This window comes from Nelumbo lutea, chromosome 5 (assembly GCF_056320005.1).
Source record: "Nelumbo lutea isolate HS-2025 chromosome 5, American lotus-T2T, whole genome shotgun sequence".
Classification (NCBI taxonomy): Eukaryota; Viridiplantae; Streptophyta; class Magnoliopsida; order Proteales; family Nelumbonaceae; genus Nelumbo; species Nelumbo lutea.
The window spans coordinates 49709257-49781345 of record NC_142688.1 but is presented as its reverse complement, the minus strand read 5'-3'; the positions used below and the strand labels follow the sequence as shown (position 1 = coordinate 49781345).

The following is a 72089-nucleotide window of genomic DNA, read 5'->3' as shown; positions in this document are numbered from 1 at the left end:
TTTGGGATTGGTTTGCTTCTCTTTGGCTGCAGGTGGTCTTCTCTCTCTTGACAGGCTAGATGGTTTGTTTAGCCCTAATGGCATTAGCTATACAAAAAAGAGAGGTAGGACCTTGTGGAGATTCACTAGAGCAGCATTACTTTGGACTGTTTGGGAGGAAAGAAATGCAAGAATATTTGAAGAAAAGGAAAGAAGCAAGGAAGCCTTCGTAGAAACAATGACCATAAGAGTGGCACACTGGGCAAAAAGCATGAAGTTGTTTTCAGAATTCAAGATTGAAGTCTTTTTAGAGCTTGGGGTGTTGTTCCTGCATCCTCATCTACAAGACAGAGATAAGTAGAGGCATGGTCTCCCCCAGCCCTTCAAGTAATTGGGGGGGATTAGGGATGAAGATGGGAACATACTTGTTTTATACTCTGGTCCTGTGGAGCAAGGTGATGTGGCAAGGTCAGAGTGGAATATGGGGTTGAGAAGGCAAAAGAACAGGGTATTAGTAAACTGATTACTGAGGGAGACTTGAAAACTGTGGTAAAATAGCTGGTATGGGGGAGGGATGACATGGCATTTGAGGAATGAATTCAAGAGATTTAATGGCTATCCAAGGACATGTCAATCCAAGTGAGATGGGTGAGGAGAACTGCCAACAGTTTGGCAGATAGCTTAGCCAAACAAGGGCTTCATAGAACACATATGTTTTGGGGTCAAATGTAATCTTGGTTTGGATCAGCTTCTAAAGCTGGTTTTTTCTTTTCACAACTTGGTGTAACCTGATTTTTTCTAATTAATGAAGTCTTTTATGTTGCTGATCAGAAAAAATAAATGTTTGTAACTCCTGATAAGGAGATCCCTTTTTCATCAACCTTAGCACATCAGTGTTTAGCAATGAGCTTTTCTAGAAGGGCTAAAACCAAGTTACACTGTATCAAAGGTGTTCTTCCAAGGTGATAAGATGTTTTAGAGTAATAGACAGTAACAAAATGTGACCAAAAGCTAATGTGTTTCTTTTGTATTAGAGGATAAGCAACACATTTAACCATCTGGTAGGCATTACAACAACTAAACATTGATTGCAATTCATATCATTTCTTAGCACCCTCCAAATTCCAACTGTAAGAGGGAAATTGAAGATCCTAAAAAAATTCAAATGCCTTCTAGAAAAGACAAGAAACTGTCATAACTTGGGCACCTTTTATTACAGCCAAACCTATTAGAGCATGACTGGAAGATAAAAAAACATAAATGAAGCTAGTCCAACCCACAACAGTCTTTATTCAACAATCTTCAAAGCCTCCACCAGTCCATCACATTCCAAATTAGTTAAGTCATTTGTGTTCATCATCAACATCCAGGCCTTATCCCAATTATATGGGATCGGCAACATGAATCCTGTTTCGCCATTCTATTTTGTTTAATGCCATGTACTTATGGGCACTTAAATCATTTACTACTTTGACACATGTTGGTCTATCCCTAATCCTTCTAGCCCATTCAACTTGCAACATATCAAGTCTTCTTATAGGTGCTTTTGGCAGTCTTCTATGCATGTCCAAACCTTTTTAGGCTACTCTCTCATTTTATCACCCTATTGGGGCAACTCCTAGGTTCTTTCAAATTATTTCATTTCTTACCCTATCCTTTCTAGCTTTTCCACTCACCCATCTCAACATATGCATTTCCTCTAAAATCAATTTTCAGACATGTTTCTTGACTACCCAACATTTTGCCCCATACAACATAGCAGGCCTTACAACTGTTTTATAAAAATTTCCTTTCAATTTGAGTGGTATTTGTTTATCACACAAGACTCTGAATGCACCCTCTCTGTTTTGTCCCTAGCACTCTAATCCTATGGGCAATATCCTCCACAATCTCTCCCTTCTTATGAATTATTGAACCAAGGTACTGAAAAAAGGGCACATTGTGTTATCTCTTGAGTCCTACTTATTTTAAAACCGCTTCTCTTTGGGTATTTGTCCATAAACTTAATTTTGCATTTAACCCTTCATTAGTTTCATCAAGACCTCCTGATCAATGTTTTTTTTTTATGAATGAAGGTAAAATTTTATTAATTCAGAAACTAATTTAAATTTGTAAGCTCATACAACAAGCCTTATCATGTACAACACTACAAATAGAGGGAACAAATATTTTGGGCTAAGTTGTAATATATATCAGTGGGTAAGGATAGATATGAGTAAGGGTATTTGTTTGTAAATTAGAATGTAAAGTTGTATATATTATTCTCTTTTTTAATGAAATCCCTGCCACTCAAAAAAAAAAACAAAAAAACAAAATCAAAACAATGATGAGGATCATCCATCACTTGATGAGCTTCCTACAAGGGAATTACTACAAAGGACAACAATTCCAAAAGGCTATGAAGTAGTGGCTCTTTCAAAGAATGAACCAACCAGACTCAATTAAAAATGGGAATATTTGTGAGGAATTAAAAGACATCTTTATATTTCATTTCCTTTTATATAGCGTATGTTGTACACTCTTGGAGGAAATCCAGATTATTATTATAAATATGTCTAAAGTACTTGCTATTCTCATTGAAAAAATATAAGGTAAAATGGTACCCTTGTTTTAGGTGGCCTATGATACCCAAAAACCTGCACCAAGGTATCATATCAAGTAGGATTCTTTGATTTTTAGTATAAATTCTGCATCCAACACCATGTCTGGCCATCTCTTTGTTGTATCTAGGTAACATAATAGGTGGAAATTTGGAATGTGAATGATTTGGCACTAAAGATCTTGAGAGCTTGTTACATAAATATGGTATGAAAGATCCCAAATGAAACTTCTTCCTTGAAATCTTGTCATATTGGGAACCACCAGCTGCCCCTAACCACCGATAGTAACCATTGAGCATCTAACTTTGAGTAAAAACATTCGCATTTTGTGCATTCTAAACCTCCCAATGTGAATAAACTATTTCCGGTGTTAAGTTTGCTTGGATCTTGTTATTTATCTATTATCTTTTCTCCCTTTGGCCCCGTTCATTTACAGGTAAATAAGAGGGGGGAAGCTAGTCAATGTGTATCTTTTTCCCACTGACCAACTTTACAATGTTCTTTTTGCATTAAGTAATGGGCCCCATGGTAAAATCAGCTCCACTTCCCTGGGTAAAACTTACCCATCTCCCAGTTGGGCAAGTAACTTTTCCACCTGAGGGGAAAATTTATAAAACATAATAGGACAACTTTGCCCATTTTAATATCAACTTTTTATTGGTAAAAATGTCATTCTATTACTTACCTGGGAATCCAGAGAATCAAAAGAACATGTGTAAATGTTACCCAGGAAACATTTAGCTGGCTAAGTACACTTACCCGGGTAAGTTACAAAGTTGTAAACGAACAAGGCCCTTATTGTATGTGTCGGTTCAATTGGCATCCAGACTCCAAGAGTGATTTAAATGCATAATCTCTTCTATTTTCAAAATGTTTCTCATTGTTCTCCCCACATTGACCTTTTCTCTTTGATCATTCTCAAAGACCAGGACATGCCAACATGGTCTTCAATATTGCCAAACTATGGGTTTACCAAAAAGCAAAACTTCCATATTACAACCATGAACCAATCTTATCGCTATATAGAACTAAAGCAATTAAAAGGTTTTTCCTGAACTTGCAAACTAGCATGAATGAGAGAGAAAGAAAGAGATTACATGGCCCAAATGGCAACTCATAAACATCCTAAGGTTAACTGTCGCTTGATGATACTATGAAAGTTAGATCATTAACAACACTCAAGCAAGCAGCATCCATTTTTTCTTATTTTTTAGATTGTGCAACCATTAAACATGTAAAATGATCTGTTTGACTCAAAATTTAGCTGACCAGGGTACTTTACTCCAATGCTGATCCATCCTTAAGCCATTTTACCATGTCATGAAATTCTGCCTCATGTTACACAATCTAACAAGCAATTCCAAGTTCCCTCTGAGATTCTTAGAGGCTTTAATTAAAATTAATGGTTGGGATAGGAAGGTGTTTCTCAAGAGATATCAGCAAAATTGTGGCCATTTGGGGTACCCATCAGATCAGCAATGCAGATTCAACCAAGGCTATGGTGCTCCCTCTTCTTTCTAGAGGGCAGATTACCAGCAATCTCAACTTTACTTCATCAACCATTGAAGAGGACAAACAGATGATATTACTAACAAATATGAGGGTTAGGATCAAGGTTCAAAGAATCAATACGTATCACGGGCCGATACTATCATGCCAATGGCTTCCCAATACACCCCTCTAGGGGTTGTATCAGGTCAGACACTGGTTCAGAGGGTAGTCGGGCCTTAAACCAACCACTCTGAACCAGTTTCGAAATAAAATAAATAAACCTAAAAAAAAGTTCTGATGGCGTATCAGCCTGTGTCGATACTTTGAACCTTGGCTAGGATAGGATCATATCATAGAGACTTGATATCTGCAACCTACCTAAACAAAGTTATGGGAATTTAGGCATCCATCTCAGAAATCAGGAAGAGTTCAAGAAAAAAAATCAATGAAGTAACTCAATTGGGTGTTGGAAGGTTTTTTTGTTTTGCAAAAATCTCAATACCCAGTTAGTTTTATATTGAAGAATGAAGATTTAGGCCATATACGTTTATTCATTAATACACCATCATGCCTCACCATGACTAAACCTCTATTCTCTTTAATACAATTCCTTTACTTTATCAAAAAAAAGGAAAAAATAAACTCAACCTTATTGCAATTATTATTTTTTATATCAACAACTAAATTAATTAAGGCCCATTGAAATCAAATAAGAGAAACTTAAAAAACAGATGTCCTAAAATGGAAAATTGTTACAAAACTCAAAAAAAAAAAGTGGTAGCTCTTACTGAAGTTTTAGGCATTGAAGGTGTCATTGGTATTAACTGCCTCGACTGTTTGATGGCCAATTCCTCAAGCCTCTGAGTCTCAACAGATAACTACAAACAAGAAACAAGGGATGCAAACAAAAAATGGTAAAAAATGCAATAACCAAGAGAACTACAGAAATAAAAGCATGAAGGGAAGGAATAACTCAGTTACCTGGGGAGAAATGCGAGCCCTTGAAGGGGCCTGTGCCAATGTCTCAGCCATATTGAGACCAGTAGATGAGTTGGTTGCCCCAGAGGCTGAACTACCTAGAGTGGCTTGTTGAACAGATGAGATTCCTGTGCCATTGTTTCCAATTATCATGGGCACTTCTGCCAAAGCTGAAGTCCAGCCATCACCCCCAATCAAAGCCGAACTACCCATTGGCAAGCTTTGGACTGCTGAGCTCAAACCAGGTGATGATACTCTTCCTATATCAGGAGTTCCTGGTTTTTCTTCTGCTCCAAGCGAGGGGAAGTCCCTTTCAAATGCAGCCTTTTGGATGCTGCTAACAATGCTGCCACCAACAAGCAAACCATTGCTGGTGTTTTGATTGATGTTACCATTGTTCAAGTCAGCTGCTACTTTTCTGGGCCAGACCTCACCCCGTTTACCTGATACCATTGATTGTGAGCGCCTTAAAGTGTCCTTTTCAATCCTACTAGTCAGAATACTCACCAAAGGATCAGAAAAATCAAGGTCCCTGTGATCCCCTGGGACAGACCTCTCTTTATCACGGAAATCAAGGATGTCCTTTTCCCAGTCCCTATCACGGTGGCTCCTAGCAAAAGCACTGTAAGACCGTGTGTAGCTAGGTATCTCCTTGTCATGAACAATGGAACCATTGCTGCTCGAACTCCTTCTGGAGTAGGCTGAAGAGGTCCTATCTGAAAAGGCAGAAGATCGAGGGGTATCATAGTCTCCAATGCTCAAAGATGATCTGTTTCTTGTGGGAAGTGCAACAGCATTATCATCTAAACAACAAAAAGAGAATACACCATAGAAAAAATAATGTTCAATATAAAATTGGCATTCTGTAGAGATGAAGGAAGAAGACTGACAAAACAAGAAAAAGACCAAGTTAAATTACCAGATTGCAATGACGATGATGCAAAATGGTGGGTTGTACTGCCAGCACCAGTTATGCCTCCGGTGCCCTTCAACCATTCTGGAACTAATGTGGGTTCACTTCTTGCCATTACGGGTATTGAACATGATAAGAGACAATAAAAATAAATGTGCCAATGTGCTTATCCTTTGCGGTCAATCCACTTAACTCAGTTCAACTTTTACTAGTAATGTTGTTTATCTGTACAGAACCAATCCAGCCCATCCTTAGTTTTAGTTTATCAGCAATTGCGCCTCCTTCACATGGACCAGAAATGAAACCACAAACTACTTCAGTCAACCAGTTTGAACAGAGTTTGCAAACCTTTAATCCTATCGAATGCACTCACGGAGATTTCAAAAGAATCCAGCGGCTCCTGTACAAGACGGAAAAACTCTAACCCTCCAGTGGAACAAACGACCTATTCCCTCAAAACCACAAGTAGGGTTCCTTTCTGCTCTCTGTACACCGTTGATTCAGCAAGACCAAATAGAAAAGATGCGAACTTCTACACTACCATGCAGCCAAAGGAAGGTCGGAGACAATGGCAACAACGAGAGACACAATACAAGAAAGAAGACGAAAAAGGTGCAACAATAAGGGCTTCTCTACGCCTCCATCTTCAATAAGAGATGGAATTGCAGTCGGCCGAAACACACTCAGAAGACCCTCATCGCATTAACGACTCAAATTAATACGCCCAAAGCAACCTAGCCCTTCGCAGACAATGAAGGAACTACAATGCTTCTCGAATAAGAATTCAAATCCATTACAGCAAACGAAGAGAAACACCCAACCCTATAAATATAAAAACCCTAGGCAGCGATACGATTATCACGGACCCAAAACCATCCAAAAACGAGGAAACCCTCGAACAGAAGTGCCTAAAACTAGGGTTAGCAGAGCACAGAAAGGCAGAAATTGAAACAAAAACCAGACAAAACGGTAAGGGGCAGAAACAGAGACGAACGAAGAGACTTGACTAACCCTTGCCTCTTAAGGAATGATGGGAAGGACGACGCCAGAAAGTTTCTGCGCTGGCAATCCGCACCGCAGGATCCAAGTTGAGAAGCCCTAACCGTTGGATCAACCGCCGAGTGTGTTCCAATGCTGAGTAGTCGTTTGAAGGAATTCGAATGGGAGACGGAGAAGCTGAACAGTTTAGGAGAAGGAAAGAGTGTGTGTGGAGGCGCTTCCGATGGGAATTGAAGTGCCGACAGGGACAGAGCCTTTTATTAGGTCTTGTGTGTGAGAGAGAGCGAGAGATTAGAGAGAGGAGAGAGAAAGAACATGCGCTTGGTGGCTGCCGTGGAGGGAAACAGGGTTTTATCCGAGTCCGGGAGAGTCTAGTGAGAGAAAATAAAGGAGAAGAGAGAAGAGAGGCCTTTGAGTGTTTTTCTTTTGTGTTGTTTGGGTCACTGACTCACTGAGACGAGAAACGTATGAAGAAGAAACTCTCTTGCTATATGGCTACCAGGACAATGGAACCTGTTTTCCCTCTTCTACAAAAAAAGGTCTGCTCACCTTTGCTTCTTGCCTCTTTTGGGGTCAGATTTTGCTATACCGTATGTGAGAAGAGAGAGGATGAGCTCCCTCCTGTAGATAGATATTTGGGTCTATAAGATTCTCTCTCCAAGGTCAATTTGTTATGACAGCACATGCATCATGAGCAAGGGTTGGTGGGCTGTTGGTGTGGTCTTTGGAGTTAGAAGCTGGAATCTAAGGGGAAACAATCTCCAATATAATAACTAACAAACACCACTTCAAGGGCTTTTAATAGAATAGGTTGGTAGGTTGACTCATATGAGTGAAGCCAGAGGCCCTTATTGTACAAAGGGATGTGTGTGTTCATTGGTGATTGTTATTACACTTGCAAACCCATTGAATGCACAATACATTCTATCTGCCAACTGACTAGTTGGTGAGGTCTCTAGCTGATTGTAGGGGAGATTTAGGATTGAATCTTGCCTGCACCAAGGTTGGGAGGCTATAGGTTTGGAGGATGGGCTACCCCCTTTTGTGTAGTCCTATGGAGCCAAAAAATGCATTTTTGGAATATATATAAAGAAATTGGTATAAACCAATTTCCTTTATTATTTATTTTCACTAGTGCAATAGCATGTGCTATGCATGTGTGCAAGATAAAAAGATAAAATTAAAACAACAAATTTTGTATGTATGATGTAATATAAATTAAGTGATTTAGCTTTTATGACTTCTATAAAAACTAAGACAAGTATTCATATAATATAGATACAGATTTTTATTAGCCACATGGCAAATGTGATTCATGTCCAAATATGGATAATATAGAATATAATTGTTCCATGGTATCATGTCTCCCTCAACAATTGATCTACTAACTATGGAGGACGTTAGAGCTTTATTGGTAACATACTATCATTACACAAGATTCAATATAGATTAATGAATGTAAAAGAGAAACATGGCCAATCATTACATTCGGGTTACATAAAAAATTAAGAAAGATTAAATACATAAATAAAATTTGTATGTACAGTAAGCATAAACCCTACTAAATTTTTGATAGAATATTCTCTTGATACCAACATGAAAATGTTGAGTCATAAAAACAAAATAATATGTGTGTGTGTTAATATACATTTATACAAATTTATGCATACATACGTGTGTACATATGTATGTATGTATGTATGCATACACTATAAAAAAACACAAATGAGGTCTTAGATTTTTTGGATTTTTTTTACTACAATACATTTCCCTCTCATTAAATCCTATATTTAAGGTATATTTGTTTCCAATCATTAAATTGTATCTATTAAACATATATGCATAATAATTTTAATAGTATCAACTAGGAAACAAAAACTTCAATTTGTTTAGGTGGTGGATAAGAAAATCAACCATTTAGGAGTCCCCATGGAAACCCCTTTCGCAACCATTTTTTATGATTCAACTTCACTTTATATTTTATTTCTACATCATTCCAAAAAAAAACAAATAGTTAAAATTTGCAATCCTATAAAAATAGATCCAAGTATATTCAAACATATTCAACCATAATTAACACATCCATTAACTAATTCATAAGAAAAACATAAATACTTAACATAATTCCAAAGTTTGGGGCCCAAGGCCTTAAACCCATTTATTAAAAACCTAAATATCTATAGTTTGAAATTATATATATGGTGGGGATCCCCACTGGGGACCCCGTAGGGATGGGGAGAGCCTCGTCCTTGCCAATGGGGATGAAATTTTTCCCATCCCCATCAATGATCCCCAACCCCACCCCATTTGGGGCAGGTCCCCATGAAGATCTAGGAATTTGGGAAAATTGTCATCCCTAGTCTGTGTCAGCAATTCAACCATTTTGGTTAAATGGATTAATCCATCAAATCATACATAAAAAAAAAATACAATGAATTATGGAAAACACAAACAAATAGTAAAATAGCTTAGGGCATGTCTCTAATAATACATTATTAATCATATTAAACAAAAATAAGTGTGATAAACAAAAATTATTTTCAATAATGTGATGTAAATGCAATACAAAACTTAAAACCAATTTGAAAACAAAACCATTTTGTTTGTTAATTCATATCTAGGTAAGTTGTCAATAGTTTAATCCTCCAAATCAAATGGGTTAATCCATGATGTATTAATTAAGTAGTAAGTAATTCAAAAAAGATAGAAACACACAAAATTTGTAGAAAACATTTGAACATGTCTCTAACCTTACATATTCATCATATTAAACAAAAAAAAAAGTGTAAAACTAAGAATTTCTTTTATTAATGATGAAAATGGAATACAAATTTTAAATTCAACCTTAACCAAGGTTTTAAAAACCGACTCGAAAATGGAACCATTCTAGCTACCGGTTTCCAGGTTAGCGATTCAACCATCCAGGTCAAACGGTTTGAATGGTTTGCATATTAGGGCAAATGTTTATAAGAAAGAAGAGATTTGCCCTAATATGCAAACCTCATATAAGAAAGAAGAGATGTCAGTTGAGAAAACCAGGAAGGAGAAAGGAGAACTATTGTCGACTAAGAAAGAAAAAAAAAAGAGGAAGAAGGAAAGAGAGAAGGAGGGAAGAAGAAGGAAGAGAAGGAGGATGATTTGATGTTCATCGGCAACGGCAACGGCGAGGTAGTGGCAATAGATGCAGATTTGAGATCTGAGTTCTTGGATCTCATATATGGGATCTGAGTTCTCGGATCTCATATCTGAGATTGATTTCTCTAAAAGTCTAAAACACTTGTAGTCATCATCTTCTTCTTCTTCTCCTCCTCTTTGTGCTAGATCCCAGATCTAAGTTCGTGTCTCAGATTGGATTTCATATCTGAGTTCTCCTCTCTACAACTTTATATTGCAAACCACAGGCCAGGTCAAACAAGTCAACGGTTCGATTGCCCGGGTCAACATTTTTTTGACAAAGTCAATGGTTTTTGACCCAAGAACGGGTTAGGGGTGAAACAGAATCGGTTGCTTGGACGGTTTTTAGGCCAAACGGTCCAATTGTCTGGGTCAACAATGGTTCAAAAGCATTGGGTTTAACTATCTAAGTTAAATGGGTTAACCCATGATGTGATGGTTAAATAATAAAAATACATAAAGTTCTACAAAATATAGAAATTTGTAAAAAAAAAATATTGTGCACATCTCTAACATTACACATTCATCATATTAGAAATATAAGTGTGAAATAATAATTATTTTTATTAATGATAAAAATGGAATACAAAAATTAGGAAAATTAGTGAATTAATATCTAACTCGTGACCCACCAAGTTAAATGGTTAAGTAATTCAATTAGCTAGGTTACCATGTTGTTAACCAATTTAATGGTTCTTGCAAACAAGAGATTTGATGGTAAATGGACCCAAAATCTTGATTAAATGATGACTCAACAAATTTAACCAATTTATTTGATCACAAAAGAAAAAATCAATTAGAATTGCATTTCCCCCCAATCAATAATGTTAAATTTGTGATCTCATAAATTGAATACAAAAATAAAAGTATAGAAGATGTTGTAAAAATAAAAATATATATATTCTTCATATTAAACAAAAAATGTTTGAAAAGTGATCATTATTGTTATTAAAGATGGAAATAGATAAAATACAACAAAAAAATAAAAAAGAGAATTAATGACTTACCTATGGCATATTGACTTTATCAAATAGATTAGCAACTCAACTAATAAGGCCACTTGAATGTTAACAAAATCAATGGATTCTTTGCAACAAAATAGTTTTGTTTGAAAAGGACTTGTAAATTTGGTCCAATGATAGGTCTATCAATCTAATTAGCCAATACAATAGTAAGCTGAAAACATTGATATCAACTATATGTAAGAAGATTTGAAGCCAAGTATTTAGATCAAAAGGCAACAAATCCACTAATACACCATGCTTCAATTACTTGTTTATGTTACATAAGTTTTAATAAGAACATTGAAATTTTATCAATATTATCACAATCATCATTGTCATCATCACCATCATTTGAAATTGATGAGGCATATTTTCGTGGCCCAATCATGAGCTACCATGCGTCCCTAAATGGAATGCTCAAGAAACTCGATAATGACCCAAACTGGCCTGGTTGTTGACCTAACAAACCAATACCACCCAAATGCCTATAATGCAACTAGATCTTAATAAGGACAATCACCAAAAAGCTTAAGTTAAGCTTGGCAACCATCTCCCAACAGGATTAGGACTCAGCATGCATGATGCTTCTTCTATAAAAAAGTGAGACACCCCCTAGAAAAGACATGCACACTATAGAAATTTCAACCTTCACCTCATCCTTTTGCTTTCCTAGCCAACCTAGCCTCCTCTGTTTGGTCTAGTAACCCTTTGCTCACTTACTAGGGTTGATCATCAAAAACTGAAAAACTGAACCAAACCAACAAGATTGAACAAAACAAAATTAGTTATCGATTCAATATTTTTGAAAAATCGAATGTATTAGTTCAGTTTCAATTAACCAATATATTATGTATATTTATATATACTATATATATTATAAATCAATATATGCATTATATATATTTATAATATATAAATATTATTTATTATATATTCATAATATAATATTTTATGTGTATTTCTAGTATTTTTATTACATATTCATATATTTATTTATAATATATATTATAAATATCAAAATCCGACAAACCAAATTGACAACTAACAAACTAATCAATCGGCTAGCTGATTGGCTTTGGTATAGTTTCAGTTGTCGATTTTCCAAAAAAACAATAGTACCGGTTCGGTTTAGAAAATAGGCACTTGGTTAACCAAACTGTATGCATCCCTATCACTTACTAGCTTAAACATCAAAAACTTATCCCCTAGGGACATACATTAAGACTCTCTTTCTTGTAGGTGCCTTTGGAAGCACACAAAAAACCCACTAGACATACCTCTAAAGACTCACACCCACACTAATAGGGATTCTCAAACCCTATCCTACTCTTAGTATGTCTTAAAGGCCTCAAAGAACTAACTAGAAAATTAACCATAGCCAAACCCTCCACAACCGATATAGGAGAGGCAACCTGCCACATTGGAGAAATTCCAAAGCCTCCAGGTTGGGTCAAGGATTTATTTGCCTTACTAACTCACGATCGTGGAGCACCTCAACAATAAGGTTAGGACCCAAAACCCCTAACTAGCCAGCATGACCATCATAGCGACCAAGCCTAACAATAGTCTCAAAACAATCCTCCTTGGTCCATGGATGCTTGGGTCCAACATCCAAATGACCAAAATAAAGTATCAACCCCCACAATAACAGTATTAGTAGCCACAAGACGATGTTTAGGACTCACTAAGGGGGGTTGTCCAATTAGAATTCCCTATTGATAGTTTGTAAGAACAAGACCGACTCAAGTTGGAAACCAAACCTTGATCAAGAGCTCAGAGACATTTAAGCTTGGCTCTTAACAATTGAGGAAGGAAGAAAGACATGACTCAACCTCATATAAGATCTATTTAAGGACCCTCCATTCATTACATAGATATGAGGTGAGCTGATTCCGACTAATTTCAAGATACCATTATAGAACTATACATAAGAAACCATGTAGACCATCTAGAGAACTTTAAAGCCCCCATGCTCCTGTACAATTACAATGAGTTGGTCACCTATAGGACTTTCCAAGCCACAATCATGGATGCGACTCAATTGTTGTTCTCTAGACTACTGCCCAAGTCAATTAGATCATGGGACTGGTTTACCAACATGCTCATAAAGTACTTCATCAACAACAAGAAGTACAGGTGGACCTCGACTTCACTGATGGAGGTTTGGTAGAAGAAGGATGAGGCACTATAAGAGTACATCAAAAGGTTCAACACCAAGGCCCTTGAGGTGAGGGACGTCAACCCCTTATTTACAATGACCACCGTCATTAATGACATAAGGACCTAAAAATTTAGCTTCTCCATGGTGAAGAAGCCACCAAAGAGATGGCCAACCTCCTCCCCCATGCCAAAAGTACATCAATGCTAATGAAACACAAGTGTACTGCCAAGAAACAAAAGAATACATTGGATTGAAGGAAAGAAATATAGATAGAGATGACTCCAAAGATAGAGACGAAGACAACTACAAAAGGAGATCATCCCAACCAACAACCCTAACCGAGCCTTGAGACTCCAAATTATGATCGATATACCCCCTTGAATGCTCCGCAAATGCAAATCTTGCTCAAAGTCTAAGATAAATCCTTCCTTAAATGACCCCAACAAGCTCAAACCCAATGGTAATGAGAGAACAGAATAAGTACTACAGGTTCTGCCAAGGCCATGGGCAAGACATTAAGGATTGTCGAGAGCTCAAGAATAAGATTAAACACCTAATTCAATAGGGCTACTACGATATTACATCTATCGTGAGGGGTTAAGGAGAGACAAGCCCAAAGAATAGTGCAAGGGAGAGCAAGAACCTGAGCCAAACAACCAACTAACATCCAAAGTCATAACCATCATCTTAAGGGGATCGGCCTCAGGAGGAAAGAGCTCCTCGACCCAAAAAAATGTACGCTAGACACTATAGGTCCACCAATGGCCACTGATGAAGTCATGGCCCGAGGATGCCATATCCTTTTCATAAGAGGACCTTAAGGGAATCCAAGTCCCACATGATGACATTGGTCATTTGTTGACCCTATGTGTTTTGATGATAACAAACTCATTATGAGTACTGATAATTTGAAATATAAGTGTGAAAATATACCAACCATCCCCTTGAATGGATTGGAGCTTATCCAAAGAATGCAAGCCTACTTTCACAAACAAGAAGAGTAAGAAGTAAGTGATAAGAGTCCATAAGTTTATTACATTCATTAGAACACGATATAATGGGATTGCAAAAAGAACCAAAATAGTCTAAACTCAAACATACCTTCGGTTCTACTAAAACCTTAGAGACTAATGGCTAAGTTAGAAGCAGTTTTTAGGCTTTTTTTGGGTTTTATCTTGGACAAAAGCATCTAAAATCTTTGCAAGCATAAAGAGTTAAATCCTAAATCATATGAATTGCCTCCTTAAGTGATCCAATGTTAGCTAAGTTAGAAATGGTTCTTAGTTTGTTTTTGGGATTTATCTTGGACAAGAGAATCTAAAATCTTTGCAAGCCTAAGGAGTTGAATCCCAAACCATATGGGTTACCTACTTAAGTGATCTAAGGTTAGGTTATACTTGGCAGTCGATTGCCTAAAAGGCAATAGACAACTAATTGTGACAGTCAATCTTGATGTCACTTAGCAGTCAACTACTTGAAAAGTAATAGTTAACTAGTTATCATAGCTAAACCTGGGTTTATTTTGTATTCGACTAAGTGTAATAGCTAAGATTGAGTTTCACCTAGTAATCAGCTACCAAAAGGTAGTAGTCCACTTATAGAAAAGAGATTCTCTCCTATGAGTAGTAGTGGACTACTTGATTGTGATAGTTGACCACTTCATAATGAAATCTCAATATTTTGACTATTTGAAAACTCAACTCTTTCCTCTTTTGGCAAGCCTTCAATGTTATTGGAAATAAATTCTTAATGTTTATTAGAGTGGATTAGTCCTCTCCTAATAGCTTAATAACTGCCACAAGCCCTCTAGCCTTGATTCATGCTATTTATGCATGGGTTTGATATAAAAAATGTAAGAAAATGTGTTAAGCAAAAGGTTCTAACTAAGAAAGAGAGCAAAACTAAGAAAAAAAAGAAATTGAAGAGATTTTAAGCCAAAAGGATTTTATTTTTGTAAGAAAAGCCATTTGTACTAACAAATACACATACATACACATGCATATATATTTGCATATTTGCATATTTGCATGCATACATGTATATTTTTAGGGTGAGTTCATTGACCAACCTGAGCTCAACCCAAGCTTAAGCCCAACCCAAGTGCATCAAATTACAGTGCAAGCTGGCCTCAGGTTAGGAAGAAGATCAAGCTTGGACCTTCAACCCAAATCTTAGGATTGGGCCTAGGTTGACCATAAACTGGCCTAGCCCACCTGACTTACACATCAATGGGTTAGGCTACCTAACCTGGGCAACAATTGCTATCAGATAGGCCTAGTTCATGGGTCGGGCTAGGCTTTGTCTATGTATGAGCAGAATACATTCAAGCCCAAGCCCAAGCTTGACCCTCATATAAAGCCCGAAGCCTAGGCCCAAGCTTGAGCCCAACCAAGAATTTGAAAACAATTTTTTTCTTTTTTATTCAATAAAAAGTGTTTTATTTATATTAAAAACCTTCAAAACTCAAAAATAATAAACATCTCACTATTAATTGAAAAAAAAAAAGAAGAACAAAGAAAAAATATTATATATATTTTTTATTATTTAATATATAGTATCATGCTAGACTTGGGCTCGGGCCAAGCTTTTTTGAGAAAGCCCGAGCTCGAGCCCGACCCAAAAAAAATTGAACTCGATGCTTTAGGCCCAAGCCCGAGCTCGAGCCTACATGCCTAAAATTATGACCAAGCCCGACTTATAACAAGCTGGGCTGTCAGGCCACCCGACCCATGAACAAGTCTAATATCAAAGCAAGTTCACCATAGTTAGTAGATTAACGACTATGTCAAGTAGAATGACCACCCACGCTAGTACCTTTTATATTTAGGGGGCAATCTATCTCTAGACCCCCTATTTTTCAATGACACTACAAATACTAGAAAGTAAGGATGGGAGTCTATCTCATCTCTCTTAACTATGAACTTTGACAAATAGTTGGGATTGGACCTCATAGACTTACCAAGAAAGTAGGAGAGAAAATGGCTGAGAAAGCTTCTTCATAATAGATTGAAGATGAGAACAAGAAAATATCTTTAAATGCTAGGGCTATAAGCTACTTCTACTGCACATTAGATAGAGATGACTTTGGTAAGATTTCAACTTGTGAGACTACCCAAGAAATTGGAGAACTAAATATTAACTCAGTAATTTGAATCATTTAGTGTTTGTTTTAATTTTGTTTGTAGTGGTATGTAGTTGAGGTGTTTATATAGGTACAATGTGTGAACCTTAGTGGCTTGTGTGTGTTCCTATTTTGGTTACTATTTTAATGAATATATTCTATACGAAGAAAAAACTATTGGGTCATTAGCTATTATATGATTATGTTAATATGAATATGCACTCAAAATTAGATGAAAATTTGAAAACAATTTATATTATCATCATATTAACACACGATAACTTTGCTAAAAACATAGCACTTTTTCATCTACATTTTTCTTTGTATATGGTGATTGAAATATTAATAAAGAAACCAAATGATAAGCATTTATAATTTTGTAGCACCAATATTACAAAGACCAACTTGAACTTTTTGTAATGATATGAATAGGTATCCATTTGAAATTGTCAAACTAGCCTAACAATACAGTATGACCATCATTTACTATTGCTTCTAATTCCATTTATGATTATATTTTTAAGCATTTAATATGAACTAATCATTAGTATCTCTTTTATATATAGGTTAATTATTGTGACATATTTGCTATCAAATATATGAATTGCTTTGATTTGAAAGCATGTATTCAATATTACTCCTTCAATACTCCTTTGGATGATTTAGAAAGAAAGATGCAATCGTGTTTATGAAGGTAAAAGTCCTTTCTACCCACATTGTTATTAAGAAAGTTTGTAAATGGCTAGTGGACCCAGGCTCTATAAAGACTAATTTTTTGTTTCTCGTAAGCCATTGATGGGATTATATTTCTAGTGGGATAAATGTTTAGAAACTATTAAAAGGGAGAAGAAAATCATGAAGTGGAGGAGGAAATTTTGGTGGTGAAAAAAATCCTTAATAAGATATTAATGAAATTGAGGTGAACAAGACATAGATCATAGGTAAAACAGAAAGCAAAAGCATCTAAAAGTTCATTGGCCTTTTCTCTCTACTAGTAAAAGTGCACGTGCATTGCATGTGGCAATGTATATATTGTCATTCAACTCAAAGACGTAACTTCAAATGTTCTTATACTTTCTATCAAAGTTTTCAACATGTGATTGAACCATAGAGTTGGATTTATTGGTTTGTTAATTGGACACATTTTTTTATTATGTTACCTAAACCAATTTATTGCAAAAAAAACAGAAAAAACATTGACTTGGTCAAGAACCAAATGAGGGCCTTACCAATAGAACCACTAACCTATTTAACTAGGAGAATGGGCTATGGTTAATAAATTCATTTTTTTGGTATTTTAGCTATTTCAATTTTTACTAACAGTAATTCTCATTTTTTCAAATATATTTTTGTTTAATACAAAGAGTATATAATATTAATACATGTTCAAAAATTTCCATAAATTTTATAAAAAAATCTACATTTTTATTTTTTATTATTTAATATATGACATAATAAAAATTACTTATTTAACAAGAGGAAATGCAATTCTAATATATTGTTTGGTATTGGTTTTTAATATTGGGGTCAAATCAATTTATTAGATTGATTAGCCGACCATCCAATTCAAGATTGTAGGTTCATTTACCACCAAACCACCTGCCTACGATGGCCTAGCTAATTAAATCATGGCACCATTTGACATGGTTAGTGGAGTCATGTGTTAGACATTAATGCTTTATTTTTCCTAATTTTTATCCATTTTCCATCATTAATGAAAACAATTCTCATTTATCACATTTTTTTATATGATGAATATATAATATCATAGAATATACTCAAAATTATCTATAATTTTGTGTATTTTATTATTTAATTATGACATCTTGTGTTGATCCATTTGATATGGACAATTGAACTATTAATCCACCACTTGGATGGAAAAACCATTTTGCTTTTTTGGTTGATTTTAAAACTTGTGTTCCATTTTCATCATTAATAAAATAATTCTTATTTTCATATTTATTATTGTTTAATATTATGAATATATAACATTAGACTTGTATCAAAATGCTTTACACAAAGCTTATATTTTTTCTTTGAGTTTCTATATTTTTTTAATATTATTTCTTATTTATGACATCATAGATTGACCCATTTGACCTAGAAGATTAGATTGTTAACCTACCATCTAGATATGAAATTGGTTTCATTTTCAGATTGGTTTTAAATTTTGCATTTAATTTATATTTCTAATAAAATAATTATTATTCATCATACTTATTTTTATTTATATGATTAATATATAATATTATAGATGTGCCTAAATTATTTTGTATTTTTGTATTATTTTATTTTAAAATTTTTATTTTTAATTATACATCATGAGTTAACCCATTTGAGCTAAAAGGTTAAACCACTAATCCACCCCCTAGATAGGAAAATTGTTTCATTTCCCATCGGTTTTAAGTTCTATATTTCTTGTCCATCATTAATAAAATTATGTCTATCTTATTGTACTTATTTTTTAATATGACAAATATATAATAATAGAAATGTATCCAAAAGTTTCAAATTTTCTTTATTTTCTATATTTTTATTAATTATTTATGATATCATGAAATTATCCATTTTACCCAAATGGTTGAACTACTTACTTGCCACGTAGATGGAAAAATATGATTTCATTTATAGGTTTATTTTAAAAATATAAAATTTCATTATATTAATAACTATTTTGTATTGGTTTATTAGTGGAATTTAATGATGAGAAATGAGAGTAAAAATGTTCAATTGAGAGAGAGAGAGAGAGAGAGAGAGAGAATGTGATTTATGTAATGACTTAAATGTGAGACTTGAGAGTTAATAATTGAATGCACTTAATAATATTATTTTAATTGCACTTTCTACTTAAATCTTGTATTCCGTTTTCATCATTAATAAAAGTAATTATTGTTGTCATATTCAATATTATGAATATATAACAGTAGAATTGTATCAAAGTGTTTTATACAAAAGCTTATATTTTTCTTTGAGATTCTATACATTTTTTATTATTTATTACTTAGTTATGACATCATAGATTAGCCCATTTTACTTGGAAGATTAGATCATTGACCTATCACCTAGATATGAAAATGGTTTCATTTTCAAGTTGGTTTTAAAATTTGTATTTTATTTATATCACTAATTAAATAATTATTATTCATCATACTTATTTTTTTTTTGTTTATATGATTAAGATATAATATTATAGACGTAGGGGTGAGCATTTGGTTTATTCGATTAAAAACCAAACTGAATAAATTGAAAAAAATTTAAAACCAAATTAAAAAATAAAAATAAATTGAAACCAAATAATAGAAAAACCAAAATTTTCGATTTGGCTTTTAGTTATTTTGATTAAAACCAAATTTTAATAATGTATATACTATATTATATACATTATAACATATAATATTTAATATATATTATGAAAGTAAATTTCATTATATTATATATTAATATATAAATAATATTATATATTATATATTATATATTGCATATGATATACAAAAGTTCAGTTTATTTGGTTAACCAAATTTCTAATTCTAAAAACCGAATTAACCAAAACCCTAAAAAAACAAACCAAAATTTTTGGTTTGGTTTTAACTGAATTATGCTCACCCTATAATAGATGTGCCCAACATTGTTTTGTATTTTTATATGTTTTGTATTTTTATATGTTTTTAATTTTAATTCTTATTATTTAATTATGACATTATAGATTAACCTAAACTGTTGAATTGCTAATCCACTATCTGAATGGAAAAATAGTTTTACTTCCTATACAATTTTAAAATTTGAATTCTATTTCCTAGACAAAAACTTGATAAAAATATATTTTAATATTCTACTAATGTTATTTATTAGTCATTTTCATTGTTTAGTGTTTTTGTTATTTTATAATGTTTTCTATGATTTTATTGTTTAATAGTATTTTAAATTTTTATCAATATTATTTATTTTTTAATTTCTTATTTTATCGTTTTTATTATTTTATAATATTATTTATAATATCATAATATTTTAATCATTTTCGTTTATTGCCATTTAAATAAAAATTTTTTAATCCTATATGGTTCATATTAGAAAAATTCCACGAAAAGCTTTCAAAACCTTTTTGGAGGTTTTTCTTTTTTCTTCCATATCGTCGTCCCTCGTATCTAAACATGCCTACCGAATTGACTCGGTAACTCGGCTGCGAACTCAATTGCGTTGGCATCAAGAGTCAAGACTATTGAGAAGAAAGCCAAACAGGGATGTATCTTAGGATCGAGATAAAATCTGTACCGTCAACAGGTGCTAAAACGTGCCCACTGATTCACTGATTTCCAGTAATCCGAGCACGAACTCGATTGCATTGGCAACTTGCTTCGAAATAAGGGGTGTTCTTTTTCTTTTTCTTTTTAACCAAACCGGTACTATAATCGAAACCGAATCGAAACCGAATCGAAACCAATTGATTAATCAGTTAATTATCAATTTTTTAGTTTTTTAAAATTTAAAATATATATTATAAAAATATATAAATATATAATAAAAAATTATAAATATATATAAAATATTATATTTTAAATAATAAATAATATATCATATATTATAAATATATATTTATTGATTTATAATATATAAAAAATAAAAATATATATAAAATATATAGAAATATATATATATATATATATATACCGATCGATTTGATTAACTGCTAATTTTCTATATTGAGTTAACTGAAACCAAACTGATATTTTCGATTTTTAAAAACACCGAATTCAAACCGAACCGATTCGATTAATCAATTTTTTGGTTCGATTTCAGTTTTTCGATTTTTTTCTCACCCATTCGAGAGTGGAGACTGTTGAAAAGGAAACCAAAAAAAAAACACCAAAGGGATTGTATCTTACGATCGAGATAAAATCTGAACCGTCAATAAGTGCATCATCTGTTCAAAGACAAATCTGAACCATCTATGCAGGTTGAAGAGGTGTAAAGCCGTGATGCAGCGGCATGTACGAGACCGGATCTGCTCCTTACATATGGCGCCTCACACCAACCTCACAGGTACATCTCACCGTGCATTGGAAGCATGTCGTTGTGAGGCGCCCTGTGTGAGGAGCAGATTCCAATTCTTCACTAGAAGCGTTGTCTGAGCCTTCCCCTTTTCTCGTTTCATTTCCTGTGCTCTGTTCGAACAAAGAGCCGGAGAAAATTCTACAACGATGGGTAAGAGACCATCTTCCTCTCTTTCTCTTATTGAATCTCTTATTTTCTCTCTGTTGTCACACTTCCAGTTGAATGATTTTTGCTTGTATATTTTTTCCAGTTTTTTTTGTTCATGCCTCTGAGTTTCTTTTTTGATTGCTTGATTGATTCTGAGCTTGATTTCAGTCTAAATTCTAGCTCCTGATCTTACGGGTTCTATCTTCTTTTTACCATTTATACGAGCAAATTATTTTTGTTTTTTTTAATGAAAGTGGACTATGCTGGTGATTTTATTTTATTTTATTTTATTTTTAATTTGGATATGAAAGCGAAGGATACATGCAAACGGGGATGGACACCAATACCTTACAATTTGAAAGAAAGATTTAAGAGTTTGTGCTTTTCTAAAGTTTTTTTTTTCTTTGCTGATTTTATCAAGTGATTAGAAGGGTATTTGGAAATTTAGATGGATGCTTGTATTATTCTGTTTATGGGATTTCTGTGTTTGAGACAAATTGACTTCCTTATTTGCTTTCACTGTAATTGGGTTTGTTTTAACTTGTGTCTGGTTCCAGATATCGATGAAGAGATCCGGTCAAGCATCCAGTCACTGCAGTTGGACTCCGCACTCTGCAGGTAATCCTATAACTTTTATGACCCAGTTGGTTATCTTTCATATAGAAAGTGTAGACATTTTTTTTTTCTGCATTGATGTATTTTGTTTTCTAATTGTGAATGCTTTGCATTTCTGCAGAAGATAATAATGAAGTGACGGCTCCACAGCATGTAAAGCTGGAAGAGGTTGAACAACCAGATAAAATGGAAGAAGGTAGGAGGTGGTACTCCGAGATAGCTTGAGAAAATATGATAATGTATATCAGAATTAGGTTTATACAGGCGAATTTGCATTTTGAATTAATATAGTTGAAAAATTGCCATAGCTGACGGTTTAGTTTAACATCATGATTTCATTTGTATAAAGCTATTTGCGAATAACCAACATTTCAGTAAGTTTACTTTGGGGCTGTTTGGCAAGTCTTGCTATGTAGATCTTTCAATAGACCAGTAGACAAGAAGATGCACTGAGCTTTCAATAGCCCAGTAGACGAGAAGATGCACTGATCTTTCAGTCTTTTCACATGCTCATTTTCGGGCCTTTTGGTCTACATGATGCCAAATGGGAAAGGACCATTTTTTGATCTTTTATACTTTCCACAGACCAAAAGACGCACCGAAAACACACACCAAACATCACCTTTGTTATCTTTTTAAGTTCCTATTATCAATTTGGTATATCCTGATTGTTTACTGGCTATCAAAATGTTCTTCTGGAGTCCTTTTCCCTGAAGTTGGTGCCACACTCCTTTTTTACCCCTTTATTTATTCTAATGCCAAACACTGACCTTTTCTTTGTTTTTTTAATGTCATTATTGTTTCAATTTTCAATATGGCAACAAGAATGGTAAACTAGAGGAGTATCTTCTGCATGGATGATTGCCTTTATGCAGTACTTATTGATATTGAGACAACTTCCTCATTAGATATGCTTGTTGAGAAATCCTTTCCAGGAGATGGAATACTGGATGGCTTATGACACAAAATCAAAAGTTATGGGTTTAATTTTCCTAATTTATGGCATTTTTTATATGGTTGTTTGTTTGTGCAAAAAGCAAATGCGTGTTTTCATGATACCTCTTTCCCAATTGGCCTTTTCCATCCGTCTCTATTGTGGTTTAGATGACTGAGTAGTCATCTACATAATGGTTGGGCAAGTCAATGGTGTAGCCAACTATGATAGTCTTATCTGTGAAAGATAAGTCTTTCATGCTGTGATTTTGGAAGTTGATTCAACCATAGATCTTTTTCTTGACTTTTTCTTGCTGGTTGCTGGACGGTATATTCAGTTCCATAATGAAAGATTGGCTCAAAATATGAGCTATGAGATTGGCCAAGTCAACTGCTGATAACCTTTCTAACAGGTAAGTGCAGAGGGATGGCCTGGCGTGGGGATCTCATTTGAGTGATTTTTTTTGTGCATTTTGTATATGGTCTTTTTGTTTTTTAGGTTGGGATTGATCTGGTCAGCTCTATTTTTGAAATTTCTAATCTGGGGCTTTGTATGCATGCTTGCATTAACTTTTGATATTAATTCCATTTATTATTTACAAAGAAGTTATTAACTGTGAGGTCTTATTTTAGATTGCTAAAGAAATGGATAATACAGAAGTGGTGATGCTGGACCACTAGATTTGTAGTTCATAGTTCCTCCATTGCTGCCACATCAATGGCAGGAACCTTATTATCATAGCATCTAATGTAATATAGAAGTATACCCTCTAAAATTCTCTATTTTTTGGCTAATTGCAGATTTGAAGGATGAGGTCCAGGAAAACATGAAGCCAGTGAAGGAGCCTAAAGGTGCCATATTCATATTATATTTTCTTCTTTCTTCCTTCTTTACAATTTAAGTTTGTGTTTCTTGTTTGATATTGCTCATGATTTTTTTTTTCTATGCTGCATATTCTGTTGAAATATCAATGAAAGATAAGGAAATGACTTCTCCTGAAGAGGATGTTGAAGAATCAGATGAAAAGGAAGAAAACAAGAACCGACACCTAAATGTTGTGTTTATCGGTCATGTTGGTATGTTTTCATAAATGCAGACCTAATATTCATTGAATATCGAATATTTCTTGCTTAGCTTTGAGGTTCCTTGTCTTAGTGTCATGTTTGTGGATGTCTATATATATATATTTCCTTTATTTACCTCTTTTATGCCTGAACCTAGTTTTTATGGAGTAATTACACCATGTTCAGGCAACGAGATCTAAATTATGGATGGGGGTAATTGACATAGAATTTGAAGTTCAGCCAATTTCATGGAAATAATCACATAAGATCTAATTGGTTTAGATTTCTGCTTCTTTGTTGTTATTGTCGGTGGTGTGTGTTACCAACTTGATAATTAATCATATGATTCCCATGGAAGTGGTTTGGTTAGACAGCGTTTAATTCTTTAAATCTTATTTCTCTATTAATTTCTAGGACATGTGGTTTTTTATTGTTGGGGTATAACATCTTTGAATGTGCTATTTCTTTCTTTTGACTTCCATGAATTTTAGGGATATTCTATTTCAGCTTCTATTCGCTAGTTTGTTGCAGTTGGAAATCTAATGTTGTTGAGTGGCTTTAGGGTAGACACTTGGGTGGCCTGATGCTAAATGGTCTTCATCAAGCTGGAATGGCTTGTTAATTGAAGGCAATTGCCAAATTGATGTAAGCTGGATGTCCATGCTTGAGGAGGTTCCTGGTCTTTCAGATTTACACCTAGAGAAGTTAAGTCAATTACATATCATTTAGGTGGATTCTATGGTACTTTGCTCAAAGGATGAATCGAAGACGGATTAGAGTGAGGGTACTGGGTCCAATGGGTGAACAACAAAGATTATGCTTCTTCATTGTATTAAATGATTGCCAGCTTATGATATTCTTTTATTGTTTCCTGTTGGTTATTGGCAACAGGACTTTTTCATTTTATCATCTTTAATAAAATGCTTTCATCATTGGTTGTTGATGAGAAAAATGCCAAATGACCTTTGGACTCATCAATGATCCATAATGATAAATCCAGCTTACTGCAAAAGATAGCTACCGGGTAGTCCAGACCTTTATATTGATTTTGTTTACAGCACAGGGGGTTGTGCCCATGGACTAAGGTCTAGGGGTGATCATGGCCTAGTCTGGGCTTTGGCCCTATGACTTTAAATACATTATATTTTAATATATCTATATCTATATCTATCTATCTATCTATCTTATATATATATATTATATGCCATACAATATTTGTATAAAATATATGTTATAATTTATATAATAAAACTATTATATATATATATCCACTTCTTTTGTCAACTAAAAAAAGATCAATGTTTTGATGCATTAATTAAATGTCAATGCTCCTAAAATGGAGCTTCTCACAAGACTTGCTAGAATGCAATGCTAAGAGAAAGAAACTATTATGGCATTGTGTAAGGGCTGCAATATTTTGGAGCATTTGGGGGAAAGAAAGGAAAGAATTTTTGATAATAAGGAGGTGGGGGTAGATCTTTTGATTTAGCTGATCAAGGATGGCCATGGCCCATTGGGTATTAATTTGTGAAGAGTTCAAAGGTATTAAAATGGATGATCTCTTAATATGACGGAAACCTGGGATGATTTTAAAATGGGACGACCTAGGAGACTGATTGATTGATTCCCACCCCAAGTAGGCAGTCCAGGTGAATCAAGGGTAGGAGGTTTTGTAAGGGATGCAGTGGGTACTATAAAGTTAAGATGCTGAGGAGCAGTTGGTGTTGGAAGTTCATTGAGGGCTGAATTGTTGGCGGTGATACAAGGACTAAAACTTTTGGCATTTCAGAATTAGTTGGGGGGACTGTTGAAGGTGATTGCAAGGTGGACATTTCTTGGCTCAACTCTGAGTAAGAACCTGCTTGGAAGTTCAGGGTCCTGGTCAGGGAAGAAGCCTGAACAGCTTGTTCAATTGAGTCCCAAGATTGGCTAATTCCCTTGCCAATAGTCTAGTCAGGGCTGTGTTAATTTTCAAGGGTGTGTTTGGAGAATGCATGGACTATGGGTCCAATTTTAATATGCTAATTGAAATTTGCATGTGTGTGAGCAGCTCTTAGCTGTTGTTGTAATCTCCCTACCATCTAGTCTGGACTGTATTGGGTCTTTTTCTTCTTTTAGTGCATTTCTGTTATTTGTTAAAGAGATGGTAATAAGAGAGACAAGACCCAACCTTTCTTAAGGGTTTTGAAGGGACTATTACAAGGAGTCAAAGATGCACCAAGAGGTTGAAATTACAAACATTTCAAAAGGTGATAAGGTCATATATTCACCCCTGGGCCTGGTGCCCCACAATCTGTGTTCTGGTTACCCTTGGGAATCAGCAAGTCCTGGCAGACCTTGGTCTCCAAGTAAAAGTTATATGCCAAATTTCTTTTTGGATATATATATATATATATATATACCCCTCCCCTTCCCCTTAATCTCCCCAACCCTGGTGGCAGCGAAATTTGAGCCCTACAATGGAGCCACCACCAGTTGGCGGTTATATGCCAATGTTTTTGCTGCTATAATCAGTTTTCTTAGGATTCAAGGGCCTCCATTCTGAGAAGAGCCACACGATTACAAACTGACAGCCCTCTTCAATAATCAAATTAGTCTACACAGATGAAGAAGCCAGTTTCAGCCCCTTAAGACATGCAAGTATCCATTTTTGGGAGGATTATTGTTTTGGGATCTTTGCCTTGGGATTTTTGTTTTGTTTAGCCATGTTGACAAGACAATTGATGACTTATCCCATCTTCATAATAGCATGATTGTGTGGGACTCCCTCAGGCATGGAGATTGAGTGCCTTAAAACTTTCCAATTACTATCATTTTGGGGATCAACAAGATAAATTGACATGGAGATTGATCCAAAAGGAAGGGACCTTCTTTTGCGTTTCTTGGGGAGAGGAGCATTTTTTTTTTTGGTCCATAACAATTATGGCATTTATATTTTATTTGTATTGTATTTGTATTAGTTACAACCAATTCTTTGTTATACCATCATGTTAATTAATTTGTTTGTATATCTGTTTGTCACTCTAGGGTCACAAGAGTTATGTTCCGAACATGATCAGTGGAGCATCTCAAGCTGATATTGGTGTTCTGGTAAGCTAATGGTGTGATGTTTTTCTTTTATAATGTGTTAAAGTTTTTGGATGAGTATTTGAATTTCATTACTTATTTTCAACTATAAATGTTTCTTCTGTGATATTTAGGTAACATCTGCACGGAAGGGAGAATTTGAAACTGGGTATGAAAAGGGTGGACAGACTCGTGAACATGTCCAACTTGCAAAGACCTTAGGTGTTTCTAAGTTGCTCATTGTTGTCAACAAAATGGATGATCCTACTGTAAGATGGTCAAAAGTGAGGTGCTTTACAGGAACTTTGTTTGCTCTGCATTTTTTAGGTTTGAGTAATTTGTAATATTTCCAAATTTATTGCTTTCCCAGGTATGATGAAATAAAGTCAAAGATGATACCTTTCCTAAAATCGTCAGGTTACAATGTGAAGAAAGGTAATGGGGGGTCCTTTATTGTTTGTTCAGCTACCATTGACATGGTTATTATTTTGACTTTCAAAAACATCCAATTTCACTTATAGGTTAGAACAAAGGAGTCACCATCAGATCCATGTGTAACCATACTAGGTCCTATGTCCACCTGTTCCAAGTCTTATGATGTGTGGATCTGGATATAGCTTATTTTGTCCACATACTTCAACTTTCCTCTGGTATTTTTTATTTCAACTATAATTGTTATCTAAATTTTCAGTTTCTAGTCTTCCTAGCATTTTTTTTTAGATCAGCAAGAAAATAAATGGTAGCCTTCTCCCTTGAGTAGGATTCAAATACATGTCTCTCTGATAACCCCTTTTCCAGCCAATGAAACCACTAATGAGCTTGCAGTTTTATGGGCCCACCTGAAAAAGGTTTTCAGACTGATTTCAAAAACCTTGCCTCGCTAATAGCTGACAAATTTATCCATGCAACAAATACATCTCCCCTCAGCCATCCTATTACCTTGTGGTAATCCCCTTTAATTTCCATATTGGGGTAACTAATTGAGACAATCTATATCAACCCCTGAAGAAGAGCTAACGCCTTAACCCAGATTGAAGTCCCTCATCAATTGGGCCTGAATTGACCATTAGGATACCACCATCTTGGTTCTATAAGGCCCAATAGAGTCCTTTCCCACAATCATCATCATCATCATTTTCTTTTGGATTTTGGAGTGAAGGACAAAAATATTCGTGGGACTTTATTTTAAAACATATGCAGCTATGATGTTGAATATAATTGGTCTTTACTATTTAGTCTTTACCTTGTAACATGTGTGGCCATATGCTGATTGTTTGTGACAATTGTTAAGGTATTAAATGCTTGTGATAGTTAAGCTATTTCTTGTCTGTGCAGATGTTCAATTTCTCCCGATATCTGGTCTTATTGGCTCTAACATGAAAACAAGGGTGGAAAAGGGTGTATGCTCATGGTGGAATGGACCGTGCCTTTTTGAAGCTCTTGATGCCATAAAAGTCCCACCACGTGATCCTTGTTGAAAGCTGTTATTTGCCTAAGTATAGTACCGCAGGGGTACTATTGTATTTTTACCCTTATATTTTTTTAGTTGCTGTCGCCCTAGTATATATAACAAATAGCTGGCGCCGCCAGCATGCTTTTGACTCTCAAATCTTTCTCCTCTCTTCTTTCTTCCTCTCTTCTTTTCTTCTTTTCTCCTACATCACTGCACTGATAACATGGTATCAGAGCCAGACCATTAGATCTGAAAAGGAGAGATCGCCCAGACTTCCAGATTTGCCGCCACCATCTACAGTTCGAGTGATTGAAGATCTGCCGCCATCATCTACAGTTCTCACGCCTGAAGTAATCTCTCTCTTTCCTTTTTTTTTTTCCTGGTCGTGCGCCAGGGCAGAACCTGTATTAGGTCTGCTGATTGGATGTGAGGTGACCAGCACCTCTGTATTTCCTTTTTTGTGGGGTTGACTGACCCATGAAAAATTTTGTAGGTCGGTGAAGACCTTTTATGTGCTGTGGTAGCAGCTTTTATGCTGAACCGTAAGGTCAAGGTGACCTGTACTTGCTGTAATAGCATCCATATTTGATGCGTAGATCAAGAATTGACTTGTCTGCCCTGTAACAGCACTGGTGTTTATCAAAAAGGGGGCCTGTTGGTGCTGTAACAGCACCTGTGCTTTTCAAAAAATGGGGGTAACAGCACCTGGTGTTATCAAAAAGGGGTTGTGTTTCAGAAGAAAAAAGGGGGGCTCCCTTTCTCCCTTGGTGTTAGCCTTTTTTTTTTTTAAGTTTTGCCCCACTCTTAAGAGTCTTTTTTGAATCAGTAATCATGAGCGGTGAAGATTCTACTACGTCCGGTGTTTCCTCAATGCAGAATGGAATGAGTGGGGGTGTGGACCTATCATTTCCCATGGCTGTTATTCCTCTCGACGGTTTAAATTTTTTGGAATGGTTAAGAGGGATCAAGTTGTATATTACTGCAAGGGGAAAGATAGGTTATATAAATGGGAGAATCAAAGAACCCAATTCTGGGAGTGCTGAATATGACAGATGGAACCAGGAAAACAACATGGTCATGTCCTGGCTTTTAGTGTCTATGCAACCCTAAATAAGAAGGAACTTTATGTGGGTTGAAACGGCAAATGAAATTTGGGAATATGCAAAATCAACCTATTCTGAGCTGCGTCACTATGCAAAGATTTATCAATTACAGGCAGAATCATCCACTTGTAAACAGGGGGAGAGGTGTCTTTCTGTGTACTACTCAGACTTGACTTCTGTCTGGAAGGAGTTAGATCATTATCAGAGTGTGGACTGGAAGTGTGATAGAGATGCAAAATTATACAAGAAACTTGTATCTCAGCAGAGAGTGTTTGCTTTTCTACATGGCTTGAATCCTGCATATGAATCTATCAAAGTTCAGATCCTAGGTAGCAAGGATCTTCCCTCCGTCCAGGAAGTTTATGCTCTTGTACAATTAGAAAAAAGTAGAAGTAACTTGATGAACAGTTCTAGAGGGGATGTAGTTGGGTTGGCAGCAAAATGAAGTGTGATTACAGGTGGTGGGAATACCTTTAAGAGGGTGGACTCTCAAAAAAGGGTGGATGACAAAGACAAACTGTGGTGTACTCATTGCCAGAAACCCTGACACACCCAAGATACATGCTGGGATCTTCATGGGAAGCCAAAATGGGCTCAAGATTTGAATAAGAAGCAAGGTTCAGATCTGAATAAAAAGTCAGGACATGCTAAGTACAAAAAAGAACACTGTGGCAAACATGGCCTCTCAGGAAAATCAGCCCCCCATTACTAATGTGACACCGACTAACGTCTTTGGATCTGACCCAAGGGAGGATATTATTAATTCCTTCCGTGACCATTTAGAGCTATATGGTAGAGCAATTCATCAGATGGATGTTCCTCCCTTAACTTCATTTGTGTCTACATCAGGTAACTCTGCCACAACTTTCCATGCTGCATCTCATGCCCCCTGACACTCCTTGGATTATTGATTTTGGAGCGTCTAAACACATGATCGGTACGTCCTCTTACTTTCAAACCTATCACCTCATTTCTGGAAGAGACAATGTGAGACTAGCTGATGGATCATACACTACCATAGCTGGTCAAGGAACCATTTCTTTTCCTTTTGGCCTTACCTTCTCTGATGTTTTACATGTCCCAAAATTTCCCATTAATTTGTTTTTTGTTAGTAGTATTACTAATTCCTTAAAGTGCTCAGTAACATTTTTCCCTTCTTACTATGTGATCTAGGATCTGGCCTCGGGGAAGACGATTGGTAGAGGATGTATGGTGGATGGACTTTACATGTTGGAGAATAAGGCTGGTCTTCAAATCACAAAGTCTAATAGTTAGTCCTGTAAGAGTCAGGTCTATTTATGGCATTGTCGTCTTGGTCATTTATCTTTTGAGTCTTTAAAATGGTGTTTCCAGAGTTGTTTAAGCTAGTGTTAGTTTCAGATTTTTCTTGTCAAACATGCCAATTGAGTAAGCAGTGTAGAAATCATTTTCCTTCAAAGAATAATAAATTTGAATTTCCTTTCCACATTGTTCATTATGATGTGTGGGGCCTTGTTACTTTACCATCTGAGAGTGGCTATAAGTATTTTATTACCATTATCGATGATTATTCTAGATATACATGGGTATATCCCATGCGAACCAGGGATGAAGTACCAAAAATTATCCGAGATTTTCAGCAGATAATCTTCACCCAATTTCGATCTAAAATCCAAATCTTTCAATTAGATAATGCCAAAGAGTATTTTCATAGTGATCTCATGGATTTTTTTGCTTCACGTGGTTCACTTCACCGTAGCTCTTGTGCCCGAACACCACAACAAAATGGTGTTGTCCTAATCCATATGAATGTATCGAAACGATTTTGGCTTGAGGTTGTCCTTTGTATTACCTATCTCATCAATCGTATGCCCTCTCGTTGGTTAGAGTGCAAAGCCCCACATCAACTTTTTTTTTCCTAAGGCTCCCCTTCTTTCCATTCCTCCTCGTGTGTTTGGTTGTTGTTTTCTCCAAAATCTGCCACCCACTCGTGGAAAATTAGACCCTCGTGCTATTCCTTGCATCTTATTGGGGTATTCTTTCACTCAAAAGGGATACCGTTGTTTTGATCATGTTTCTCGGAAGTTTTATGTTTCCATGGACGTCTCTTTCTCTAAGAGTGAGCCTTTTTCCCTCTTTCTAATCCTCCTCCTTTTCGTGTCTTTTTTCGTCGTCACAAAGGCCAACCAAGTTCAAGAGCTGTGGAGAACCTAGAAGCTATGCCTCCAATGCCATCAAACTCTCTGGGGTGGATCATACTCACTCAGGTATCTTGGTTCCTATTGATGTCCTTGACCCTATTGCTATTGATACCTTTGTTGCTAATGACCTTGACCTTCCCATTGCTCACAAGAAAGGTATTGGATCTTGCAATACTAAACAACCCATTTCCCACTTTGTTTCCTATGAAAACATCACCTTCTTTTTGGGCCTTTCTCACTTCCATTGACAGTGTTCCTATCCCTAAGAATGTGGCAGAAGTTCTTTTAGTGCCTGAATGGATAGATGCTATGAAGGAAGAAATTAATGCTCTACATAAAAATGGCACATGGGAACTAGTAGATCTTCCTAAGGGAAAGGACCTAGTTGGATGTAAATGGGTGTTCACAGTCAAACATAGGGCTGATGGCATGGTGGAGTGGTATAAAGCTCGTTTAGTGGCAAAGGGGTTTACACGAATGTATGGAGTTGATTATGCAGAGACTTTTGCACACGCTGCCAAGATGAACTCCATTAGAGTCATTTTCTCCCTTGCTGATCTTGACTAGGATCTACATCAGCTTGATATCAAGAATGCATTTTTGAATGGTGACCTTGAAGAGGAAGTTTACATGGTACAACCCCTTGGTTTTTGGGCTCAAGGTAATGAATAGAAAGTGTGCAGGTTAAAGAAATCATTATATGGGCTGAAACAATTACTGAGAGACTGGTTTATCCGGTTCCATGCAGCGGTTCAGCAAAAAGGATACAAGCAGTGTCAATCTAATCACACATTATTTGTGAAAAAAGGGGAAGGAAAAATTTCTGCTCTGATAGTATATGTTGATGATATAATTATCACTGGCGATTGAAAGGATTAAATCCAAAAGTTGAAGACTTTTCTTGCTACACAGTTTGAAGTAAAGGATCTAGGTCCTCTAAGGTACTTCCTTGGAATTGAAGTTGCCTGCTCACAAAAGGGTATCTTCATTTCCCAAAGGAAATATGTCCTAAATCTACTCTAGGATACAGGAAAATTGGGAATGAAGCTAGTTGATTCCCCTATTGATCCTAACCACAAATTAGGTGACTGCCAAGGTGAACCCATCAAGGATGTGAAACAGTTTCAGAGACTTATAAGAAGATTGTTATATCTTTCTATGACCCGCCCCGACATAACTTATGCAATCGGTGTTAGCCAGTTCATGCATACTCCCAAGACCACTCACCTTGAAGCAGCAGAAAGAGTTCTCAGATATTTTAAGAAGTTCCCAAGTGCATGCTTGTTGTTTCAAAAGCACGGGCATTTGTACACTGATGCAAATTGGGCAAGATCCCTGAATGACAGAAAGTCAACTAGTGGCTATTGTATCTTCATAAGAGGAAATCTAGTTACCTGGAGAAGCAAAAAGTAGAATGTGGTAGATAGATCCAGTGCTGAAGCTGAATATCGGGCAATGGCTCATGGAGTGGCTTAAATTATGTGGCTAAAGAATCTGTTGAGTGAGTTGAGTTTTCCAATGTACAGACCTATGACCCTATTCAGTGATAACAAAGCAGGTAATCTAGTGCTACATGATAGAACTAAACACATCAAAGTCGACAAACACTTTATCAGAGAAAAGGTTGTCACAGGGGAAGTGTGTACTCCTTATGTCAGCTTTGAGGATCAACTTGCAGACATCTTTACAAAAGGGCTACACTACTCACGGCATCATGATTTATGTGACAAGTTGGGCATGATTGACATCTATGTCCCAACTTGAGGGGGAGTGTTGAAAGCTGTTATTTTCCTAAGTATAGTACCGTAGGGGTACTATTGTATTTTTACCCTTTTACTTTTTTAGTTGCTGTCGCCCTAGTATATATATAACAAATAGTTGGCACCGCCAGCATGCTTTTGACTCTCAAAAATTTCTCCTCTCTTCTTCTCTCTCTTCTTTCTTCCTCTCTTCTTTTCTTCTATTCTCCTACATCACTGCACTGATAACAATCCTAAAGGTCCATTTAGGTATGAAATATAATTTATATAGTTTATTGATTAGTCTTTGTACTATAGTTGTCAAATCCTTACAATTTACAGTATGATTCACAAACCACTCAAGGGTTTGGGTTCAATTATTATGACTCGATCCTTTTCTGAAAAAATCATATGATGGTTAAATGTTACAATATCGTATGCACAATATAAAGTTTGTCAAAAGTACGGTCTCTTCTTTCATTGTTTTGCTGGTTATGTAGATGCTCTCTCTTTTGATTCATTTCCTAATTGATAGTGCTTTTGCTCAATTATTTATTGTTCCATTATTCCCAAACTTGCAATGCAAGATACTTTGTTTTGATTCACTTTTTGACACTTACATTATTTTTCAGGTTCATTTCTTAACCAGCATAAAGTTGATTAGAAACTTGTATTTGTTGGACATCATGATAATTACAGCCAAGCTACCCTTATAACACTTTTGTGAAAATGTGGTCATGCTCAGAAAGGCATTGAAACATCCTAGAGGAGAATGAGAACAAACAACTTATAGTTCAAAATGTAAAACTGAGAATTTGTTTAGGGAAGAAATTTCTAAGACAGCCAATTAAAGGAACTTCATCCCTACTAATGATTACTCAAACCATTGTGATACCTAGAATTCCAAGAGTTAGCAGCCTCAAATGAGTCTTATGGAACTTTCACTAAAATGACCATTTGTCTACCAAAATCTAATCCTGAATCTTGACTCTGTGTCATACTTTATGTATTGGATGAAAGTAGGTGACAGACTTTTGGTGGATTTCCAAGGAGAGGAGAGTGTCCTTATTGGGAGGATACCTGGATAGAGAACCTATAATTTTCCATTATATAAATCATATTGGCTTATGGTTTTTGAATGCCATAAATTATGATTCTTCTCAGAGAAGCTCCAAACTCATTTTATCTAAGGCAGTGGTTTCTTCCTTACACAAGTTGCACTTGTCTCTCCCGAAAAAAATCTCTTATTATCTTTTCAGGCTTCTTTTTTACTTATGATGGAGGTGTTGAAACAGATAATAAGATAGGTATATTGGTGAAGGTGGGTTTAATTAAAATGTACACTTTTGCTAGAACTTTATCAATTCTTATTAGCACATAGACAGAACCTAAGATACTCGAGAGACTAGAAACATCACATTTTAGAGGCTATATCAAGCGTTGTATGCTGATACTATTAGCAATTTCTCATTAATTTCAAGCATTTAGCTTTTATTACGGTCTGTATTAAGACCAGAAACCCATTTGAAGCAATTGAATGCCTTTAGTGTTGTCCATAATACATATGGGATGTAGTGATCTCACACTATTCCATTCAAATGTGTGCTTCCCTAAGCATCCCCTCCTAACTCCCATGTACATTTCCAAAATAAAAAGGAAAGGGGAGAGGAGTCTGCCCACCTGATGCATTTGTCTGTTAGAAAGAATCCTTTGTATGGGACCTAGGGACAATCACCAAAACATATGTGATTATATATGCCCTTTCATGCACAATATCAATTAATGTTTTTTTTTTTTTGATAATTGAAATTTAATTCATTAATCAAGAGACAGATTTGTTACAAATAAGCCCAAAGAGAGGCTTGAGGTGCAGCCTCACTCTTAAGTATAAATATTAGAACTACATGAAAACAAGTAACCACTAGTAGAGAGATTATACACAATTACAAAGCTGCCCAGAACAGAGAATCCCTGTTAACCCTTTGTTTTGCAAGAGAATCAGCCATCTCATTAGCCAATCTTCTTACCAATTGGATCCTCACTATCATATTCCTTGTTAACCAAACCATCTTCTTAAGAAGATCTCTTAAACCCCAGACAGTCGAATCTGGATCCAGCAACCACCCCACAACAACCTGGGAATGACCTTCAATTATCAGCCTTTCTATTCCAAGTTGACTGGGTAGCTGAATCCCCTGTACAGCAGCTAGTAGCTCTGCTTTGGTAGAGTCTCCCCTCATCTCTCTCTCTCTCTCTCTCACACACACACACACACATACGTAATCTAGTGCTACATGATAGAACTAAACACATCAAAGTCGACAAACACTTTATCAGAGAAAAGGTTGTCACAGGGGAAGTGTGTACTCCTTATGTCAGCTTTGAGGATCAACTTGCAGACATCTTTACAAAAGGGCTACACTACTCACGGCATCATGATTTATGTGACAAGTTGGGCATGATTGACATCTATGTCCCAACTTGAGGGGGAGTGTTGAAAGCTGTTATTTTCCTAAGTATAGTACCGTAGGGGTACTATTGTATTTTTACCCTTTTACTTTTTTAGTTGCTGTCGCCCTAGTATATATATAACAAATAGTTGGCACCGCCAGCATGCTTTTGACTCTCAAAAATTTCTCCTCTCTTCTTCTCTCTCTTCTTTCTTCCTCTCTTCTTTTCTTCTATTCTCCTACATCACTGCACTGATAACAATCCTAAAGTTGCTGGTACCATGTTTTCTTGGTAGAAAAGTTGCTGAATAGAAGAGAGAAGGAAGAGAAGAGAGGAAGAAAGAAGAGAAGATTTGGAGTCAAAAAGTTGGGGCTGGCGGTATAGCATCCGGATGCTCCACATTTCTTGAACTCGGCTTGCTCTTATGTCAATGAAAGGAAACATGAAACAAGGGAGGATCAGGAATAGAAGGAAGGTGAACCTGAGCATGTTTCTCCTCAACCTTACTACAAAGCCCTAATGATCTCAATTTCACAGTTAAAAAGGGAGAGTATTGGAGTCCATAGAACGAGGAAGCTGGAGAGCATAAAGAGGAATAGGTTCAACAGGTATGCTAATGTAAATAGAAAACAAACGGCTGTGCCATTGAAGAGGCATGGAAATTAAAAAAAAAAAAAACCAAAGGACAAGGGGATAGCTCAATGGTGAGAGACCTTTGATCCGGATGGTTGAACTGCTGACCTGTTGACCTGGAGAAATAGTGGTTCAACCTCCAGGCTGGGTTTTAAAACATCGATTGCATGAGCATCTATAAAGTTGATAAATTGGAGATTACTACTTTTTTTTAGTGGGGAAGGGGTGTTAAAGAAGGTTCAAGGGATGTTTGTTTTTAATCAGTCCTCTATTCTTTATAAATCTGCGGGCCTTGTTGTAAAGATTGGTAGCTTCCTTGTTGAGATGGTAATCTTATGGCAGAACCTATTTAATTTTATGCTGATTCTCTATGAAGAATTTCAAAAGGGCCCATTGCTGCTTAGGTGTGCCCTTAGGGGGAAAACTTTTTGGCTGCTAAACTTAAAAGCTCATTCAAATGGATTCTCATCCAGCTAAGACTTCGGTTTACTCCCTTGATAGATTTATAGTGCCTACACAGGAGACAGGACCTTGTATAGGGGTCCTGAGGCCAGGAGTGCAGATTAAGGAATCCCAGTAAATGAATGATGTATTACACTTGACAAATTTTACTGCTATCTTAGATTTTTAATGCTTTGATTCTTGTTCCCTACTATTAAATCTAATGGCAGGGTTAACATAATAAATAAAATCAACTTGAATGTTGCTACTAATAAAGAACTATTGGCATTATTTATGAGTACATTGTCAGTTTCTTCTTCTAGTAACAATTTTGTGGTGCAGAATGCCAATTATTGACAAATTTAAAGACATGGGAACTGTTATTGACAATTTTGTAGTGCAGAACCGGTATCATTTGAGAGGGTGATAGCTTATTGGTCATGCCTAATAAGGTGTCCTCTTGTACCTAATCTTATTTTCTTCTCCAAAATCTTTGGTGCAATTTAAAAGTGACCGAAGAATTTACATGTTGATCTGCAGTCTCAAGTGAAGGTGCTTGGCATACACTGTGATGAAAATAAAGTAAATCGTGCAGGGCCTGGTGAGAATGTTCATGTAAAATTGTCTGGGATTGAAGAAGAGGATATATTATCTGGTTTTGTCCTATCAAGTGTTGGTAAGTCTTCCAGACATTCATAGAAATTTTATTTGTATTGTAAGTTAATTTTTTCTCATAATTTGTTTTTTCAATAGAGGCTCTTAACTTGTTGACCTTTGTGCAGCAAAACCAATAACTGCAGTTTCTGAGTTTGATGCACAATCGCAGATTCTTGAGCTGTTGGACAATGTATGCACACATAATTTAGTGGGAGGCATGCTTCCAGCAGTGTGATCTAGTTCATTGTTTTTACAATGTTTGTTAAGAATATGATGTATTACAATTAGTCATTGGAAAATTTGAATCTGTAAGTTGTGTCTGTGGGTGTTCCAGGCAATTTTTACTGCTGGTTACAAGGCAGTACTGCACATTCATGCTGTTGAGGAGTGTGAAATTGTGGAACTGCTGCAGAAAATTGATCCAAAGACAAGGAAACCCATGAAGAAGAAGGTCCTTTTTGTGAAGAATGGTGCTGTTGTTGTATGCCGCATTCAGGTCAATTCTATGAACTATGGATTTAGAAGTTGTGTTTGCTCGAGTCAGGATGGTAGTTGCTAAGTTGTTTTAATAGAATGTGTTTCACAGGTTAATAACTTGATTTGCATTGAGAAGTTCTCTGATTTTCCACAACTTGGAAGATTTACTCTTCGCACTGAAGGTAAGAAATAGGATGTTTATTTGTTCTATGGAGACACGCTACTTTGTATGTTGTGGTAGTTACTTGGGATAGTGTCTTGTACAGGAAAAACAGTTGCAGTTGGAAAAGTAACAGGTCTTCCAAGCACCAGACCGGCAGTTTTGGTGTAAAGAGTAAGGAGCAAATGCCCGATACGCTCTCCTGAACCGGTTTTGAAAAAATAAAAAAAAAAGTAAAAAAAACAGTACCGATACCGCTCGATATGCTCCTACCGGTGTACCAGGGGTATCAATAGTTAGAACCTTGTCTGGTTGTCACAGTTCTCTTAGCATAGATTTCAAAATTGAGAATCTATTGTTGATCTTTGTCTGTGCTTTCTGGCATCATGAGTGCTCACCACAATTGAGGGCGATATGATAGGAAGGGATATATGGCAACTCACCAACTACCAATATCCCTAGTTGAAGAAAGGAGGTAAAAACAAGACATAAATCATTGTATATTTTGAAAATTTGAAAGAAAAATGAAGGGAAAAAGAGTCACAAGTGCTTATTGGTGAAAAAGACCACCAAACGCCCAATATGAAATAAATGTTTATTTTTTCAAATAAATGCTCTCTTTTAAGCACTTATTTTTAACATAAGCACTTGCAAACATAGCCTAAAGCAGCTAAAGAATTTGCCTTGTTAAGCTTCAAAAGGCAACTGAAGAATTGTCATTCAAGTACACACTATGGAGAGACGAGAGAAACAGAAAATTGTGGGAAAGCTTTTGACAAAATTTGTGAAATTCCTTGAAAACTCTCTCAATTTTCTGTTTCTCTATTATTATCCATTATCCATCAATCCATACATAACCTTATTTTGTTGGTTTTGAGAAGGACCCAACATGTAGAACGGTTTAAATGGTTCAGTTTCGGTGCCGATTCAATTATATTTACAGTATCACCCAATACATTTTATATATAATATTTAATACCATATTAGGTTAGGATTGGATCAGCCTTAAATGGGTTCAAAGTTGAGGTAAATCTGCAAGGTCCCAACTGGCTGGTTGGTAGAGTATGTAGCGGAAACTTAGGGATCGAATCCTGCCTGCATGTCATCCAAACAGTGCCAAGTAGCTGTAATAATTTTTCTTCCTAGGATTAGGATTGGATAATTTCTGTATTTTAGGGATGAAGATCTTTGGTGAGTTATTGATGTACTCAGGTTTGGGGCAAGGCGGGCTACATCCTCCCCTGTACTGTTTACTTGGTATTGATGATTTTAATAGTAATATGTACATGCATTTGTACATGGCAGTATTTCTAAGATGAAACTATTTATAATTCATGGTTAGTTTTTGATAGTTACAAGTGGTCAGTTTCAAAGTCATATATGCCCTCTTTATGCCCATTTAATGTTTAGACAAGGGGGATAAAAAACGTCAAATGAAAATTTCAGAAAGAAGGGGCATTCACTCTTTTATAGGTAGTATAGATTTTAAGGTGGTCTCTCCTCCGTCTGGAGTAAAGTTTGGGGTTCTAAAAAAGAAAAAAAAAATCTTGCCTGCACCTGGGTTGGGGGGTTATGGGTTTGGGGATGAACTGCTTCTTGTGTTGTGTAACCTTGTGGAGAAAAAGAAAAAAAAGAAGGTGCAAGAAAGTGAATCAAAAGCTTTCCTACTAGTTGAACAAAATTGTTATAACAGTGCTCAAAAAAATAGTGAGGTACCTCCCCATATCACGTTGCCCTCTCCACGTGTCTCAATGTTCTCTCTCTTAATTTTCATACATGTGTAGCCATTTGGAGTCACCGTGTTGCATTTTCCATACCAATAGACAAGCTGAATCGGCATGTGAAGATCATCCCTATCCCACACCCTATTTTACTTTCACTCATAACATATCTTGGATGAATGACTTACTCAACGTTTTAGAATTATGAATGTTTTGGAAGATTACCTCTGCTGATAGGAAGATGAGAACAAGGTGAAAGGTGTCGTTAGGTTGAGAAGACCAATGAGAATTTTGTGCATAATAATTTATAATTGCGAAAATGAAAGAGAGGATAAGGGAAATTGAAGAATAGGTTAATAGGGGGTAACTCTTTAGAAAGTAATTTATACACAAGGAGAGAATTTAGGTGATTAAATAATATGGTGTGGAATTAGTTACCAAAAAAAGAATGGAATCAAAATGCATGGGATATGGTATAGGTGGTGGGATTAGGTGCAAATTGTAATAGAAATAGAGGAGAAAATAATTATGGTTTTTAATACATATTCATACACACGTGTATTGTATGAAAATGGAGAGTAAGTGTGAGACGGTGAAAGGACCCTTAGACTCCATACATTCCTCTACCTACCTATCTATCTATCTATCTATCTATCTATAAGAATGGCCATGTCAGATGCCCTCTTCTTGTTCCCTTACTCCAACCGTGAGCTCCTAATCTGTTCTGATAATTCCTTTCCTTGCTATCTTAAAAAGCAACCTCAGCAGTCTCCTATTCCTTTCCCACCTTTCTCAAGTTGCCACCTCAGCAATCTCCCCCACTCCCTTTCCCACCCTATTCATAGTCAATTACGCTTCATAGTCGTGATATAATAGGAATATACCAAAAATAATTCTCACTCTACATAGGAAACCTTCCATCCCTATCCCACTATGAAATCTTTTTTTTCCCTCTCAAAATGATTCATTTGCTTCCACATCCTATCTTGGAGATTTCAAGTTTGCGTTTACAAGTTAAAAACAGCTAAGGGCAGAGAAACCAACGTTTTCACTTTATTATTCTCATCTTAGATTAAACCATCTTCTTCTTGCTAACATCCGCATAAAAGAATTTCATCATGTATGTTCATATTTTTTATTATTGTTCTTCTTCTGGACATTAAAATAGGGGCTTTGTCCCCAAAGTCTTTCTCAATATGTATAATAGAACATACTTCGGTTTTGAAGGTAAACCACCACATCAAATATATTTTTTTCATTCAAAGTTTATGTATTCAACCAGTTCATTTCTATGGTAATATAAAGATCTACTTTGGTTTTAAGGTAAACCACCACATATCAGTTATTTTTATTTTTATTTTTATTTTTTGCGTTCAAAGTTTCTTTGCTCAACGAGATTATTTCTATGTTAATATACATCGCGTTGAAGTTTCTACTCATGTTCAAAATTGAATCAGGTATGTTGTCCTCCTAATTTTCTTCTTTTTCCTTCATGTTCATATGATAAAATGCTTAAGACAGTTAAATAAATTAAAATAGTTTGCTGAACAAACTTTATTTGCCTTCATGCCTTGTTTATCATTCCTCCTCTTAAAAAAGGGTTAGAAGGATAAACATGTTTGAAGAGCTGAAAACTTGATTAAACATGGCTGTACTTGTTATAATTGCTGGCTGAAAATTAAGAAAAAAAAAATTCCAACCCAACTTGAGAACTAGTTTATTGGTATTTTGAAATCTAAATTTTTGGATCGATCTTGCACTGAATTCGGGTCAGATTTGAAATCCAAATTTAAAACTGATCATACCTGATATGGAGTCTATAGTATGCAATTCCTAGAGTGGCGATTCGCGCCCAATATCAGACCCAAATTGGCCTCCAACTGAAGATGGCATAGTTGTATGTGTGAAGCTGATTCAACAACACCATTTTAGTGTTTGGATAAATATATCTTTGTGAACCTAGTATCCTCTGATGTTTTTCTTCAAAAACACAGCTGAGGACTGATGAAAATCAGCCCCTACCACAACTGATTCGACCTAGGGATTTTGGGTACAAAGGAAGAAGAGAAAGAGAGCATGAGAATTGAGGAAAATGATAGTTCGCCCCTCCCTCTTACTCCCTTATATTGGACACTCTCCTAATCCTATTAAGAGCTAATGCAAATCAATTTTAGATTAGGACTTAATCCAAATTAGATTTGGATTAGCACATTATCTTCGTAAGAGAATGGGTGCTCTATACCCGTATCCAAGTTAGATTTGGATTAGGAATTAGGCTTGAATATTGTGTGGAGTGGAACCCACAAAGGTCTCAGGCAAGTCTACAAGGGTTTGGCCTATCCCTAGAAGGTGATAGGCCAAATTCACTACTTATGGGCAGTGAGCCCCTAAACCTAACAAGTTGGATTCATTTTGGGTGCAACATTTAAACATAAGTGATCATTGGATTCAGCCATCCTATGGAAACCCAAGATATTGGAATGATGTAAGATAAAACCCATCAAGTTATCAAGTTATTAACCCTCTAATGGTTTGTTTCCCTGAATCTCTCAGTCCATAATGATCAAAACACTGCTCACAGGAAATGACCTCTTTCTTGACTACAAAATGCAATGCCACACTTTCTGGTCAAATGGATTCTAGTATTAAAACTTTTTTCAGAAAATAGCATAAACAAATTTTACAAGTTTGATTTCAAATATGGACAAAATCCTTTATCGATAGTTTTAGGTTTCTATCAGAGAGAGTGTAAACCTGGATATTCACTTTGTTTAACAAAGGGGCCAACCCTACCACTATGATCGCTAACTCAAGTAATTTCCTAAACTACTTTAGCATGCCTAGGTATTTGACCCTTGATGGATCTTACTAGACCTGTTCATGGGCCAGGCCGGGCTTTTACTCATCATTAATGGAAATATGCTAGGCTCGAGCCCGGCCCTGATAAAAAGCTCGAAGACCAAGCCCGAGCCCGAAGCCCGACCTAATAAAAAAAATTACAATTTTCCCTATTCAAATTAGAATAAAAAATTTAGATTTTTTTCCTATTTAAATGAACAATGGGCCTACAAGATGGTTTTTTCCCTTTCTTTTACGTTTTAAAACACAATTTTACATTCTTAAATCAAAAAATTTATTCAAATGGACATAATCACATAACCCATTTTTAAGTCTAATTTTAGGTCGGGCCGGGCCAGGCTCGGGCTGGGTTATTTTGATAAAACCCGAGCCCAGCTCAAATTTATTGCGCGCCAGGCTTTTTGGCCTAAGTTTAAGCCCATGGGCCTATAAACATGTTCAAACCCGTCCAGGGACCAGGTCGGCCCGTCGGGCCACCCGACCCATGAATAGGTCTAGATCTTACTAGTTGACATATCAAAAGTAACTCAATCCAAGACCTAGTACAATATTGTAATCAAGTTTGGGGTTAAAGAAACTTTCCAATTTTTCCCATCTATCTTCAAGGTTCATGGCAAAACTAGAGATGGGTTCAGGTTAAGTGTTTCTTTCAAACACCCACTGACTATGCTTGGGGTCTATCAAATGGATAAAAACATTCTAAACTAACATAAGTCTTATAAGTGTATAGTTTAAGGAGTAATTCATAGAAATACACCAATCTGAACATAAAACAATAATGTACTTATATTATTCATATACAAATATTTGTGTACATCAATTTGATTAAAGCTAAGGGCATGTGCTATCTAATAGAAAAAAGTTTGATATTTTTTTTTCTTGCATTTAGATAGCATCCACTAAGCCTACAAGTCGGGCCGGGTTAAGTCGAGTTGAGGCCAATCCAAAGTTCTAAACCCCCAACCCTAACCCTAACCCAACCCGATCTACCCAACCCTAACCCTACCCCTAACTAAATTCCTTCAACCCTAGCCCAACCCAACCAAACCTTTTTTCCATCCCTTAAAATCTCATAAAACTATTTAATCTCAAACTATCTTATTAAGGTTTTAGTCTTTTCATTTGGGATTAAGTAAAGTAATTATCTTAAAAGAAAGACATGATAGTATGTAGTGAGGGCTATACAACTATCATACATCCAAACAAATCAGTGTATGATATATAGCATATACATTATATATATAATATATATAGCATATATTTATATATGACATATACTATAGAGTTGGGTTGGGTGCCCAATGGATCAACCTTAATCCAACCCAACTTTTTCGGGTTATGTTAGGGTTGGGTTCGAGCCAACCTGGCCCAAGTTGCAACCTTAGCATCCATAGCCATTTTCAGATTAGAATAGTGGAGAAAAAACAGTGGATACAATATGGGTTTTTGACGAACCTGTTTTTGTATCAGGTGAAGTAAACAATGAAAATGGATCAAAGGTGACCCATTTTTGGCACTATTTGTCATTGCATTTTCTTATAAAACAATTAATGTAATTAAATTAACTAATGTAGAGTGGATGATAGGAGAGGTGCCCATTCATGTAATTCAGTTTACTTTAATTTACTATCTTAATTAAATAATTTGGTTTAATTAATGTACGCCTCTTTAAGGAGAGGGGTGCCCATTATTTCATTTATTTAATTTACTTATTTTACTTAGCTCAATTACTTGATTTACTTACTTCTTTAATAATTTAATTAATGTATTTAAAGAATTATCTTAATTAGTTAATCAGCATAATTAGTTTAATTTACTTAATTAAATTAATCACCCTAACTAATTACATATCTTAATTACTTGATTTAATTACTTCATTAATATAATTAAATTAATAATAGGTAAGATGTATTTAATTTATTTGCCTTTATTTCTTAATTAATTAATTAAGTTTGTTTAGTCTCTAAATCTATTTAACTAATGTTAATAAATAAATGTACATTCATTTATGAATAAACCTTAATTAGTGGTTCAAGAGTTGGGTTGGGTGTTTGTTCAACCTAAGTCCAATCCGGAGAGTTGGGCTAACTTACACCCAAGTTCAAGTTTAAATTGCTGAAATTTGATGCACTCAGGTTAGACCTGGGCTCAAACCAAGCTCGGGTTGGTCAATGAACCCACCTAAAATTTGATATAAATGTATATATTTTTGTTTACACTAGTTGGGACCCGTGAGATGCACAGGTTTTGTTAAACCAAATTGAAGCAGGATCTTATGGCATTTTCATTTGGGTAGAGCTGGTTCCTATCCAATCCAAACAATGTTTTTAGGTGACTTATTTGTCTATGATTAATTTAAACTATTTTTTACTTTAAATTTAAATTGAATTTAACTATTATAAATGCTATTTGAATGGATTCTAGACCAATAATAATTAATTTTGAATTACTAACATTTTAACGTTTAGCTGAGTTATATAATACTTAATTATAATTATAATTTGCTTAAGTTATTGATGAAATGCTAACTAGCTTATTTTTCATTTTATTAATATATTTATATTAATTAATTATATTTTTAATTTTCCTATGTTTTAAATTAATTAAGTAGTAACACGTTTTATTATTTACACTAATTAAATATTTTAATTCAATTTTATATCTAATCATATGTTATTATTATTAATATTAATCACTAACTAATATTATTTGATGTTAATTCCTAAACATGTCTAAAATAAACTAACCTAGCACCGAAGAAGAAAGGCTCTCATAACCAAAGCACAGGAAAGTGCCAACTTGGCACATTTCATTTTAATATAGATACAAATATTTTGCATTCATGGGGAGACATTTCCAATGTGTCGCTGGCGCAGGATGTCCTCATACCTTTGGCTTGTTGCAACAACATATCCTGACTCCATGTATTCAAGTTTCAACTATGTTCAGCTTGGGTTGAGGCATTTTTTTTTCTTTTCGGTTAATCAATACAACCTTGTCCAACAGGTTTTTAGAGGGTTCAAATTAATATAACAATATTGCCATAAATAAAATAATAAAATAGAAAGGGAATTTGTCTAAAACTCACCATGACTTTTCAGCATTTCTCCTAAACTCACCACAACTTTTCAAAACGTCTAAAACTCACCATATCAGTAAGTTTTTATTTTCCAAAACTCACTTTCCGTTAGTGCACCATTAATTTTTCTTAACAGAGGTATCCACATCAGCATAAATAACAACTTTTATGACCAAATCACCCTTGAATAATGAGTTAGAGGAAAATGGTCTTTTCATTTTTCAATTTTCTTTTTTTTTTACATTTTTAGTGTTTTGTTATAATTTCTAATGTTTTTCATAATTTCTGTTTTTTTACATTTTTCTATTTTCTACCATCTATAAAATTTCTTGTATTTTTTGTTATTTATTTGCAATTTCTGTGTTTTTCTATAATTTTGGTGTTTTTTCTACAATTTTTATTTTCTGATTTTGTTTTTCAATTTCTATAGTTTCTATAATTTGAAAATAATTTTTTATTTTGTGTGCAATTTCTATAATTTTTTATATTTTTTGTAATTTCTGTGTTTTTATATGTATTTTATATTTGAAAATATTTTTTGAACTTTTTCCCTTTTTTTCATGTCTAAATATTAAAATATATGTATATATTTTTTATATTTATATATGTATATATTTTTTATATTTATATATGTATATATTTTTTATTTTTCTATAAAGGTTAAAATGGTAATATATTAACAGTCGTTAGTCTCTTTAATGTCCAGTGACATGGTGAGCTTTTGACAATTTCCCAAATAGAATATATATATATAATTTTCCCATTTTTTGTATATTTCTTTTCATGTCATTTTGAAACAACCAATGAGATGCACTTTCCCAATAACCTAAATAATTTCTTCTCCTAAAATTTATCCTAAATTACCTCCCCCACTTTCTCTAGAATTATCTCTAATTCCTATTTATCTCCACAATTATCTCTAATTTACTAGAGAGTTTCTCTCATAAATTATCTTTAATTCCTATTTATCCTCTCCCCTACTTTTTATCTATATCTATCTAAAGAAAGTTTGGATTAAAAAATTTAAGAATTATTTAAATATTCTAACAAAATTATACAAAAAAAATTTTATATTTTTACAAAATATATCATGAAATTATGTACTAACAATTTAAATTATGTTTTTTTCTGAATTATCAATTTAAATGCTTTTCAAATATTTAATAATATGTAATAGCTTTAAATAAATAAAATTCAAATAACAAAAAAAATTAAATATTTTATAGATTATTTTAAATATTTAAATAACTAAATATTTATCATAACTATATTTTAAATAGTTAAAATAATGAAATTATCTAATAAATAATTTTATATTTTTACAAAATATATCATGGAATTATGTACTAACAATTAAAATTATGTTTTTCCGGATCATCAATTTAGGTGGTGTTCAACACTGTGTACATCTCATGGATGGTCCCATCCATGGGATGAACACCCATTCTGTAGGCTATGGACGGGGCCAATCCACGTCCACACTCCAATTTCTCATCCATGGCAAAATCTCGTGGTTAAGGAATGTCCACATTTGATTTTTGATCCCCTACTTCACACTTTCCCTAAAACGCTGGAACCCTATTATCTGTTTCACATTTTAATATTGTTGTCAATAAAATATTAATTATTTTTCTTATTTTTTTAAATTTTAATGTTTTATCAATAAAATAATATTTAAAATATTTAAAATATATTTTTAAAAAATTAATAAATTTACTATTGTTTTTATAGAAAAATAATATTTATTGGTTAATATTAATTCATTAATGCATTTTCAATATATTTATCATATAAAATGCAAAAATTAGATATTTATGATTAACTATGTAGGTCAATGTTTTCGAACCACAGTTTACTCAGACGGTCAAACCGTTCAGCCCGGGAACCATCCAGGCAAGCGGTTCTGTTTTACCCCAAACCCGGTTTTTGGCCAAAGACCATTAAAAAGTCAACAACCTGTTGACCCGAGTGGTCAAACCGTCGACCCGTTCAATAGTTGTTATGGCCCACGCATAGGATCTCGTCACGGGTTAGTTCACGGGGAGAAAGCCCTGCTTTCCCTTGCGCCTTCCCTTGCGTGCAGATCCTATTGTGGAAACTGAATGGGTGATTTGTCCAAGAGACCACCCGAACTCTCCTAATGGGGTGATTTTTCCAAGAGACCACCCGAACTCTCCTCACTCTTTTCTTGACTGGAAAACTGAATACCTTTACTTCAATTCGTAGCTCCTTAAATAGGAGATTATAGAGGGAAATTCCTTGTTGGATTCAGCTAGGCTAGGGTAATCCAACTCAAACTAAAACTCCTAATTACCTACTCCTAATGGTAACACAACTCTTACTTAAGAAGATAAAATAAGATAAGGATAAGGGATAAGGGAAAAGGAATGGTGTAGCTGGCAGCGAGTTGGCGAGCAGAGCTGATGTGGTAAGATAAGTGTGAACCCACCTTGATGAGCTATTATGTGGGCCCTGCCCTACTGCTGCTGTCGGGCGGTGTGCGCATCTCGCGGTGCTTTTGCTGTGAGGTGCGTTTTGCTGCCTAGTGCTGCTGTCGTGCGGTGCGTGCTACACATTGCCGGGCGGTGGGTGCTGCATGCTACCAGGTGGTGCGTGCTACGCGCTGTCGGGCGGTGCGTGCTGCTGTGTGGCACTGCCGGGTTGTGCATGCTGCATGCTGCTTGCTGTCAGGTGGCGCGTGCTGCTGTGCGGCGCTGCTGGGCGGTGCTTGCTGTTGTGCGGCCTACTGCATGCTGCTGCTTATGACTACGCCACAGTGCGCCGTCGATCGGTGTGTCCATAACATCACACCCCTCCTGGACAACGAGCTTGTCCTCAAGCCTGAATTTCGGATACGTGGCTTGGAAGCTGGTTCAGTCCACATGGCTCAAATCTAGAAGGCATGAGTAGGATGTCTGTACCAGCAATAATTCGATGGGCCATTTTCACAGAGAAACCAACCCAACCCCTGACTTTGTCATGGTGTTGACTCTCAAAATGTTTGAGAAGCTACTCCCGGTCAAGTCTCCCAGTGCCCAACATGACTAGTTGTACATCCTGGTCCGCCATCCAAAGAATGGATTCAACAATGAGATCAACGCCCTTCTGATGGTCAAGCCTGCCAATGAACCCAATCAGAGGAACATTCTCCCAAAGAGGAAGACCAAGCTCCCTTTGTAGAGCTGCTTTGCATTGAGGCTTGCCAGTCTGAAGAGTCTCCGCATAGTAATTGGTGTAGCCATCCGATGCCTGGTAAACATCAAACTGTGGATTCCCTTCGTTTGCATCAATCCCATTCATGATGCCCTTCAGCTTCCAATCACACTTATTCATTATTTGATGTAGACCCCAGCCACCTTCTTTAGTTTTTAGCTCCCAGGCATAACCATGGCTTACAGTGACTACACGATCTACTGCTTTTAGGCTAGCTGCAAGGACATTGAAGTGTTCCCCACCCCTGGGTCATGTAGTTTGAAGTAGTTTTGTGGAAGATCCACATAACGAAAATTGCGTACTAGACCACGACCCAAGTGTGCTATGTTGTGGATCACAAGAACGCACCGGGTATGCTTACAGAAAAGAACCTCAAGAGCAGCCTCCCTATCCTGCCCATCCACCTTATATCTCTTGCGCACTCCTGTTTCTTGGGCTTCTGCACAGTTACCATACTGTGGTGCCACAACCATAACTCTATGTCCACGCTGAGCCAAAGCCTTTGGTAAAGCCCCAACAACATCGCCAAGCCCACCTGTCTTCGACCAAGGAGCGCATTCTGCAGGTACCAATATAATGTTCGTGACATTGTCCCGGCCAAAGGAGGAGACTTTACAGTTTCATCCTCCGTGCGCTGATCCTTGGGAATAACTGCGGCTATAGGGGCAACGATCTGCTGTTCGCTGGATGCCTTTGCCCAATCTGGACGACGACTATTTGTGTTGGCGATTCCTTCAAAACTCCTTTCTTTGTTGGAGAGGAATGCTTCCAGCCAGCGTCGCAGCTCCCGAACATCTTCCTTGACTTCATGAACCTCCATGCTAGTTTCTGCTAGCCTATGTTCCAGTTCGTTGACCTTGGATGATAGTTGCTCCATATCGCCCGTGACGTTTGGCTCTGATACCAAATGTTATGGGCCCACGTATAGGATCTCATCACGGGTCGGTCCACGGGGAGAAAGCCCTACTTTCCCTTGCACCTTCCCTTGCGTGCAGAGCTTATTGCGGAAACTAAATAGGTGATTTGTCCAAGAGACCACCCGAACTCTCCTCACTCTTTTTTTGACTGGAAAACCGAATACCTTTACTTCAATTCGTAGCTCCTTAAATAGGAGATTACAGAGGGAAATTCCTTGTTGGATTCGGCTAGGCTAGGGTAATCCAACTCAAACTAAAACTCCTAATTATCTACTCCTAATGGTAACATAACTCTTACTTGAGAAGATAAAATAAGATAAGGATAAGAGATAAGGGATAAGGAATGGTGTAGCTGGCGGCGAGTTGGTGGGCATAGCTGATGTGGTAAGATAAGTGTGGACCCACCTTGATGAGATGTCATGTGGGCCCTGCCCTATTGATGCTGTCGGACGGTGTGCGCGTCTCGCGGTGCTATTGCCGTGCGGTGCATGCTGCTGCCGTGAGGTGCGTGCTACTGTCGTGTGGTGTGTGATGCTTCCTAGTGCCACTGTTGTGCAGTGCATACTACGTGTTGCCGGGCGGTGCGTGCTGCGCGCTGTCGAGCGGTGCGTGCTACTGTGCGGCGCTGCCGGGCGGTGCATGCTGCGTGCTGCTAGGCGGTGCATGCTGCATGCTGTCGGGCGGTGCGTGCTGTTGTGCGACGCTGCCGGGCGATGCCTGTTGCTGTGCGGCCTACTGTGCGTGCTGCTGCCTATGACTGTGTCGTAGTGCGCCGCCGGTCGGTGTGTCCATAACAATATTTTTTTATTGTTTTTATTTTTAATTTGTTTGTTAGAACGGGCCATCCGTTTGAATCGGATGGTCGGATCGTCGACCCGAAAATCGGTGGCCAGAATAGTTCCGTTTCTGGGTCGTTTTTTAAAATGTTGGTGTAGATCATTCATAAATGTATATGATTATAAGACACATGAAATCAAAAAGTGTGGTGTGGACTGATCCGATAGGTCAAATGGGTTGATAGTTCGACTGTATTATTTTGTTCGTATTTACATTGTACATATTTGCATTTATACTTTTTCCAAACTGATCCTTTGAATCAAATAGGTGTACAAATAATAATTTTAAACAAATTGATGTAAAAGAGAACCAAATGCAAAATTTGTATCTTGTTTAGCTGTTAACTACAATCAAAAGAGATGTATGGCGAATAGCAAATACAGGAGATAATCTCCAAAGAATAGCAAGAATACGTAAAGAATAATGGTAAGAAATTAAGAATAGAGGGGAGAGAGAAATTCTCTAAGTTGGTTGAGTATCTATGGCGAATCTTTTAAAAGATCTACATTGATATTTTAAGAGATCTCCTTGATTGAGTGTATCTAAGAGATCTCCTTGATTTACTGGTCGTGGACTTCATGAGGTTGAGCTAAGCTACGCCTACACACTCCCCTTCAAAAGCTGAGTGAACTCATTGATCCTCAAATCTATGGTCTGATCTTGGGTAATGGTGTGAAAAACCATGGACATACGACCTGGTTTGATCCATCATATACCCAAACCAAACTGATCTGGTCCAGTGATCAACCTTGGTTATAAAGCAATAATGACATGAGAGCATACGAGTATAGACTAGTGACTAATACTTGGTCCTTTTTTGAACAAAGTCCGGATCACCCCACCATAATACATATAATACATTGCTGGCCATGTTCATCCAGCCGCATATTTGGAACATCAGTTCTGTTGTGGTTATCGATATTTTTTCAACGTGCGGTTGGATATGAATGTGACCACTAATGTGTTGTTATCGGCAGATCCAAACTCCTTTGCACATGGTTATTAGAAGATTTCAAAAGCCCTCCCATTTAAAAAGATTTACATATTTTCTCGTTATTCATAAGTGAAGTTGAAGCAAGATGACCTTTATGACATTCTCAGTTGAGTCAAGTCAATCTAACTTCAATTCAATCGTTATATTTTTGGTTGTGTGTGACTGGTGAATTCACATCTCCGCCCCACAACTATCCACACAATACACCGAAGGGATGTACTGTGGGACGGCTCGTTATGGGACATAGATGACATTACCAATTAGTTAATCAACAAAATAATTGAATTGATCAGACTGGGAATTTGACCAAATTTCCCCCGGATGCAAGCAGAATGAAAGAAAAAGAATTGTTCCCACGTAAGGACTTATTTCATGATTAGTTTACGGGTTCTACGATACAGATAATATACGATTTTGAGGAATGCGGATCCAACCTGGAGATAGTGTACCTTTTTCGATTTTGAGGAAGATCCGAAGATGAGAATTAAATCTCTAGATGTTGGCAATAAATAAAGCATATAGCCCTGTATTGCACAATAGTCATAAAGCCTACGCATAACGGAGATGTCAGTTGATGGGTTAAGCGGTTGATTCACATTCACCCGACTGTAAGCAAATAAAAAATTTATTTGTGACTTCACCTGATAGTTTAATCTTTTTATATTGTAATAGTTTCTAAACTTGGTATTAGAGACAGTGTTTAAGTAGTCTAGTGTTTGATTCTTATTTAGCTCTATTATAAATTTATAATTAATTAAACATTAGCACAAGATATTGGAAAAGACGAGATGCATTTAGATTGATCCAAAATCTCACTAAATCTATCTCTTGTATTTCCATATCCCTAATAAGTCCAAATCTTTTACAGTCAATTTGTACATATGAAATATGATGTGATGTAATCCGACTACTCCCTATTGGATATGATTTGGCTATCAGCAATGATGAGAACGGGTTCCTGAAAGAGTTGAGTCATAGATCCCGTGGTGGCTCATCCGGCGTGGATACTCCGATGGCTAAGTTAGAACATAGTGGTAGTAGAGAGCTTGAAGATAACAGTGAGAGAGCTAGAGTGAAGATTATACGCACAACAATAATCATAGAACGTACCTTCACCCTTGAGGGGCGGGGTCTTTATACACTGTGGTCCAGGTGGGTTGGTGGAACGGTCACTGAGTCCCTACTGTGATGGGACCTGTCACGTGTTAGGTGGTTGAAGCGCTGCCAAACGGTAACACTGTCACTTCCCGTCAGAACGGGGAGTTGGTGAACTAATGTTACTGTTACAAAGTACAGTCTTGCGGAATCTAGGGTACGAGGGTGTGTTCCTCGAGGTTGCCATGCGGAGGTATAAATGGTAGGCGAGTTGCTTGTAGGATACTGGGCTGCTTAATAGCGAGCTTCTCGAGCTCGTGCCTAGGTATATTTATCCCAGAGTAGTCCTAACCGAAGTGGTTACATCTGTCCAGGCTTGATCCGTAACAAACTTCGTTCTAACACCGGGACGATCTTAGCCCGAAGTGACTTTAGTTCGGGACACTAGTGTACCCGAGCTTGGTTCTAACACCGGGACGATCTTAGCCCGAAGTGACTTTAGTTCGGGGCACTAGTGTACCCGAGCTCGCTTTGTAGCGAGCTGACTTATGCTGAGCTGTCGCCTGTGTTGAGTCACGCCCACATGCGGATCTGATCTCGTCGAGTTGTCGCTTACGTGGGGTCACATCCACGTGTCTCTCTGTTAGGAGGTCGGGCCAAATTCTCCTTCATCAATAGCCCCCCACTCCTTGAGCTAGGGGTCTTGACCTGGTTTGAGGAATTCACGGTGTGCCAAGTGGATTTGGTTTGAAGTCTGGCTACTGTTAGAAGGACCGCGTGCGGTTTACGCACGGACGTCAAGCGATCTATAGGCTCTACGGACGCAAAAAAACATGCTAAACTAATTTCGATCTCGAGGCTCATGCAGTTGGTTTTATTAGGAGCCGTTAGATTGCTTTAATCTTGACCATTGCTTCTCTAACACATTGGCTATAAATAGTGAGACCCGAGACTCATTTCCTTCACCACAAGCTTATTAGTCTTCGATATGAGGTCACGCTTGCTTCTTTAGCTCGGGTTTTCCAGTTCGTCATTTTCTTCTAATCAGGTCGTCTCTCGTTGGTGAGTCTCCCTTCACCTTTTATTTTAGTTATGTTCAGTCCCATGTCTTCTTCTAGTTTCGATAGTCTTCTTGATGAGGCCGAGGCAGGTACCTCGGCCCATGTCGGTAGTCGAGACAGGGCTAGTCTGGGTTTAGAGGCAGCCCGTGGCCTTCCTGATGTACAGGCACCCCGGGAGGCTCGAGAGGCCTTGGATAGTTAGGCATCCACTTCTCACCAAGGTTGGGTGCCAGACAACTTCGGTCCTTCGACAATGACTTTGGACCGGTTTCAGGCCCTAGATTGCTAGTACAATATTCCCGAGCATTGGAGAACCTACTACCTGTTTCCTCGCCCGGGCTATAAGCTATTGCATGAAATCCCCAACAGGATCCCAGCCTAGAAACAGGGTTACTTCATGGTCCGTAACCCCAAGGGGTGGCCTTTCCCAACCCATTGGAGGCCGGCAATTCAGGTTCCCAGTGTTAGACAGGGCCTGAAGACGAGAGAGATGCTCAAGTCTTGGGTGGAGCTCGGCTTCCTCTGCTCGAACTATCTTGCAGAAGACAAGCCCGTGTAGGCCGGCTTGAGTCCAAGTAGGTTGCCCTGGGCTTTTATCTTCTTAAGATTCTGATTAGTTCGTGGTTAATCTTATGTTTTATTTTTGCAGCTACCATGCCGGTCAACACCGAAAGCCTTTTGAGGAGCTCCTAGAAGTGGAAGAAGAAGGCCACAAAGAGACCGCACCAGGAGGCCGATCTTTCACCCGAAGTCCCAACTGTGGAGCCAGTCTCCACTGCATCTCCCCAGGAGGAGGCCCGACCTGCTGCTCCTGAGGCGATTTCAGTTGAGGCCCAGTGTGAGGGAGTTCGCCCTCAAGAGCCGGGAAGTTCGTCCGTACCTGTGCATGGATCAAAAGGTTATCTTCTGCCCATGAGAGATAGCATCATGGATCACGTGTAGGCCATGCGTAAGTGTCATGGTGCTGTTTTTGAGGATGAGGTCGTGAAGTGGGCAGATATGTTTACAAGCCATCTTTTGGGACTAGTCGTCAGCCATAGTATGGTGGTAAGCAATTTGCCTTTTTCTTCTTCTCTTCACCCCCCCCCCTTTTTGTGATCGACTGATCTTAGCTTTCTTTTTTGGTAGGCTAACTCTGCTGGTCACGCGCTGACCTGCCAAGCGGTGGTCCACAAAGGAGGCTCGTGATGCCAAGAAGGAGGTGCAACAACTCCACCACGAACTAGACCTGGCTCGGGGCGAGATACTTAGAGCCAAGAAGGGGGCTGAGGCCCAGAAGGAGCTGATCTTGACCTAGGAAGGGCAGATCTCCTCACTGATTGAGAAGGCGCGGATTGAGCAAGAGATCGCGAACCTTGAGGCATCCATCGCAGAAGAGAGGAATCAAGCCATTGAGAGCTTCAAGGAGTCCACGGAGTTCGAGGCACTGTAGGTCGAATACGGCTCGGGCTCCTATCGCTTTGGGTTCAAGTTGTGTCGGTACCTAGTGAAGGGATGAGAGATCCATCACATGGAATAAGGGGGCGAATTTCAAAAATTTTTTCCTCTCCCTTCAATTGGGAATCACATTCCCTATTTAGAAAATCATATTTTCAAGGATAAATCTTGAACCTTAAACTGAACCAGATCTGAACCTAAAGGAATGGGAGAGAATAATACCTGATACGGAGAAGTAATATCTCCTAACGAAGGTGTTCACGCCCAAGGAAGGATCCAAAGACTGCTCCCACTGAAGATGGCGCAGTGCAAGATGGAGTAGAATCAACAGTGTTCTTCCCCAAGAACTCTGTCCTTCGCAAGAAACAGTAGAATGGAACGTGAGCACAGCTTCCTTTTCAATCATTTCTCAAAGAACTGATGTCAAGATCCAATCTTGACATCTCCCACAGCTAGAGATCGAACTGGCAAACAGGGCGACAAGAGCAGGGAGGCGGCAAGAGAGTATTCGCAAGCTGCAGAATTCTCTCTTCTTGATTTCAGCACTAAAGAGGATCTGATGTGTTTCTTGTTTTTGTCTCTCTCAAGGCTGCCGCCCCCTCCTTCTTTTTGTTAACTTGAAAGATCAGCTCCTAATCCCATTAGGAGGTGCTTATCCAAATCATATTTGGATTAGCCTTCTCTTCTAGTGATAAGGATAAACCCTTATCTTATATGCAGATTAGATTAACTTTATCCTAATCCCATTAGGAGGTTTCTAGATCTGAATCACATTCAAATCTGGACTCTCTGAGTGGATAGGATTAAGACCCTATCCTATCTGCTAATCCATCTCAGAATTCACCCCTTTAATTAACTAAATAAATAGCCCAGTTTGAAATGGGCTTTAGGCCCATCAAGCTTATGTGCTCACTTAACGTTCCTATCTGCTGCCCAGTTGGGCTTCCTTGTATGGCATGGGACCCAAGCATTGATCTACACATCAGCCACATGGATTCGGCCCAGCCTTTGTTACAAGGCCTGGTCGAATACACTGTTAAAGACAGTGCACCCCCTGAAACCCATCAAATGGGCTCTATGGGCCCAACACTTACCCTAAGTGGTCCCTGGGCCAAGCCACCTTGTAACACCCAGGGATTGTGGGCAGATGCAAGATTAGCCCATCAGGTATTATCCTCAATGGTCTTACACTTAACCTCTCAGCCCTTAATGATCATACACTGCCCGACAAGAGAGGACCTCTCCCTCGGCTGCAAGGAACAGTGTTGCACTCTCCACTTATATGGATCCCGGGAATTAAAACCTTTTGCAAACATTTTAGAAACCATAATATATATACTTTTATATCTCATATAAAATATTCTTTGCAAAACAAATCTCAACGGTTGAAATTGGCTGCCGGCAGTCTTGGTTTCCAACAGTGAGAGCGCATCCCCGATCATTACCTTTGTCCGATAAAGGGGCTGATCCTGTCACTATGATCACCTACTCAGATGAATTCTCGGATTGTCCCAACATACCCAGGTTTTGACCCCCGCTAAGGATCTCACTGATTGGTACATCAAAGACACCCCGATCTAACACCTAGTGCAGTATCATAATCGAGTCTAGGGGTCGGGTGTAACTTTCCAGTTTTGCCCATCAATCTCCAAGGTCCAGGGCAATACTGGAAATCTAGTCCAGTTCAAAGATTCAATTAATCCTACACTGTATGTGCCTGGGGTCTCACCCCGATAGCTGAGACAAGCCACCTCAATCGACTTGATGGCACCACAGTGTTAGCCTTGTCAGGATAGGTCTCCCCAGACCGACCCACTGGCTGTGAACATTCTAAACTAACATGAGTCTCAATAAATGTCCAGTTTAAGGGTATTACACAGAAACACACCAAGGGAACATGAATCAAATATGCACTTTTATTCATTTACAATAAACTCATAAAGTACATCAATTTTGATTGAAGCTAAGGGCATACAAAACTGTCTAACACCTGGTCCGTCAGAGATTCCCCGATCTTGATCTTAGCGGCATCACGATGACTGGCTTAGAGCCCGAGGTGGCCAAGGCAGTGGATGAGGAGCCCAACTACTCAAGGGAGGGGAGTGACACCGAGGTCGAAGTGGTGGACCCTTCTACGTGATGGCTTCTTGCCCTTTTTCTTTTTTGAACTATGGATGTACTCTCTTGGGCCTTTGAGCTCGGGTTTTAGTAAAATTCTTGTATCCAAAATTTTTCTATTAATGAAATATATGGTCTTTTGAGTACTCCTGAGTGCAAAATAGTTTTAAGTGCGAGTGAGTTCTGTTAGACAGTTTTTGTATGCCCTTAGCTCCAATCAGTTTGATCTACTTATGACATTTATTGTAAATGAATAAAGTGCATATTTGATTCATGTTCCTGTGGTTTGTTTCTGTGTAATACCCTTAAATCGGACACTTATGAGACTTGTGTTGGTTTAGAACATTCACAGCCAGTGGGTCGGTTTTGGGGAGACCTATCTTGACAAAGCTAACACTGATGTGCCGCCAAGTCAGTTGGGGTGGCCTGTCTCTGCCACTAGGGTGAGACCCGTGGTACATGTAGTGTAGGATTAACTGAACCTTTGAACCGGATCAAATTTCTAGCATTGCCCTAGACCTTGGAGATTGATTGGTAAAACTGGAAAGTTACACCTGACCCCAAGACTCAATTATGATACTGCAATAGGTGTTGGATTGGGTTGTCTTTGATATGTCAATCAGTGAGATCCTTAGCGGGGTCAAAACCTGGGTATGTTGGGACAATCTGAGAATTCATCTGAGTGTGTGATCATAGTGATAGGATCAGCCCCTTGTCGGACAAAGGTAATGATTGGGGATGCATTCTCTCTGATGGAAACCAGGACTGCCGACAGTCGATTTCAATCGTTGAGATTTGTTTTGCAAAATATATTTTATATGAGATATAAAAGTATATATATTACAGTTTCTAAATGTTTGCAAAAAGGTTTTAATTCCCGGGATCCATGTGAGAGGAGAGTGCAACACTATTCCTTAAGGGGAATTCTGATCCAAATATGATTTGGATCAGCAACTCCTAATGTGATTAGGAGTTGATCCCTTTAAGGTTATAAAAGGAGGAGGGGGCGACAGCCTTTAGAAGACACACATATTCACATCCTCTTCAGAGTTGAAACCACAGAAGGACAGATTTAGCAACCTTGCGAAATTCTTTCTTGCCAGCTCCTTCTTGCTGCCACCTCACCTGCTAGTTCGATCTCTAGTTAGGTAGGAAAAATCAAGATTGGATCTTGATATCAGTTTTTGTGAAGGGACTGATAGAAAGCTGTGATCACGTGTCGTCCCGCTGATTTTTGCGAAGGATCAGGTTTTTGGGAAGAACACTACTGATTCTGCTCCATCCTGCACTGCTCCATCCTCCGTTGGGAGATACTATTTCTCTGTATCTGGTATATCTCTCTCCAACTGCTTTTGTTCAGATCTGGTTCAGTTCTTGGTTCAAGATTGATCATTGAAAAATATGATTTTTCTAAAATAGAGAATACGATTCCCAATAGGATGGAGAGAAATTTTTGAAATTCGCCCATTCTATTCTGCAAGATTCGGGTGTCCGTACGATGGATATCTCATCTCTTCAGTGGTATCAGAGCCAGATTCAAATCTTGAACCGAATTGGATCAAATCTGAACCTACGCAAATGGGTAGAAGGCGTTCTACCCGATTTGCGTAGATATAAGGTTTTTTTGGAAATTTTGTTTCCAATTAATAGGCGATTAATCTAAAATTAAATTTTATAAATCTGATTATTATTTAGAATTGTTCTTTATAATTTTCTTGATTTATGTGCTGTTCGTACACTTGGAGATCGAAATCTTGATTGGCGTAAGGAACCTGCGACGATTTTGCAGTTTCTTGATTTATTTTGTTACATTTTATTACATTTGGTTTGCAGTCTCTCACGGTACCTTGGCGTTCACGAATATGATGGGTGAGCACTCACTGGATAGAAAGGTCTACCTGAAAACATCTCTGAACCTTGTCTAACAGAGGCCAAAGGGAAAACTCATATGATGAGTGGATATGATCCTTCATAGAAAGGTAGTGGGGTTTTGCAACTGAAACAATTGGATCCATGCACCCTATGTGGTTTCCCACATTTCCAGAGACAAGTCGATGTGTCCGTCACTGAGATAGGAGGGAAATCTCAGAGATGAACAAATGAGAATGGAACATAGATTTAAAAGCCATATCTATGTAATGAACATGAATCAAATTAGGTTGTGGACTAATGTTTGCTATTTTACCAGAAAATGGCTAACGGACAATTCGCCAAGCTTCTTGATGACAACAAACTTAAAGAACCTAATTATGCTGACTAGTACCGTAACCTCATGCTGGTACTGACTTCTGCCTCCTTCTCTAGAATCCAACATAGCCGAAACTACGTTAGTTAACGTTCCCAAGAGAACTCATGATACCGTTAGTCCCATGTGCCTGTGGCATTACCGTCTTGGCCATATCGGTATTGACTAAATCATAAGATTGGTAAAGGATGGTCTTTTAGATTTTCTAACTATAGAAGATCTTCCCACCTGTGAACATTGCCTTCGTGGTAAAATGACAAAACGGCCATTCGGCAGCAAGCCTGAAAGATGTACAGGAACGTTTGACCTTATACATAGTGATGTATGCGGGACCCTGAGTGTTTGGAGTCGTAACCAATACGTATACTTCATCACCTTCTCCGATGATTATTCACGATATGGTTACGTGTACCTAATGAGACACAAGTCTGAATCATTTGAAAAGTTCAAAGATTTTAGACAAGAGGTCGAGAAACAATTGGGGAGAGAAATTAAGACCCTTAGATCCGATCGAGGTGGCGAATATCTCTTTGACGAATTCAGGGACTACCTATAGGTAACGGGATAGTACCGCAGTTAGCTCCTCCTGCTACACCACAACTTAACAGTGTTTTGGAGAGAAGGAATAGGACCTTACTTGATATGGTCCGGTCACTTCTCGCACACTCGGAGTTACCAACATCCTTTTGGGGATACGCATTAGAAACTGCGATTTACGTGGTGAATACGGTTCTAACCAAATCGGTTCCGAGCACTCCATATGAAATTTGGAGCTGAAAGAAACCAAGTGTCAGACACTTGAAGATTTGGGGTTGTCCAACACACGTTAAAAGAATGAGCCCGAACAAATTGGAATCCCGAACCAGCCGTTGCCTATTTGTAGGCTACCCCAAAAGCTCTATAGGCTATCTATTCTTTGATCCAGGAGAACAGAAGGTGTTCTATAGTCGGAATGCCCATTTCTTGGAAGATGATTACATCCTAAACAATCATCGTCAGGAAATTGTTCTTGATGAGGAGAGCTCAGGAGTAGTGGGAGATGTCCCACATGTTCCAGGTAGTGACCAACCTAGAAGATCTATCCGAGTATTCAGGCCACTAGTCCGTTATGGTTATGACTAAGATAGTTACCTGGTGGAAGCCTTGACTAGTGAGGAGGATCCCGTAACTTACATAAAAGCTATATTGGACATAGACTCCCTTAAGTGGGTAGATGCCATGAGTGCTGAGATTGACTCATTGGAGACCAATGGAGTTTGGACTCTAGTAGATCCACCCCTTGGGGTAAAAGCAATTGGTTGCAAATGGATCTATAAGAGGAAGAAGGGCCCCGATGGTAGGGTTAAGACATATAAAGCTCGTCTGGTGGCGAAACGGTACACTCAGAAAGAGGGCATCGATTATGAGGAAACATTTTCGTCTGTGGCCATGCTTAAATCCATTAGGATCATACTAGTTGTAGTAGCATATCATGACTATGATATTTGACAAATGGATGTCAAAATTGCGTTCCTAAATAGAGATCTTACTGAAAATATCTATATGTAGCAGCCACAAGGCTTCATAGCTGCGGGTCAGGAACACATGGTATGTAAACTAAATAGATCCATATATGGACTTAAGCAAGCTTCTAAGAGTTGGAACATCCGATTTGAATCTACTGTCAAAATGTTTGACTTTGAGCAGAATCCAGATGAGCCTTGTGTTTACAGGAAGACCAGTGGAAATAAGGTTACGTTCTTGGTTCTGTATGTGGACGATATCCTACTCATTGTGAATGATGTGGAAATGTTGACATCGGTCAAAGTATGGCTTTCACAACAATTCTCCATGAAAGATCTTGGAGAAACATCTTATATACAGGGTCTTCGACTCTATAGAGATATATCGAAGCGGATAATAGGATTATCCCAATCTGCTTACATTGACAAAATCGTCAAAAGGTACAGCATGGAAAACTCCAAGAAGAGAAACGTTCCTTTCAGGCATAGAGTTGCTCTCTCCTAGAAGATGTCTCCCAAGATGTCTGAGGAGATCGAGGACATGAAGAATGTTCCCTATGCCTTTGCCGTGGGGAGCATCATGTATGCCATGCTGTGCACTCACCCCAATATTGCTCACGTGGTGAGTATAGTAAGCAGATTTCAAGCCAACACAGGGTAGGAGCATTGGACCGCTGTGAAATGGATACTTAAGTACTTCCGAAGGACACAAGAGATTTGTCTATTATTCGATGGTGCATCACTACAGATCCAAGGGTATACTGATATTGATTTCCAGTCGGATCCAGATGGTAGAAAGTCTACATTTGGTTACGTATTCATGATAGGATCGTGTGTTGTTTGCTAGAAAAGCAACAAACAGGGTCCACGACGGATTCCACAACCGAAGCCGAATACATTGCCGCAAATGAGGCTGCCAAGGAAGCCATGTGGGTGAAGAAGTTCATCCAAGAGTTGGGAGTAGTTCCATCCAGCACATCACCCATCCCGTTGCTGTATGACAACAATGGGGCCATTGCTCAGGCCAAGGAGCCATGAGTCCACTCGAAGTCCAAGCACATCGAGAGAAAGTACCATGTACTACGGGAGATTGTTGGTAGAGGGGGCGTCTTGATTCAGAATATAGCTTCAGCGGAGAATGTTGCAGACCCATTGACTAAGCCACTCACACAGAAAGTGTTTGAGAAACACGTGGAAAGTATGAGACTCCAGCTTATTTTAGATTGGACTTAAGTGTAAGTGGGAGCTGTTAGACAGTTTGTGTATGCCCTTAGCTCCAATCAGTTTAATGTACTTATGACATTTATTGTAAATGAATAAAGTGCATATTTGATTCATGTTCCTGTGCTGTGTTTCTGTGTAATACCCTTAAACCGGACACTTACTAGACTTGTGTTGGTTTAGAATGTTCATAGCTAGTGGGTCGGTCTGAGGAGACCTTTCCTGAAAAGGCTGACACTGATGTGCCGCCAAGTCAGTTGGGGTGGCCTGTCTCTACCACCAGGGTGAGACCCGAGGTACATGCAGTGTAGGATTAATTAAACCTTTGAACCGGACCAGATTTCCAGCATTGCCCTGAACCTTGGAGATTGATGGGAAAAACTGTAAAGTTACACCTGACCCCAAGACTCGATTATGATACTGCACTAGGTGTCGGATTGGGTTGTCTTTGATATGCCAATCACTGAGATCCTTAGTTGGGTCAAAACCTGGGTATGTTGGGCCAGTTTGAGAATTCATCTGAATGGGTGATCATAGTGGCAGGATTAGCCCATTTGTCGGACAAATGTAATAATTGGGGATGCACTCTCTTTGATGGAAACTAAGACTACCGGTAGTCGATTTCAATCGTTGAGACTTGTTTTGCAAAATATATTTTATATGAGATATAAAAGTTTATATATTACAATTTCTAAACGTTTGCAAAAAATGTTTTAGTTCCCAAGATCCATGTGAGAGAAGAGTGCAACCCTGTTCCTTGTAGCCGAGGGAGAGGTCCTCTCTTGTCGGGCATCGTTTGATCATTATGGGCTGAGAGGTTAAGTGTAAGACCATTGAGGGTAATACTTGATGGGCTAATCTTGTATCTACCCACAGTCCCTGGGTGTTACAAGGTGGCTTGGCCCAGGGACCACTTAGGTAAGTGTTGGGCCCATAGAGCCCATGTGATGGATTTCAGGGGGTGCACTGTCTATAACAGTGTATTCAGCTAGGCTTTGTAATAAAGGCTGGGTTGAACCCTTGTGGCTGATGAGTAGATCAGTGTTTGGGTCCCACGTCATACAAGGAATCCCAACTGGGCAGCATTTTGGAAGGATAAGTGAGCACATAACCTTATTGGGCCTAAAGCCAATTTCGAACTGAGTTGATTTGATCAATTAAATAAGGGGCGAATTCTGATATTGGATTAGCATATAGAATTGGGCCTTAACCCTATCCGCTCAGAGAGTCCAAATCTAAATGTTATTCAGATCTGCAAACCTCCTAATGAAATTAGGAGAAGGCTGATCCAATCTGCAGATAAGATAAGGATTTACCCTTATCACTTAAGGGGAATTCTGATCCAAATATGATTTGGATCAACAACTCCTAATGGGATTAGGAGTTGATACCTTTATGCTTATAAAAGGAGGAGGGGGCGGTAGCCTTTAGAAGACACACATATTCACATCATCTTCAGAGTTGAAACCACAGAAGGAAGGATTTAGCAACCCTGCAAAATTCTTTTTTACCGCCGCCTCACCTGCCAGTTCGATCTCCAGTTTGGTGGGAAAAATCAAGATTGGATCTTGATATCAATTTCTTGTGAAGGGACTGATAGGAAGCTGTGCTCACGTGCCATCCTGTTGATTCTTGTGAAAGATCAGGTCTTTGGGAAGAACACTGTTGATTCTGCTCCATCCTGCACTGCACCATCTTCAGTGGGATTAGTCTTTGGTTCTTTCTTTGGGCGTGAATACCTCCATTGGGAGATACTATTTCTCCATATCAAATATATCCCTCTCCTACTGCTTCTGTTCAGTTCTAGTTCAGTTCTTCGTTTAAGATTGATCTTTGAAAAATATGATTTTTCTAAAATAGGGAATACGATTCCTAGTAGGATGGAGAGAAATTTTTGAAATTCCCCCATTCTATTCCGAAAGATTCGGGCGTCCATACGATTCCCTTTTTTTTGTGACCGACTGATCTTAGTTTTCTTTTTGGTAGGCTAACTTTGCTGGTCACGCGTTGGCCTGCCAAGCGGCGGTCTGTACAAAGGAGGCCCGCGATGCCAAGAAGGAGGTGCAACAACTCCACCGCGAACTAGACCTGGCTCGGGGTGAGATACTTAGAGCCAAGAAGGGGGCTGAGGCCCATAAGGAGTTGATTTTGACCCAAGAAGGGCAGATCTCCTCATTGACTGAGGAGAAGGAGCGGATTGAGCGAGAGATCGCGAACCTTGAGGCCTCCATCGCAGAAGAGAGGAATCAGGCCATTGAGAGCTTTAAGAAGTCCCCAAGTTCGAGGTCCTGCAAGTCGAATACGGCTCGGGCTCCTATCGTCTGGGTTCAAGTTGTGTCGGTACCTGGTCCATCAGAGATTCCCCGATCTCGATCTTAGCGGCATCACGATGACGGGCTTGAATCCCGAGGTGGCCAAGGCAGTGGATGAGTAGCCCGACTCCTCAAGGGAGGAGAGTGACACCGAGATCGAAGTGGTGGACCCTTCTGCGTGATGGCTTCTTGCCCTTTTTCTTTTTTGAACTGTGGATGTACTCTCTCGGGCCTTTGAGCTCGGGTTTTAGTAAAATTCTTGTATTCAAACTTTTTCTATTAATGAAATATATGGCCTTTTGAGTACTCCTGAGTGCAAAATAGTTTTAAGTGCGAGTGAGTTCCGAGTTGGGCAATCTAATGTATAGGTTACCTGAACTGTCGAGCTATCGAGCCAGCAGTGAGTAAGGATAACCGTAAGTATAAATTGTTTTACTTCGGACTGCGTAGGTTACCCCGAACTATTGAGTTACCGAGCTTGGTAATGAGTAAGGGTAACAGGGGCAGAATAGACATCGTAGGATTGATACCCGAGCTGTCTTTTCCTTAGGTGTTAGAAGTAACTTACTTATGCCAGCGAGGCAACCAGGTCTTGTGCAACGCCTAGGTTCTCGTCAGTTCGGCCTTTTATGGCCCTTAGGCTTTAGGAGGGACCCGTAATCCGCTCCTGAATTTCACCCATGCCGAAGTGGCAACTGGGTCTTCTTATGGCCCTTAGGCTTTGGGAGGGACCCGTAGTCTTCTCCTGGATTTTTCCCATGCTGAAGTGGAAACTGGGTATTCTTATGTTCCTTAGGCTTTGGGAGGGACCCGTAGTCTTCTCTTGGATTTCACCCATGCCGAAGTGGCAACTAGGTCTTCTTATAGCCTTTAGGCTTTGGGAGGGACCCGTAGTCCACTCTTGGATTTCGTTGCTCCTTGGAGACCTGTAAGGAACTAAATGTCAGAGGACCCGGGGTGGGTAACCCAGTGAATTCGCTCTAATGGCAAGGTTAGTACTCTCCTGGTAGACTGCGAGCTAAAATCACAATCTGAGAGTTAGAACTTGCTTACTTGTTTCTGAGGCTGGTGCCTTTTCAATCCGTAATCAGAGGTAGTATCGCCTTAGGTTGCTGATGTTTCATGCCCAAGGTACTTGCTTTTCTTCTAGGGTTTCGAGCTCGTACATAACTTCCCCGAGTACCTTCTTTACTCGGTAGGGGCCTTCCCAGTTTGGTCCGAGCTTACCTACACCGAGCTTAGGTACCCTAACTTTCTGGAGGACCAAGTCTCCAACATTGAAGTGTCGCTTTCTGACTTGGGCGTTATAATACCGGGCTACTTTTTACTGGTAGGCTACAGTCCGGATGTATGCGGGATCCCGTACTTCTACTAGGTCGAGGTTGGTGCGGAGCTCATCACTGTTTCCTTCTTCATCATATGCTTCTAGACGTAGCATTGGTACCTAAATCTCGACTAGGATTACCACTTTTGTGCCATATGTAAGGTTGAAGGGGGTTTCTCCCGTGGCGGTCTTGACGTTAGTTCGGTAGGACCATAGTATGCTGGGCAGCTCTTCTATTCATAGCCCCTTAGCTCGAGATAAGCGAGCTTTCAATCCGTGGAGTATGGCTCTGTAAGTGACTTCTGTCTATCCGTTCTCCTGGGGGTGTGCTAAGTTTTGTTGTATCCCCATTTCAGCACACCGGTTGAGGAACTTGATATTTTCGAACTGCTTGCCATTGTTAGAAATGAGCACTCGAGGCAGTCCGAAGCGGCATACTATGCTCTTCCAAAAGAAGTTCTGCACAATTTGAGTTGTGATTGTTGCTAGGGTTTCCGCTTCTACTCACTTTGTAAAGTAATCTACTGCAACTAAAAATCTCCTCTGTCCTGTCACTGGCGGGAATGGTCCAAGGATGTCGATCCCCCACTATGCGAAGGGCCATGGGCTGGTGAGGTACTTCAGGTCGGCAATAGGTTGGTGATGAATGTTGGCGTACCTCTGACATTTGTCGCATTTCTTGACGAGCTCAAGCGCGTCTGACTTCATCACGGGCCAGTAGTATCCTTGCCGTAGTGCTTTCTAGGCGAGAGCCCTGCCCCCCCAGTGTCCACCGCATAGGCCTTCATGGGTGTCGTGGAGGACGGGCTTAGCTTCTGAAGGTCGCAAACAACACAAGTAGGGGAGCATGTAGGATCTTGGATACAATCGTCCGTCTATCATGACGTATTTGGTTGCCTGTCGTTCTACCCTTTTGGCTGCAGTGTGATTTGTAGGTTGGGTTCCGTGAAGTAGGTAGCTTACGAGTGGGTCAATCCAACTCAGTTTTGTTTGTGCAATATGAGCGACCTCTTCTGCCCCCTTGAGAACACTGGGCCGAGGCAGGCTCTCTATGTGCACGGTCCTCACGATGTTGTTGCTTGTGTAGGCTAACCGGGACAGGGCATCAGCCTCAACATTCATAGACCTTGGAATCTGCCTGATAAAGTACGACTGGAAGCTTTGTAGAACTTCCTTGACTTTGGTCAAATAAGCGGCCACGGTGGGGTTGCAGGCTTTGTAATCTCCGGTGACCTGGTTGACCATGAGCTGGGAATCACTGCAGATGACGATGTGCTTTGCTCATACTTCGTTCGCCAATGTGTGCCTAACTTGTAGTGCTTCGTACTCTGCTTCGTTGTTGGATGCCGCGAACTCAAACCGAAGTGCATATTTCAGTTTCACCCCGCTTGGTCCGTGTAGAACAGCACTGACTCTGCTTCCTTGTTGATTGGACAAGCCGTCCACATGGAGGATCCAGGGTTCTTCGTCCCAAGTTGGCCTTGCTTTAATCGAGACGGCGCCATACTGGTTGAAGCCTCTCCTTTGTGTTCGAGCTCTGTCAGCTCGGGGACTGTGGTGCTGAAGGTACATTCTGCTACAAAGTCAACTAAGGCTTGGGCCTTAATCGTCGTCCGGGGCTCGCACTAGAGATCATATTCGCTGAGTTCGATCGTATTCACTACAACAATGTGGGCTTGGAAATATGGGCGAAGCTTCCGAGCTGCCATGACCAGTGCATATGCCAGCTTCTCGATCTCTAGGTACCTGGTTTCTGCATCCTACAAAACTTTACTCACATAGTAGATAGGTTGTTGAACCCGATCTACTTCTTTTATGAGTACCGAGCTGACTACCTCGTCACTCGCAGAGAGGTACAACTTCAAAATATCGCCCTCCTCGGGTTGGGTCAGAACCGGGATACTAACTAGGTACTTCTTTAGCTCGTCGAAGGTGACTGGCACTCTTTTGTCCATTCAAAGTCTTTGCTATTCTTAATTGCCTTAAAGAAAGGCAGGCAGCGATCTGCCGACTTGGACATGAAGCGACTTAAGGCATCCATGCGGCAATTCAACCTTTGGACCTCTTTCAATTTGTGAGGTGGCTTCATTTCTAGGATAGCCTTGATTTTTTCAGGGTTTGCCTCGATTCCATGCCGGTTAACAATGTAACCCAGGAATTTACCCGATGTGATACCAAAGACACACTTACTGAGAATTGGGTTCTGACGACCATGTCGTCTACATAGCATTCAATCTTATCACCGATCAACGACTCAAAAGGTTTGTTGACAAGTCTTTGAAAGGTTGCCCCGGCATTTTTTAGTTCGTAGGGCATAACCTTATAACAGTACAGTCCTAGAATGCTATTTTTTCCTCGTCGCCGGGGTCCATCTTGATCTGGTTATAGACCAAGTACGCATCTAGAAAACTTAGCAACTCGTGCCCTGAGGTCTCGTCCACTAGACAGTCAATCTTAGGGAGAGGGAAACAATTCTTCGGGCAAGCTCGATTCAGATCGGTGTAATCGACACACATGCGCCATTTACCATTGGCCTTTTTTACCAAAACAGGGTTAGCCACCCAGCTCGGGTAGTGGACCTCCCTGATGAAATCGGCTGCGAGGAGTTTCCCGACCTCCTCATCGACTATCTTCCAGTGCTTTGGGGATAGGTTGCATTTTTTCTGTCTAACTACCCTGACTAAAGGATTAGTGTTCAACCTGTGAGTTATAACCTTAGCATCTATACCGGGAATTTCTGTCGCGGACTAGGCAGACACATCTAAACTCTTAAGTAAAAAACTTACCAACCGAGAGCGGAGAGGCTCTTCGATCATGACTCCGATCTAGAGAGTTCTGGTTGGATCTTCCGCTGAGGTTGGGATGTGGATCGTCCCTTCGGTAGGCGTAGCTCGCTCCTCAAAGTACTCCACATGTCGCTCTAACTCGAGGTCATCTGCCAGCTTGGCTTTCCCTTTGAGAGCGGCGACGTAACACTTTCAGGACTCGAGTTGGTCGCCTCGAGCTACCCCCACCCCGAAGTCCATGGGGAACTTCATGGCTAGGTAGTAAGTAGATACCACTGCACAAAGCACATGAGTGATGGACCACGCCACAATGGCATTGTACGGGGAAGGTGTCACAACTATAGGAAGGCATGCTCGAATCTCACGATGTTGGGCCATGTACCGACTTCCACGGGTAGAGAGATCCACCCAAGAGGCCTGACTTCTTCTCCGCTGAAGCCCACTAAAGGAGTACTTGCGGGCTAGAGTTCACTTTCCCGGAGCTATAGCTTGTTGAAGGTGTTTTTTAACAGGATATCGGCTGAACTCCCCGAATCTACCAGGATGCTCCTGACTTCGAAGTCGTTGATCTTCATTCTTATGACCAGCGCATCGTCATGGGGGTACTGAATCCCGCACGTGTCATCCTCGGTAAAGAATATAGGGTCCTCAGTCCGCGACCGCTTTGGAGGGTTCTGCTCCTCATGTTCTAGTTCGCAGGCTGAAGTCTTTCCCGTTGCTGTGGAACAACCCACGACAACTGACCCACCGATGATTGCATTGATTACCCTGCAAACTGGTCTCTCTTCAGGCAGTTGTCTCTATTCACTCGACCTGTTGTTGAACTCGGGAGTGTCTTTCTTTTGCTCCCCCTGCTGATTTGTCTAGCGTTTATTATTTTTCTATACAAAGTTTCTCAGGTACCTACAACGGATGAGCTCTTCAATCTCATCGCGGAGGTTTTTACAATTTTCAGTGCTATGACCGTGGTCTTTGTGAAAGTGGCAATATACAATTTTATTTCTATGGGTCGGGTCGCTTCTCAACTGGGGTGGCCACATCACGAAGGAAGCATCCTTTATTGCCATGAGAATTTTCCCTCGCTTCGCGTTGAGGGGGGTGGAGCTTGTTCTTTCAATCGGGGGAGCTTGGGGATGGAAATATGACCTGTTCCCTCCCTTAGTGGGGGACTTGCTTTTCTTTCTCTTGCTGCCACCGTTGTTCGAGCTGTGGTTCTCCCTCTTTCTTGTTTCTATTGGGGCTTCAATCCGTTGGTTTATCTCTTCCTCAGTCCCAATGAACTGATCAACAAGCTTAAGGAACTTCGTGATGTCCTTGGGTTTGTTCGCCACCACATGCCACTTTAATTCTCTGTGAGTGATCCCCTTTTTGGCTGTCGCGAGTCTCACGGATGGGTCTAAGTCCGGGATTAGCAGGCAAGTGTCATTGAAGCGTTTGATGTAGCTTCTGATTGACTCCCCTTCCCTCTGGACTATATTGAGAAGGCTCTCTTGTGCTCTCAAGCACTTCTTACTAGTGATGAAGTGCGAGGTGAACAACTGTACGAACTGCGCCCATGCTTCATCAGCCCCAACGAGAAGCATCTGGGACTGAAAGGAATCTACATGGTCGTTTGGGTCGAAAGACCCGTCATACTTGTCCAAGGGGGGACCTTGTAGTTCGTCGGCATCGGGGAGGCCAGAAGCTCGGGGGACATTGGAGAGGGTACAAAAAGGAGGGGAGCGGTTTTTGTGACTCACGAGCTTACCTCCACTTTACCTTTAGGCTACTCAGGTCGGATGGATCACGCGAGCTGGCTAGGATTTACCGCCCGTGGTGCTCTAGTATGCCTCCTTTGCCGCTACTCAACTGATTTTGTAGTGGTGTTGTTGATGTCCACACTGTCAGATGGTGCTTTGGTCGGGAGTGATTTGGATTGCTAGCTACTACGGACTGAGAAGCCCTGCCTGGAGTCCTCAGCTAGGACTTCGAACCGGTTTCCTGCATGAGTGCCTTCATGTCGTGAAGGCCAAGGTGGACTGATTCTAGTGGGTCAAGTATCTCTCGACCTGCTTACTTGTTAAGAAGTGGTAAGGACTTGTCTTTCTCTCTTGCCGCGACCCACGAGATGAGGCCTGGGAGGTCTCCTCTTGGTCAGGATGGATGCTTTGGTGGCGAGGCTTGCTCGGGGTGATTGGACACTGAGGTGGGGTAGGTTGCTGGTTCTGTTGCAACGATAGGAACTGCTACTAGTGCATGTGGTGCAGAACTTGTTGTTGGTACTGTTGGAACTGCTGGACCTGCTGCATTTGGGCTTGAATAGCCCGTACGCAGTACACCAGGTCGCTTAACTGGTTTTGTCCTACTCCAGGGGGGACTATGGCTGGTTCAATGGAGGTTGGACCCACTACCGGGGGAAGCGGGGTGTTTACAGGCTCAAATGGTTGAGGTATGGTAGGCATTGGGATTCCACCCGCAGGGAGCAGTATGGTGAACTAGCCTACATAGACAGTTCGGAGCTGAGGTTGCCCCCTGGAGATGTTTGCTTCTCTATGTTGTCCGACGTTGCTAGAGGAAGCCATGGGTCTGGTTTTTGAGTTTTTTTTTTTTTTTAGGTTCTTGGAATGGATATATAAAGGCTTTTTGTAAGAGTTTCCCACAGATGGCGTCAATTGATATGGTGTAATCTGGCTACTCCCTGTTGGATATGACTTGGCTATCAGCAACGATGAGAACGGATTCCTGAAAGAGATGAGTTAGAAATCCCGGGGTGACTCACCCGGTGTGGATACTCCGA

General features: G+C 38.6%; 1 protein-coding gene and 2 pseudogenes across 3 annotated transcripts in view; 1 reads left to right on the top strand and 2 right to left on the bottom strand.

Moving 5' to 3' along the window:
* The window catches only part of LOC148852292 (uncharacterized), a 12081-nt gene extending 4579 nt beyond the window's left edge, over positions 1-7502 (bottom strand). Inside the window, exons 1-3 of one of the 2 annotated variants that reach the window (XM_088942475.1) lie at positions 5968-7502; positions 5052-5851; positions 4859-4948 (exon numbers count right to left, since the gene is read on the bottom strand). In XM_088942475.1, coding sequence (XP_088798601.1) covers positions 4859-4948; positions 5052-5851; positions 5968-6076 — 999 coding nt within the window. In that variant the 5' untranslated portion in view covers positions 6077-7502. The remainder of the gene's footprint in view (positions 1-4858; positions 4949-5051; positions 5852-5967) is intronic. The other variant, XM_088942476.1, reaches the window with a different exon arrangement.
* Positions 7503-21517: 14015 nt separating this feature from the next.
* Positions 21518-39204, top strand: LOC148852291 (uncharacterized; annotated as a pseudogene). Its single transcript, XR_016099813.1, has 17 exons — positions 21518-21622; positions 22177-22237; positions 22356-22430; positions 23969-24019; positions 24146-24244; positions 27260-27322; positions 27433-27587; positions 27669-27733; positions 28634-28771; positions 30876-30878; positions 34034-34043; positions 37641-37750; positions 37839-37974; positions 38081-38145; positions 38290-38451; positions 38542-38614; positions 38699-39204. The product of XR_016099813.1 is annotated as an uncharacterized LOC148852291 (transcript).
* Positions 39205-49086: 9882 nt separating this feature from the next.
* LOC148852290 (granule-bound starch synthase 2, chloroplastic/amyloplastic-like) lies at positions 49087-50341 on the bottom strand (annotated as a pseudogene).
* Between the last annotated feature and the right edge of the window lie 21748 nt (positions 50342-72089).